General features: G+C 32.3%; 3 protein-coding genes, 1 long non-coding RNA gene and 1 pseudogene across 6 annotated transcripts; 3 read left to right on the top strand and 2 right to left on the bottom strand.

Moving 5' to 3' along the window:
* Positions 1 to 2890: 2890 nt before the first annotated feature.
* On the top strand, positions 2891 to 4705 carry LOC131630341 (uncharacterized). Its single transcript, XM_058901130.1, has 5 exons — positions 2891 to 3415; positions 3494 to 3608; positions 3680 to 3790; positions 4297 to 4440; positions 4530 to 4705. The coding sequence occupies exons 1-5, from the start codon at positions 2942 to 2944 to the stop codon at positions 4559 to 4561; spliced, it is 876 nt and encodes a 291-aa protein (XP_058757113.1). The 5' UTR covers positions 2891 to 2941; the 3' UTR covers positions 4562 to 4705.
* A 2230-nt stretch (positions 4706 to 6935) lies between these two features.
* On the top strand, positions 6936 to 16242 carry LOC131630340 (separase-like; annotated as a pseudogene).
* An 18718-nt stretch (positions 16243 to 34960) lies between these two features.
* On the bottom strand, positions 34961 to 37699 carry LOC131630369 (uncharacterized). Of its 3 annotated transcripts, XR_009292313.1 has the most exons (7): positions 37273 to 37699; positions 36897 to 37068; positions 36515 to 36665; positions 36261 to 36359; positions 35624 to 36173; positions 35409 to 35523; positions 34961 to 35306 (listed from the first exon to the last, which is right to left on the bottom strand). It is a non-coding gene; the product is annotated as an uncharacterized LOC131630369 (long non-coding RNA). The 3 variants fall into 3 exon arrangements; XR_009292311.1 differs by having other exon boundaries at positions 35409 to 36173; XR_009292312.1 differs by having other exon boundaries at positions 35409 to 36157.
* Positions 37700 to 43493: 5794 nt separating this feature from the next.
* Positions 43494 to 46629, top strand: LOC131630339 (RHOMBOID-like protein 3). The gene is made up of 5 exons (XM_058901129.1): positions 43494 to 43986; positions 44612 to 44775; positions 44985 to 45148; positions 45797 to 46047; positions 46309 to 46629. The coding sequence occupies exons 1-5, from the start codon at positions 43706 to 43708 to the stop codon at positions 46421 to 46423; spliced, it is 975 nt and encodes a 324-aa protein (XP_058757112.1). The 5' UTR covers positions 43494 to 43705; the 3' UTR covers positions 46424 to 46629.
* Positions 46630 to 63991: 17362 nt separating this feature from the next.
* LOC131630338 (protein IQ-DOMAIN 23-like) lies at positions 63992 to 67305 on the bottom strand. The gene is made up of 4 exons (XM_058901128.1): positions 66714 to 67305; positions 65476 to 65673; positions 65110 to 65178; positions 63992 to 64954 (listed from the first exon to the last, which is right to left on the bottom strand). The coding sequence occupies exons 1-4, from the start codon at positions 67116 to 67118 to the stop codon at positions 64343 to 64345; spliced, it is 1284 nt and encodes a 427-aa protein (XP_058757111.1). The 5' UTR covers positions 67119 to 67305; the 3' UTR covers positions 63992 to 64342.
* Between the last annotated feature and the right edge of the window lie 4784 nt (positions 67306 to 72089).

The raw sequence follows: 72089 nt of genomic DNA, 5'->3' as shown, positions 1-72089 counted from the left end.
CTTGTTGAATTGATAGTTGACACTCAGGCATTTTTAGAGAGATGGAGAGATTATAATTAGATTGAGATTTGAGAATTAGAAAGAACACATATTCATAAACTAAGGTAAGTTCTATGACTTTTGGATTTTGTGATTTGCTTTTATAATGTGTCATTTCTTTTTGATAATGATGTGTCATTCTTTTCCATTCTAATTGCATGCAAATACTGTATTGTGTTAATGGAGCAGTAATATGTTAATGCTTTACCATGCTTATATTTTAATGCATGATGTGTCAATACTTTATTTTTTCACAATGTATCAATACCGTGTTGAGCATGATGTAATGTGTTTCACTAAAGAAACAAAAGAGGAGTACCTACTAATATTTCCTAATTTTTTTTTGTGTGTTTGTATGAGAATTCTACTGTAGCGAATTGAGTTGTTATTTTTTTATGCTTTTATGATTTCATTTTCTTAATGCTTTTCCATTATTAGATGCATACTATTGTAAAAAAATAATAATTATTATTTTAGTGCTGTTAAGGGTGATAAAATCATTTATGTTTTTCTTAATTCATGAAATAAGAAATGATGAGGTGCAAATATTTAAGAAGAAACGTTGTTATTTAAATAATAGTCAACAAGACGATATTTTCTAGGCATTGAAAAATTCAAGTTTGAATGGAAAAATTAATAAAGGAATTTTTAATCGATTGACTTCTTCCTATCAAATATCAATATATGTTATTTATCAAATTTGGAGGCAAGCAAAATAAATCGACGATGATTCTCATTAGTGAACAAAAAGTTGTGGTCATAAGAGAGTTGAAATAGATATTGAGAAAATGCACGATCCAACGATACTTAAACATAGCACTCTCAGATCTCTAGCATTTACCTTAGTGACTAATCCGAGAAAATTTAAATAGTATTTGAAAGTGGGTATTTTGCTTTGACATTCAAATGTACTAAAACCCCATATGATAGAAGATAATATGAAAGCTCGTCTTAGATTTTGCTTGTCCATGCTCGAATAAAGTAGCATTTCCATATGATCCAAAATTTAAGTCAATGTACAATATTGTGCATATGGATGAAAAATTGTTCTATATGACATAAAAAAGGAAATGCTACCTACTTGCGCATGAAGATGAACTATATTGTTCATGCAAGAACAACAATTTCATTTTGAAAGTTATGCTTTTAGTTGCGGTGGCAAAACCTAGATTTGATAATGAAGGTAATGAAACATGGTCGGGAAAAATTGGAGTATTTCCTCTAGTTGATAAAGTACCCGCAAAAAGATCAAGTGTTAATAAACCACCATAGACACTCGAAACAAAATTGATTACTTCTATCACTAAAGAAGTTAGTCAAATGTTTTTAATAAACAAAGTTTTACAACCATTAAAGAAAATTGACCACGAGAACATGCATCGGAAACAATTTACATACAATAAGATAATGCACTGTATCATGTTTCTATAAACGATGAAGAATGTCTAGCTGCGGCTTTTGTAGGTGGATTTGACATTTGTTTGATATGTCAACCATCTAATTCTCCTAATTTAAATATTTTAGATTCAGGATTTCTTGCAGTCATTCAAGCATTGCAACAAAAGAATGTGACAAAGACAATTGATGAACTTGTTCAAGTTGTGCAAAGTTCTTATGGTGTTTTCTCTAGTGTGGAGTCAAATAAAATATTTCTCACATTTCAATTATGTATAATTGAAATAATGAAAGTTCGGGAATCAAATAATTACAAAATTCATCATATGAAAAAAGATGTGAGGATTAGACATTTTGCCAACCCAACTAAATTGTGATAGAAAATTAGTTGAGGAAATTATTTCATGCTTACAAAATTAATAGCATTTGTTTTTGTAATATTTGAGTTTTATAAATATTGTAGTAATGCATTTTTATGAAATTGTAATGTTTTTAAAATTTCAAAACTATTTTATTTATTATTTGTTCTCGAGTCTAATCTACCTTACAAATATGTCACATACATTAGCTTAATACTATCAGTAAATGAATTTTGGCCAAACACACACTAGTAATTAGCTTAATATAGGCATGTCATGTACATGCAAATTGAAGATGAATGTACTTACGTAAGTTCACAAGAAAATACTGTAGTTTCTTGTAAATTATCTTGATGCTAAGAACATAACAAGGATATGAAATACAACAAATCCAAATAATTTCTCGTAATATTACAAATGACAATAGCACGTAGATTGTAAAAATAGACGGGTATCGCAAAATATGATAAAATATTACTAGTAGTACTACTAACTAAATTGTAGAATTGCTTTCATATTCAAACACACACTACCATTAAAAATCTACTCCTATGTAAATTTGCAACATATCATCAACCTCTATTTTAATTTCTTCATTGTTTTGAATCTTCAGCTCATCTTCAACCTCATGTCTAGAGTTCAACATCTCATTAGCAACACCTTCAAGTTCATTGTCAAAATCCAACATTTTATCATCAAAACCTTCAACCTGACAGTGAGAGTTCACTTCACCCTCAAAGTCACCATCTCCATCTTTTTTAACAAAACGAAGTAGTAAATTTTCCGAATCGTGTTAATGATTAATATTAAAAAATTTGTTAGTGTCTAATTTTATATAAAATATTTTTACATTATTAACCAATCACCACCATATATCCCACTATATCGTACTATTATTTTTAATATTAATTTTAAGTTTGTTATATGATATACCCGCTACATCATACTATTATTTTTAATATTAATTTTAAGTTTATTATATGACAATAGAGGGATCATTGAATAGAGTGTAAAGTTATTTCACACATTAACCTCTATTTTATTTTTCAATTTTTAATTAAATAAAGTTAAAAACTTAGCTTAAGAAAAACGTTTTATGTGCATTTCTCCACTGTGGCATTCTCATTTCTCAACAACTAACAACAACAATGCTAGGCGAGAAACCCTACTTTCCCGTACGAAATCCCAAACGGAAACATCACGGTGGTAGAATTCCGCCGCCTCCGCCATCTACAGAGGCTTACGTGGAGGATTTGTCCAACGATCTGCATGGACTAATCTGTCACAGTCTCCGACCACCGCGCTTGAAATATAAATATGAAATCGATGAAATCGAGCCCGTGCTTGAAGTGACCCGTTTTTGTTTTGACGAATGGACTCCTCCTCCAGATATGAGCAATGTTGATGAGAGAATCTCCGCTCCTGCTGTTGACGAATGGACTCCTCCTCCAGATATGAGCAATGTTGATGAGAGAATCTCCGCTCCTGCTGTTGACGAATGGACTCCTCCTCCTCCAGATATGAGCAATGTTGACGAGAGAATCTCCGGTCCCGTGGTTAACAAATGGACTGTGGATCCTATTACTGACATCCTAATTCCGTCGCCTTCTTCGAGATTAGTGGTACGCGTAGTCATTATTATTATTAATTGGTAATTATCGTCATTAATTAGGAAGATCTGAATGTAATTTGTTTTGAAGGGCGCTGGAATTGAGAACCTGGGGCAAACTTGTTTTATGGCTGCGATTCTTCAGTGCTTAACACATACGGGACAATTGTTTCGTGGTCTTCCTTACTCGAGTCATGACACTCCATGTACAATATTTTTCTTATTTTTTGTAATTTTGAAGATTTTGATTTATTTTAACAAGGATTTTTGTTTTCAGGTCATGTGAGTGGTTTCTGCGTTATTTGTGCTTTCCGTGAGCATAATGACCGAGCGTTAGACCTCTCTCGAAAAACAATTTATCCTAGGAGGTTTTTTCAAAATTTGAAGTGTATCCTTTTTTTTGTTATGGTTGTTAATTGCAAAACTTCTTCTATTTAGCATTATTTAGTGTGAAGATTATCATCTGCGTTAGACCTGATCTGCTCTTGCTGTTATCATCTGCATAGTCACTATCAGTATAGGTTATGAGATCATTTCTGCATAATCAGTATAGGTTATGAGATCATTTCTGCATCTAGTTTGGTTCTTTTCTCATCTGAAACGTCAACATGTCCTACACACCCATGAAGTGATCTACTGAGGGCCTTCCAACTAATGGCTAATGTGGAAAACTGAATATTTGGTGAAATGCTTTAGTGTGTAAATGCACTCAAGTAATCTAATTATGTACACACTAGAGAGTAAATACAATTTACAAGGATGTTGCCAATTCCTAGATACATGTATTGACTCCTAAATACAGATTTTTAATTCCAATATTTTATAATTTCAACAGCTAATACTTACAAATTTTGTTGTGTCATGAATTGTGATCCATGACATCTGTGGTAATAGATTTTTCAGCCGCTTTTAGACAGTTTAACCAGAATGACGCACACAAGTTTATGATATGCGCCTTGGATAAACTTAAAGATGCCTTTCCAAAAGATCAAAATAATCTAATTGAACAAATATTTGGAGGCAAAATTGTTAGCAAAAGTATGGTGCACTTTCTTTTTTTTATCTCCTTTTTTTTTATTTTTTTTATTCATTGATGATTTTATCTTCTGATGTTTGTTATTATTCAGCTTCGATGTTGCAGCTGTGGTTTTTCTTGTGATACCATTAAACCAATATTTGACTTTGGTTTAGCGGTAGAAAACGTGAGTACCGTTCAAAGCGCTCTGGAATCTTATATCATGGTAGAAAGTATGGATGCGATGTCTAAATGTAGTAGCTGCAACCAAGAAGTATACATGGAGAAACAGCTTTTGATTGATAAGGCACCAGACATTGCTGTATTACATTTGAAAAGGTTTAAAAGTGATGGAGTAAAGGTTGAAAGTCGTGTTAATTTCGCTATGAATTTGGATTTGGAGCCTTATACATCTCCTAAATGCAGGGAGCATGCTGTAAGTTTAGATTTCATTTTAGTCCTTCCTACATTTTTTTCAAGTTTTTCATGGGTATTTCAATTGTATTCCGATTATGGTTTTAAATTGTGGTTCAGCTACGGTTACACTCCAAACATATATTCTTCAACAAAATAGGAGAAAATTGATAATGTTGCAAATGAGTTTGCAGTTGTGATATAGTTGAACAGACCTCAATCATTTATATTAGGTTGCAATTGCAGTTCAGACTGTAATAACTGTTCCAAATTCTACAGGCAAATTCAATATTTTTCTGACTCGTTTTTATGTAACAGGCTACTTTGATGTATGATCTCTATGCAGTTGTGGTGTATAGCGGATCCACAATTAAATCAGGGCATTACTTTAGCTATGTGCGTTCTGATGAAAACACATGGCATTTGATGGATGACTCTGAGGTAGTATCAATGGAAACTTCTTCTTATAGTATAGTATACCTTTCGCCGTTTTACATATTTATATGGTTTCTGTTTGAAAATAAAATGAGTCATTATATGATTCACTCACTGTTTGAAGCACGGGCACCTCTAGGAGTAGGCGTGTCGCGGTGTCCGACACTTGTACGACCCGTGTCGGAAAAATCAGACAATTCTTTGCTTTGACATTCTTTAAATCGGTGTTTGACACCTGTTTGACACTCTTACATCACATGCCAGACTATTGAGACAAGTGTAGTTTATTTTGCAGATAGATTGTGCCTAATTATTGAATGTTTAAAGTAGTTTTGTTAGAATTAATTAGTTCAAATGTGAATTATTAGTTAAAAAGTTAATTCCTTTTCAGGTTATCAGTGTTTCTGAAGAAGTTGTCCTGGCTCAACAGGCATACTTGCTGTTTTATGCAAAACATGGCACACCCTGGTTCTCTTCTGTTGTTAAAACTGAAGAGAGAGATTTAAAACCAAAATCTATGGACAACACACAAGATTTTGCAAATGATGACATAGACATGGAATACATGAAGTTTATGATTTGATGGGTTGTATGATTAAGATTCCAAGGGTGCAGATGTAAAAATTGGCCGGTGCAGATGATAAGGATTCCAAGGATTCCGCAATGAGATTAGAAACTAGTATGGTTGGTGGTTTTAACTTTTAAGTTTCCCTTCATGTAAAAATTGTTGCATATCTCCCTTGACCTGTTTGCATAAGAGTTGTTTGTTATTGATTCCCTTTCATGTAAAAATTGTTATGTATCACCTAATACATAAAAATTGTTTGGGTTGATGAATATATGATTCTGGTACAGATTAATGAAAGTCATATAGTAGTCTTAACTAAGTACTCCTTGTAATGAGGTTAAGGTGAAAAGTTGAAACTAAAACCTTTGATACTGAAAAATCTATGGATAATGGACGGTATGCATGGGTCTGCACTGACACGTCAAATCTCACTGTGTATATATATGTTGAATGCAAGTTTAAATAAATGTTGAGTTTTTGTGAAATTGCCATGAAATAGCATGGCTGCCGACAAGCTTAACATTGTATTTTCGTGATATTCACCTTCAATATACACCGGGACATGAAGTTTGATGTGTCAATGTGGATCTGAACATACCATTACTTGCTATAACTGCAGATAACTTAAAATTGTGATGCTGCAGTTGAAATCACAATTGTAGGATCTCTTTTTAAAATTTGTGGCAAAGGTTTTAATTCTACTTTTACTATCGTGATTCTAAGAGCAAGGTATTCTTCAAGACAGAAGTTTATAATCATCATAATCATATGTTATTATTGTTACTAGTATTATAGTTAAAAAGAGCAAGGTATTCTTTCAAAATAATATGTTTCCTTGTAAGCTCGTGCCCCAAAGATAATTTACAATTTTGAATCCTCAACTTTAGCCCTCCATATGTTTCAAATTCAATGAGCTTTTTTATTCAATCTTTCCACAATGTTGAAGTATGTAAAATCTTCTTCCAATACATTTTTTGGGCATGAAAAAGGATTGCATGCTGTAAGTTTAGATTTCATTTTAGTGCTTCCTACATTTTTTTTCAAGTTTTTCATGGGTATTTCAATTGTATTCCAATTATGGTTTTAAATTGTGGTTCAGCTACGGTTACACTCCAAACATTTATACTGCAACAAAATAGGAGAAAATTGAGAATGTTGCAAATGAGTTTGTAGTTGTGATATAGTTGAACAGACCTCAAAATCATTTACATTAGGTTGCAATTGATGGATGACTCTAAGGTACTATCAATGGAAACTTCTACTTATAGTATAGTATATCCTTCGCCGTTTTACATATTTATATGGTTTCTGTTTGAAAATAAAATGAGTCATTATATGATTCACTCACTGGCTCTAACATTGTTTAATTAGAACAAGTGATTTTTGAAAAGTTGTAGGCTATGAAGCACGGACACCTTAGGAGTTGGCGTGTCGCGGTGTCCGACACTTTTACGACCCGTGTCGGAAAAATCAGACAATTCTTTGCTTTGACATTCTTTAAATCGGTGTTTGACACCTGTTTGACACTCTTACAACACATGCCAGACTATTGAGACGAGTGTAGTTTATTTTACAGATAGATTGTGCCTAATTATTGAATGTTTAAAGTAGTTTTGTTAGAATTAATTAGTTCAAATGTGAATTATTAGTTAAAATGTTAATTCCTTTTCAGGTTATCAGTGTTCCTGAAGAAGTTGTCCTGGCTCAACAGGCATACTTGCTGTTTTATGCAGAACATGGCACACCCTGGTTCTCTTCTGTTGTTAAAAACTGAAGAGAGAGATTTAAAACCAATATCAATGGAAACTGAAGAGAGAGATTTAAAACCAATATCAATGGACAACACACAGGATTTTGCAAATGATGATTCGCAGTTGGCATATGAGACACTTTCGATGTACGGATATGACATAGACATGGAATACATGAAGTATATGATTTGACGGGTTCATATATGTATGTATGATTAAGATTCCAACGGTGCAGATGTTAAAATTAATGACTAATTCTCTCTCCGACCTTGCTAGTTCTTTAAACAAAAATGGGAGACTCAAAGAGGTATACCATTCTGTTATGTTTTTTCCTCAGCCAAAGTATGGTTATTAGTGTAGGTAGTATCAGCTGCAATGATTGACAACTGTCGACAACTGTCAGTTTATGACCTAGGGTAGCAGGTCACCTTGTTACCTCTATAAGTAACAAGGTGCCACCTCATTGTAACTAACTTTACCAATTATAACAGAAACAGTTAGAAATGAAATTATTTAATTGTATTCTCCCTTGAATCAAGAAGAAATTTTAGGAAATAGAAACAACATATTATGAATTAAAAACAGAAAATATGCACTATTAAAAAGAGAGAATCACGGATTCTCCAACAGTGTGCATAAAAGTAAGAGTGCTTAAACTATGAGTAAAACACCTCCACTCCTTCAAGACTGCCGTGTTGTTTCTATTGATTATGACTTTGTAAAATTAAATAAGTTCAAGTATTTTTAGATTGTGGTTGTACAATGACATTGTGAGTAAGTTGTGGCTAAAAGTATGTATTAAGAATTTAGTATATTTTTCCAAGTTACTTTTGTTTTTGTATGGTGTATCACTACAGGTTTCAATGGTTGTAAGCTTGTGCTGTAAAGTATCATGGCTCTGTATTAAATGCCACGGTGATAAACTGTCAGAAGGTGTTTTGGAAGAGTTTCTAAGGCTTGCTGATACAAAAGCTGCCTGGCATTTAAAGATTAATTTCATACCCGGAAATGATGACATAGAGAAGAAATTTATTAAGACTTTAGAGAAATGGTCTAGTGTTAGAGATCTGAATGAGAAGATTGAAGCTCCTATACATGTGATGAAGCAGTGGGTGAAGGTAGCATTACAAATCATTAATTTTGTTTTTAACAGTTATATTTTAAGTTTGCTTCTTCCTATTGATTATTATATTATATTGTATACATGTAGGTACAATGTGTAGCTGAAAGTGAAACTACGAAGGCTCGTTGTTTATACAGTCTATTGTCATCTTCTACAAAATTCTCAAAGGGGAACATTGGCCCAATCATAGAACAGGTTCAGCCACGTTGTAGACATTTCCTTTGAATGGAAACTTCATCACAATTACAATGCTATGCATTTGATGTTTATTCGACCTTTTTGTCTTTGTGTATCTTTTCCTCGTCTGTTTAGGAACTTACTGCATATGCGGAGATGAGTGATAAATACCATGAATTTGTCAGAACATGATACTGAAAATTGTGACAACAGTGACAATTCACGACAACAGTGACAATGGTGTAAATATAATACTAACAATTTGAAATTCCCATAAAAAAACAAAGATAAAACATGTCTAAGAAGGCCCATACATTTGAAATTAGTTTCATTGCAGCTCCTTGAATTTTGGCAACTGTGATTTCTCCTTGAAAAAAGCTACCATGGTCGCCAGAACTCGTATGAGAGCTTGCAGTCAAACAAGAGAAAGTCTGTAGAAAACCCTATTAATGAGGATTGGTTTCCTTTAAGGCTGTCCATCCAAAATTTAATATTAGAAATATTGCTAAACTCATCCAATGAATTTCGGATGAATTCCTCATCCACAGGCAAAACGCAGAGAGCGTCAATTTGAAGATCAGGATCAACAGCCGGTATGCGCCATTGAGGAGTTCCTTGAAACCCTGAAGAGACGTTGAAACCAAAATACTGTCGCACCATGTTTCTTATGCAAAAACTATATAAACCAATAATACATAAGAAGAAAAACAGACCCTCGAGTGTACTAAATCTATTATGTTAACGAGTAGAATCATAATTCTGTCAAAAAATGCAAAATATCCTCCCTATTTTGAAGAGGGAGGATATTTTGCATTTTTTGACAGAATTATGATTCTACTCGTTAGCATAATAGATTTAGTACACTCGGGGGTCTGTTTTTCTTCTTATGTATTATTGGTTTATGTAGTTTTTGCATAAGAAACATGGTGCGACAGTATTTTGGTTTCAACGTCTCTTCAGGGTTTCATGGAACTCCTCAATGGCGCATACCGGCTGTTGATCCTGATCTTCAAATTGAAGAGTGTGTTAGTGGAGGAATGGTTGACTGTATTATGGGAAACTAGGAGGCTAAGTCACGCTCTCTGCGTTTTGCCTGTGGATGAGGAATTCATCCGAATTCATCCGAAATTCATTGGATGAGTTTAGCAATATTTCTAATATTAAATTTTGGATGGACAGCCTTAAAGTAAACCAATCTTCATTAATAGGGTTTTCTACAGACTTTCTCTTGTTTGACTGCAAGCTCTCATACGAGTTCTGGCGACCATGGTAGCTTTTTTCAAGGAGAAATCACAGTTGCCAAAATTCAAGAAGCTGCAATGAAACTAATTTCAAATGTATGGGCCTTCTTAGACATGTTTTTTTTTTTTATGGGAATTTCAAATTGTTAGTATTATATTTACATCATTACTTTATCTAAGCTCATTACTTCATTCTCTGATAATCTTCTCCTAGGATCTTGTTCCAAGTCATTGCACTTTTCTTGCTGGAAATCTTTATAGTGCTTTGTGTCAAAGACTTGTCGCTAATGGGAAGTTAATAGAGGTAAGTAGCAATGTTTTTGATTTTACTCATTGGAATACTGATCATAAGTGTTGCTTTTCGTGTGAGAGATTTCAGTGCTGGTGATGGATTTACAGATGACATATCAATGATGTCATAATTTTGTTTTGTTTTACATTTAGTTGTCCTTGCCTTGTCTCCTGACTTATAGTTTTTCTTGTCTTTTTTGCTTATTACTTATTAGGCTCTTTCTTTGGCAAAAAAGCTTTTAAGTTACACGACAAACTTTTCAAAATGAAATTTAGCCACATTTTTCCGAAGAATGATAAAAAAGTTGATCTTTGGAAGAATTTTATGGATGGTGTTGATAAGCTTGAAGTGGACAATTCAGTTGTTAGGGAGGCTTTTCAATTTGATTCTCTGCCATCAGACTTTAAAGACAATTATCTGAGTCCGTGGAAAATTATGCAGTGTTACCTTGAAAGTACTCTATAAGTTTGGCTTATATTTTGTCATCCTATCATTAATGGACTTATAGTATTTGTAGAGAAGCTTTTAATGGACTGCATTTCAATGCCATATATACATGCAGATAGGAGTCATTCATGAAATCATTGGGGATTTCATTGAGGTTGAAACCTATATTTGACGAGGGGGAAGCAATATCCCATTCGCTTCAGTTGCCATTGTTTACAGTTTGCCTTTTCTTCCTTCTTAGGTGTGTAAGTTACTTGTAGCCTTATTCCCCATTGTATTGGTAGGTTTGGTTATTTATTTTTAGTGTAAAATTAATTTGCCATTTTTTGTTTTGAATTACTAGGAAAACTATACCTTCGGAGAAGACTTTGGAATTTGGCAAAAATTGAGTTTGATTGTGCCCAACAGATTTTGAAAGATAACAGCAGATTTTATTGCTCAAAGTGTAGATTAATACTCGAAGTTACTCTTCATCGGTATCTTGGAGATTTGTTTAAAGCTAATGAAGAGGGATATACTGAAGAGACGGCAAAACAAAGGTACAGATCAGCTCTGAGTAAATTAACTCATTCTGAATGGAAAAACCCTCTGAGTGGTCGTGAAGACTATGGTTATGAAAACTATGGTCATGCAATTGAAAGATATGCAAAATGCGCTGCTGAAAAGACTTGTACTTGTGGTATAAAGAATGTAGCAAATGAAGATGTAATGAGATCTGCTAAAGTAGGGCCAGTAACCAAGATTGAATCCAAACAAAGTAGAAAGTCTAAACCTTCTGCCAAGGTTATATCAAAGGAACCAACAATAGTGACTCGTTCCAGATCTCAATCTATACAGCAGAACCAACATTTGAAAAAGAGAAAGTTAGAAGTCTATGAAACAGACGAAGGTAGCCAAATTTCTAATTTGCCGGACATTTCTTCAAGGTGAGCAATATTATTCATTTTATCTGAAATGAATCATTGGCACTACCTTCCATCTAAAATTTTGAAATCTGGGTTGTTGCGTGATTTTATTATTCTCAAAAGGGAGTTTATTCGGAGGAAACTTTTGATGAGGCTTCTCACTCAATTAGGTATGTCTGCCATTTCACATTTTATTTGTCTTATGTAAATGCGTGATTGTTCCGTTGTCATTTGCACCTAGTGAATAGAATGGTAACCCACATTCATAGTTTTCGAGCATTAGCTGTAACTTCTCTAGATGTAACTTCTCTAGATTAAGCACTGGTTCATTAACTAGCTTGCCACTAAAATAGCTTAATTGAAAGTTTACTCATTCCACTTTTGAGTTTGTTTTGGTTGATATTGGATAGTATAAGATGGAATGAAATGGAATATAATTAGATTTAAGAAAATGAATGTTATGTCATTTTAATCCATTCTACTTTATACCATCAGTCCAAATATACCTGTATGGAATAAAACTTTTTCCTTTTCTTTTTCTAATATGAATGTTCATCTGCAGTGAAGTGTTTTGCATCTCTTGATCAAATCGATTTAGCAGAGGAAGTTCTTTTGAAAAGCATGTCGCTTCTGTTTGGCGGAATCCCCATCGGCCATAGGTTTTCATCAATTCCCGTAGATTCGTTTGAAAAATTAGTTGCTAAGGAGATACCAGGAGATGTATTCACTATTGAGCGCACAGAGATTATCTATAGCATATGTTGGTATTCTTTGAAATGCTATCCTTCCAAATTTTCAAGGTAGGCATTGGCATCCAAAACCTGTCATTTCAGCAATAATATATGAATGACTTACTAACTTGCAATGTAGAACTATATTTTTGACATGCTTTGAGAAAATATTTGCGTCTTCCTAATATGGCATTTAAGCTGTATGTTTGTCATCAAGAGTGTCACAAGTTTGCTTCACTAGGAGTGTCATCTAAGTTGTAATAGATAAAAGTTGGCAATTTTTAACATACAATTTTCCAATGATATTCCGATAAAAAAAAAGCATCTGAAAGTTGTTGCGAAAATATTAATTTTTGAATCCAATTTTTTATGCTCTTCCAAATCCCTTATGCTCTTGTTGAAATCCTTGCTTTCCTGTATTCTTACAATAGTTTCTCCCTTTGAGTTTTGTTTATAAATTGTTATATTTGCTGCTCTTGGAACATAAAATTTGATAGCTAACTTCTATAGACTTGGGAAATTTTGGTTTTTCCTTACAGGAACTTTTTTATAATCAATCTCACATCAAGTTTGAAGACATTGTTTCTTGGCTGACAGTAGCTTTTGTACTCTCTCGTGAGGTTCCCATAGTTTTTCAAAAGGTTGTATTCTCTATCTTCACGTTATTATTGTGACAATATTTCGCGCAATTGATTTAATTTTTTAACAGGCTATAATCTCGTAATTTTGAACACTTCATACATTGATACCTGTCTTGACAATTTTTAAAGCTAAATAAAATAAAACTAAATCTGAAAAAAGAATGTAACTCTTTGATTTCTACAACTTCCTATTATGCTAATTGAAATCCACATCTTGTATGTACAAAAAGCTCAAATATATATCCTCTTCATTGTTTATAATTGAAAGTTTAAGTGAAGTTTCTGATATAGCAACCCACATAGGTAGTAAGTAAAAAGTATCCACTTTACAGAATTCAAAGATATTAAAAAATTTATAACTTAGAAATTTGATATGACAGGTTGTTGTATACTTGTTGTCAGAAATGAACTTGAAGACTCATGTTGTCTTATAATGTACGAATGCACTGTGTGTTACTTAACAATCCTTTTTTATGCTATGCACGTCCATGTTGTCTTATTTTATCACTTGGGCTCTTTCAGTTAATGATCTTAGTTTTGGTAATGACACTGCATCAGGTGTCTAAATTACTCAGTTTGATGTTCTTGGTTTCTTCCTTGAGTGGGCAATTTCCAGTGCCATCTTATAGCAAATCTTCAAATGAAAGTTTTTAGTCTTCATATTTCCACCAAGCTACAATTGGAACCCATCATACAAACCAGCTTCTCTCACGTTTGATTGAGCGATGCAAGGTACAGTCCCTTGTTGATGTTGAGACAAATCTTAATGTTTATCAATATTGTGTCAAGTGTATAAACGCTAACTTACTTATATAGACTATGCTGTACATTAAGTATAATAAATATGTTTTATCGATTATTATATAATTATTAGTACAAAAAGTTATCCCGCTATCCCACTATCCCACTTTTGGGACCGGTCGCTCTGCTATTCGGGATTAATAACTCTGGGTTCAGTATTGAGGAGGACTCTATGTTGGTATTAGGAGAGAGGGTATGAGGTGAGGATGAGTTAGGGGTAGATGAAGAAGTGAGTGAGACAGGCTGAGCAAAAGTATCATAGGAGAAAGAAACAGTCATATAATTGGGCTGAATGTGTCGAAGAAGAATTGTCAGTAGTTGCATTTGTAGGTAAGGGTGATGCTTGAGGAGTCAAGAGAGAGCTAGGAGAAAGATTGGATTCAAAGGAACTTGAGGAGGGTTGGGTAGAAGCAGTAGGCAGGGGAGAGAGGTCAGGTGTGACTGGAAAAGGTGAGGAGTAAGCAGGGATAGGTTGAGAAGGTACAGTTTGAGAAGAAGTCAGCTGAGGATTGGGAAATATGGCTTCATTAAATTAAATAACACATCTTTAGAAATATAAATCCTTCCATTAAGGGCAAGACAATTATAGTCTTTGTGGTTAGAGGAGTAGCCAATGAAAATACACTCTTCAGAGTGAAAGTTAAACTTGTGAGGTGAGTAAGGTCTTAGATGTGGGTAGCATGCACATTCAAAAGCCTTGAGGAATTTGTAATTAGGAACCTTATTGTAGAGCATGAAATATGGAGATAAGCTGCGGGAAGATAAGCATGTTCTCAAAATTTCAGGGGAAGACTGGCTTGAGCAAGCAGAGTCCGCCCTGTTTCAACTACATGCTTGTGGTTTCACTCCACTGAGCCATTTTGATGAGGTGTGAGAGCAGGCCAGTCTATGGGCAATACCCATATTGTTGAACAAAGTGATAAGGGACTGAAACTCACCTCCCCCATTAGTCTGAACTACTTTGATTTTAGTAGAAAATTGCACTTCAATAGCCGTGATAAAGTGTGTGAAAGTAGTTGAAAAAAATTGTATTGAGACAAAAAAGTTTAAGTGAGACACTTTTCATGAGACAAAGGAAGTATAAGGATAAAGGATGCACCTTAAGCCCAAGGGATAACACTAGTTGAACAACAGAATACAAGTAGTTGTGTTGTAACAACATATATTTCACTGTTGCTTGTTAATTAGTGGAAAATATTAGGGCTGTGTAGGGTGGGACTGTAGGAGGCTGATTAGTATTGCTAGTTCTCTCTTAATGTTAATGAGAATCGGCCAAATTCATAGGGTATTATTAATATGGTTATTTTCAACTTTTGGATGGTGGTATCCATATGACAAGTATTTGCCCAGCTCTTCAATAACAAATATAAAGGCATTTATTATATGCTTCATATTTTGTTTTATTCTCTTCATTAAGGAGTTGTTGTCTTATTCTGCACGTGTTCAAGCGTGGATGATGATTTCACGGCTGAAATTTAAGACTGAACCTGTTGTGCTGTTATTGCTTCTGGATTCTGTTTTAACAGGTATACATATCTCTACTCTTGATACATAGTTGTTCATCATATTAAATCTTATTCGTATAATCTTCATGAAGTTTGACAAGGTAACTTGTAATTGTTTACCACCTTTGTTAGATGAGGAGGGTGATCTGAGTAGTACAGATTCAAACTCATTTCAATTCTTTTAGAATCCTAGAACAGTCTTCAAAATGATTTTAAAAGAGGATTACTTGGTAGGGACGACTCCTATTAGAACAGAAGCTCAAAAGTTTTTTCGTATAACCGAAGACGTGCCATTGATTGTTGTCTTGGTACATTTGTGAGGTACACTAATTTTGTACGACTTCTTCATTTACCGGACTTTGATTTGAGTGTATATTTTCCATCCTTTCTCCATAGTTGAACAACTATGGACTTCATACATTCATTACTAGCAATCTTAAAATTTCAAACAGCAGTATGCACGATGACGTCATTGACAGCGTTGAATTAGTTTTAACCTTCAAGAAACTAATTGTTATTCTGGCAACAAAAAATATAAACTAATTGTTATCTCTCCTTGTACATTTGTCGTTTCTTACCAGGAACCTTGAAAGTTCGTGGTTTGGTTCCTGGAAATGCTTTCTTCTTGGGGAAGTTGTAAACAGCAATATTTTCAACATGGTGCTTGAAAATCTCGTGAGTGATTTCAAATCAAAATGCAAGTTGAATGTAAATGAGGGCATTCTTTAAATCGTTCTTGGATGCTCCAAAATTATTAAATGAAGCTTTTAATATGCTGGAAGTGGTTGACTCTGTGAAAAGAGAGCCTCTAATTCTTGTTTTAGATTCTGAATTGCAGGTAATTCTTCTTATTGTGTTGTCTTGAAATAGTTTGAAGTTATAAATTCTACTTTTTAAATGATTAGGAATATACATCGTTTAGTGGTACAGTAGAATAGAATGCTTATACTTTTTAAAATTTATTTCAACCTTCTATGTTGAAATGAGCAATAGCTGTTGTTTATTTCATATTTCAATAATCAATATACATATGACTTAATTCAAAATTTATACAATCAGATTGTGTTTGTATATGTTTTTGTTTTAATTGGCGGCCTTGTGTGTTTTTTTAATCAAATAATTAATGACTTCGATAACAAATCTCTCTTGCCTGAAACAGATTTTCCCTTGGGAGAGTATGTCGATTCTGAGTAACCAGTAAATTTACTGTATGCCATCGATCAGTAGCACGAATGATCAAGTGGAAAATCATTTGATTCCCTTTCCTAATATAGACCCTCAGGATGCTTTCTATATAGTATATCCAGAAAAGATCTGTCAGAAAGGGTTTGACGAAAATTTTGAACATCAAACTTTAAGGTAATATGTTTGTTTAAATTGATAAGAGTAGTTAAGAAAAATATTCATATCTATTTGCATTCATGTTAGCTGTATTATCTACAAGTTCGGTGAATATTTATATTTTAGGTTACTTTATAAAAAAAGGCGGGTTCTAAACCCACCGTCAAAGAGTTTGCTCATGCGTTGTAAAATCACGATTTATTGTTGTGTTTTGGTCATGGAAGCGGTAAATAGAAATATTTGAAGTAATGCCTAATGCATATACTATTGATGGAATTTCAATAATATATGAATTAGGCATTATTTTAGATGTTTCTACTTACCGCTTCCATGACCAAAATACAACAATAAACCGTAATTTTTCAACGCCTAGCCTTTTCCTACAAAGTAACATAAAATTTAAATATTCCCCGGACTTATGAATGATACTGTTAGCATGAATGCAAATAGACATAAATATTTTTCTTAACTACTCTTATCAATTTAAACAAAGTATTACCTTAAACTTTAGATATTTAAAATTTTCGTCAAATCGACAGATCTTGAGATCACCTTCTGGATTTATTATAAAGAAAGCATACTCCTGAGGGTCTATGTTAGGAAAGGGAATCAAATGGTTTTCCACTTGATCCTCCATCATTATAAGGAATGGGAATTGCAAAAATGCTGCTCCTTATCGATGGCATACGGCAAATTTTCTGGTTACATATTTTTTGAAAATTATTGACTTTAGGCAAAGGTATAATGGTAAAAGCATATCCCTTGGGGGTTGGCATGTATAAGTGAGGGCATGTTAAATGCTACTCGGAGTGTAACTTAGAATCAATAAACTGTAGCCATGGGCCAAAAATTGAAGCTTTCATGGGTCAGGCACGGAAAGCTTGCAGGTGGCCCCACTCATCTGAGGCATCCACTATCTGTTACGGGGTTCCTGCTGGAATCTGGAAGAAAAAAAATGATTTTTTTTTTAAATCAAAATAAGTTGTCTGGAACAACGGTTTGGAAATTAAATTGATTGAGGTTAAAATCCTGAACAAAGTCTTTTAATAATATTTCAAGCATTTATAGTGAAAAAGATTTACTTTTGTTATATGTTTTTTGAATCCGGAATTATGAATTTATAGGTGTAGTGTTGTTTTACATGGTTGGCTTCATCAACCTTTTTTTACTTAAGTGTTACACCTTTTCTCTTGCATATTTTCTTATTTTAAAACATAGTCATTGTCATTAATGATTGTTATTAATTACAAAAACAACTAGGGTCAACCAATCAATATTAATCCCTCCAATTGAGTTGGTAGCTATCTAAAAGTATTAGGAGAGAAGGAGTTGAAGAGCAAGATTCAATCTCTGACGAAAGAATATATATATATATATATATATATATATATATATATATATATATATATATATATATATATATATATATATATATATATATATATATATATATATATATATATATATATATATATATATATATATATATATATATATATATATATATATATATATATATATATATATATATATATACTCATTTTACTTAGCGGGCCTGCCTCGCTCGTTTTTTGGCGGGAATAAGGCGGACAGCAGACGGGGCTGGCAGTTCGTTTTGCCACCCCTAGAGTTAGAAGTGTGGTTTTCCGCGTAGACCCCTAGAGCTAGAAGTGTGGTTTTCCGCGTAGGAATTTGGATTAGAGTTGAATTTAGTATATTTTAAACCAGTTGATTTTCATTTAAAATAAGTATTTTAATAATTTATGAGTCATGTCTCGGATGAAAATATGGGGCGTTACAAAAACAAGTATTAGATTCACATATTGGATACACTTTATGTCCTTTGACACTGTATTCAACCAAATTGTCATATGCAGGAAAGTCGTTGATTGTGCAAAATAAAATTGCACACATCTTAAACTTTTCACCAGAATATGCATCATCAACGTCAATGCCTTTCTCCTACAAAAGTCTTAAATCTTCAATTAATGAACTTATATAAACATCTATGTTGTTTTCAGATTGTCTTGGTCCAAAATTAATCATACTTAATAGCGTATACTTGCATTTCTTGCTCAATCAAAGACAGGTTGTAAATTGTCAAAAGGTCAAGCCACGAAGAATAATGAGTACTCAGATTGTCAAGGGAATCATTCCATCCGACTGACACCTTATACATTACATCTAGACTTTATCATTTTAGCTACAAATTCTCTAAAATTTTAGGTGCAACTAACATGTATTGGCTATTGTTTTTAATTTCACAACAACACGACAACGATCCTCAACATCTTCATCTCTTTGCAAAATATACTCTCAAACTTAATCCACCACAACAAAATCAAGAACCCGTTCAAACACATTTCATAAAATTCAATTAACAAATTCCATTTTTATTCGGTTTTGAAAAAAAGAAAAACAAACAACCCCCATGGTTGATATAAACAATACACATAAACTTTAATGAAGAAAAACACTTATTTTAAATCCTAATTCATTCAGTTCAACCAAAATGTGTCCTTATATGAACAACATGGTTTGGGGTCATGAGATTTAAAATGAAAGTTTTGACGATGTTATTCTCACAAACACTTGCACATAATATCAAAAGATGTTGGATGATTGTTGACGTACTGTTGTGAAACAGATAAACATATTTATTTTGGTGTTTACCACTTTCTGTAAGAGAGGTTTACCATATTTATATACATAGTTTGAAAAAGATGCATTGACAGCAACTATGCGTGTTTGAAGAAATTTTTGTTAGAGTTTTATAAACGGGATGAAGAAGTTAAACGAAGAAGGGGATGCACTTTATTCTATTAAATAAATTTATTAAAATTTAATCACGTGGCATCATTAAAAAGATGTCAAGTCTTTAATGTTACCTATGCAATGTTATCTATGCAAATGAGTCTGTCATCTGAAGGGAGATCACCAAAATAATATAAAATATGATACGAATAAAAAACTCGTTTTTTCACTTGAAGACTAAAAAGTTATCAAAATTAATATACGAGGATAAAAACTGCATTTAAGTCAATAATTTTTTAAAAAATAACTTTAAATAAAATTTAATTTGAATAGTTATTTTTAAAATAATATTTTAGATATTTAGGATACTTGAGGAAATGATGTCCTTAGTGATAGTTAGAGGCTTAAGATACATTAAAATTATATTTACAAATTTATTTTATTATAGTGTTACTTAAATATTAATTGCGAAAGACAAAAAATCCACAGGATTACACTACAATATTGTGATTGGTGTACAAATCTTCAGATTCTAAAACATATACCCCCTCCATCTCATAATAATAAGTGTCTTATTTGAGTTTTTCCTCGGTTCTTAAGAAAATAATTAGATGTGTTGATTTTAATGATAAATTTAATATTATTTACTAAAATATCCTTATTTATTATAGGTAGTGGAGTAGTTGGAAAACGTAAAAGTTGATATATATGGGGGTATAGTAGTGGAAAAAAATAATAAATGTTACATTGATATTCTAAAGAGACATTTATTTTGAGACATAAAAAAATTAAAAATAAGACACTTATTATGAGACGGAGGGAGCCGAGTGTTAAACGATGCTACTAATTCTATTGGAAGTAGTTTTATTTTTGGAAGTAGTTTTATTTTTAAAAGCGGTATTATGGGTAATGTCAGTTCTACTAGAGTTTACTCCCTCCGGTCTCAATTATAAGCAAACATTTAATTTTTAGATTCATTCAACAATCAATGTATTTAGTCTAATAATAGACTAAATACATTGATTGTTGAATGAATCTAAAAATTAAATTTTTGCTTATAAATGAGACCAGAGGGAGTATATGTTATACGGTGAAGTCATAGAGGGAAACATTTATACTTTAGGCAATAGAAGAATGGCAACGGCACCGTTGCTTAAAGGGTAATAAGTTGCGCTTTTTTGTCGTTGAGTTTCTAGATTTTTATGTAAAACGTCCCATTTTTAGGAGAAAAACTTGCATGGATACAAACATAAATCATGAATGTTAGGAACAACCAATAAGAAAAGAGAAAATTTTAAATTTATTTAAAATTTAATTTCTTTTTTAATTGGATTCATGGGGTGGTTGTGATTGAGTAGGAGAGAGAAAAAATATTTTTATTTTTTAAAATTAATAAAAAATTGTGATTGGTTGTTTGTATAGCCACCTGTTATGTTTGTGCTCATGCAAGTATTTTTCCATTTTTAGTCTGTGCTACGGTTTATAAACGGTCGGTGAATTGAAACCGTCACTTATTCATTTTACACCATACTTCTAAAATGTGGGTGAATTGAAATTGTCACTTTTATTCATTTCTTATATAATTGGACACGCTTTAAACTAGTTGTTTATTTTAATAACTATAATTAACATTGAAGGTTCGAACCCCTATCTCTTGTCTAACAATTGTAAAAGTTGAATCTAAATTATTCAAAGCGCTAAAAAAATTTATCTTAAAAAGGAATCAAACCCAAGAGCTAAATGTTGCAACTACACGTAATTTTTTTTTTAATTAACCAAGTATTTCAAAAAAATTACATAAATAACTAACATTTCAAAATATTTATAATTTACACGTTGTCGCCACCCCTATTGGCGAGTACATTGGTTTTAGGAGCAATTTGCCACTTCCATTGGCGACTTCATTTGATTTTTGGAAGTCGCCACTAGAAGTGGCGACAACATTGTTTTGTTTTTTTCCTATAAATAGAAGGCAATTCCTCCATTAAAATTCACTCATTTCTTCACCAATTTTCTCATTTTCTCTACACATTCTTTCTCATGGCTCACATAAGGCCACTGTCATGTCAGTGAACATCATTCAAGCGTCCCGATCCTAAATTGGTTTGTCTCTGAAGGGATGGGCATGTTGTTTTCTCTCCCGTCAAACCCCCATGTCAGTTAAATTTTGGAACATTCATTCCTTTGACCAACTCAATAGGACTCTGATGTCTTTTTTAGAGGGGGATTACAAACTCGGTGAAGTCATCCGAAGGATCCAGAGGCTTAGAACAAGGACCTCGTCTGAGACCGGAGAAAAGGAACATTGATGGGATGACGTGAAAGGCGGCGTTGATTTCATTCTAATAATGCATGGATCAGATGACATTATTTTGTCTGTCGTAATTTCTTAGATTTAATCGTTTATTGTGTTGTTGTTTTAGTCTTTGGGTTGTTGTTTTAATCGTTGATTTTAGATGACATTTTGTTCGTCTTATTGTTTAGGTCTAGTAGGTGTTTGCCATGTATGTTGTAACTCATCTGACTAATGAAAAAAAGTTCATTTTAATGGTAAAATAAATTACAAAGAGCAGTGAACCTAAAAACTATGATTTGGAACTAGATCCACGATTGGGACACTGTTCTTATTATTCCCGACCTGACGACATATACTACACTTCCTTTGCATTTTATCAGTGGCGTCCATTTCGGTTCTAATACGCTTGCTTTTTGGTCGACCGCTTTTATTTTGCCACATTAAATCGTTGTGCCAAACAATTTTCCCGTCATACACTGGCAAATATGCCTCCATTGCTACCACCAGAAAGTAATTGTCGTATACACTGAGCTACGTTGATACCTTGTAAATCGGAGATACCTTTGATAATTTATCAAAGTGAGTATGTGAACAGTCTGCAATGACATGGGAGCAAGGCATACGATAAACTTGATATTGGTCGCAGTCGCACCAACGATATGGTATTATGACCCGATACTCTTGTCTTGGCAACCTATGGTTGTGGTTAATTGTTTCTTTGACACTAAGAGTGTGGCCATAGCGGTCGAATTCTGTAACTCGATGGGTGTTTTCTTTGGCAGATTCTTGTTGCACAAATTTCATGTAGATATCATCGAGACGTATAACTGGGGTTTTGCGGTTTTGGCTTACCTCTACAGCTCCTAGTGTCAAAATTCTAAAAATGGAACCTCTATATTTTATGGATGTGCATTCTTTCTCCAATCATTGGGATGGTGGAGAATGTCGAGGCTAGCCCCCAAAAACCCACACATCTTTGTCTTCCCGTACGCGACAAAGTAAGTTTATGGCATTATTTCATTTAGTGTATTTATTCTATAAATAACTGTAAATAATTTGATTTCTCTTTTTTATTTGTTTAGGTTTAATGCAATAGGATTGAATTACAACTTAACTCCCAAAAATAAAATCATCTTTTATCGCCAACTCTTGGATCTTCTTCGACCACAAGATGTATTACCACTAAATTATCCATCTTCTAACTATTATTGTAATATAAAGCATCCTCTCTAATTAATATTATTTTTTTTGCTTTGCAGTTTATTTGGAGACCATATTTAGAACTGGACCATGAACCCAACCAAGCTGATGCAGCTGTTTGGACAACAAAAACGCCCATCATACGCTTCACCACTGTGGAGATGCACCACAGTGACCGTGTCAAACTCCAATTCGACAATCTCAAAAAAGTCAGCAACCAGTGGTACATACAAAATTGGAAGTCATTCACTAAGGACTTCCGTAAAATGTGGAAACGGCGTGCCCACTATGTCCTGGAATTCCCAGTGTCGCCAACAAAAATAAAACCAACAAGTGAATATGTGAACTGGTATAGATCGGCTACAAATCCTGAAATGATTGTGTCTGACCCTTTCCATTTGGACGACCCACGAGCACAACAACCGTAATTCCAACAAAAATCGCAATATTTCCAACAACAACAACAATATTACCAACAACAATAACCACAACAATATTACTAACAACAAAAACAGCCAAATTACCAATAACAACAACCAATTTATCAACAACAACAACCAATTTACCAACAACATCAACAACCCTAACACATGTCCACCTCATAATAATACCAACACTACCAACCCCAACCACAAGTCAACCTCAACCACCAACTCAACCCCGACCACAAACTCAACCCCACCATCAACACTTCCAACACACCGAAGACTAATCTGGAGGGCTCCTCCAGATCACCACTTAACCCCGACACAGGTATACATGACGAACACCAGTCATACAACCAACTCTCTCATCAAACATCACAATACCCCAGCCAACGACCAATTAGCTTCAACACACCACTACAAACATTATATTTTAACCAACCTGATTCAACCGCCAACTACCAGAGACCACATTTTAAGGCCGCACCCACCAGAAGCCATTTTGTCCAACCAAGACAAAGCTTTGAGGGCGCTGCGGGCACCCGCGTTTCTTATAGCGGGAAATTAAGAGGTCAAGGTCAGCTGACATATTTTGTAGACCCGGAGTGCATTTAAGAGCCATCGACCCAAACACAACAGGAACCGGAAATGGGGAGTCGTAGGAAAAGGGTACGACTGGGGGAACAATACCAACTCGTGAGCCATCTAGATAAGTTATTAGACCTCCGCCGTACGGGTCGTACCAGGGTATCTGCACCAGGTCCGCCAAATATGTAATTGTAGACCCTATTATGATTAATGAAATTGTAGTTTTCTTATTAATATAAAATGGTAGTTTTTTTTATTAATATTATTTATCTAAGTAATGTAGTTAATTAAGTAATATAATTTAACAACGCTGTGCGGGTCGTACCAGGGTCGTCCGCACTAGGTCTGCCAAATATATAATTGTAGACCCTATTATGATTAATGAAATTGTAGTTTTCTTATTTATATAAAATGATAATTTTTTTATTAATATTATTTATCTAAGTAATATAGTTAATTAAGTAAAATAATTTAACAATGGTCAAAATAATTTAAGTTAAGTTAAAGTAAATAAAATGAAAAAAAAAAACAAAAAACAAAACAATATTGTCGCCACTAGGAATGACGACTTGCTCCAAAATTAAAAGAAGACTCCAATGGGAGAGGCGAATTGCTCCTAAAATCAGTGTCTTCGCCAATAAGGATGGCGACAACGTGTAAATTATAAGAAAAAATGGCCATTTTTATGAATATTTTGAAATGTTAGTTATTTATGTAATTTTTTTTGAAATACTTGGTTAATTAAAAATAAAATTCACGTGTAGTTGCTACCACTTAGCTAGCTAGATTTTTTTGTCAATTTTTCTTCCTTTTATTTATACATAAACACAGTCCTAATTCTTTAAGTCTAAAAATTTAGTTTCAGTTATTGTTTCCTGTATTTAATTTTTTTTATTAATATGAACAAAATTTAAAACAACGTTAAAAACAAACAAATAATCAAAATTTATAAATAGACAAAAAAATGTATTTAAAAATTAGAATAGTTTTTAATAATCAATTTTTTAAAAAAAAATCCCTAAATAACTACTCTTTCACACATATTACCAAAGTAACCACTTTTCAAACAAAAAAGATTCATCACACAGAGGAGACGCCACTCTATGTGGTGCATGCATTTTTAGGAGGTGGCGCCACACTGCATTGTCCATGCACTTAGGACATGCCATGTTGTTTGGCACATCGGTGTTTTTTTTTCATTTTTTATTTTTTAACAAAATAATAATAAATATAAATAAAAATATTATGTGGAAAAAGATATTACGCAATATTACGTGGAAAGACATGTGAAGGTTGGGTGCTTGAGTGGTTTGATGTTTTGATGTACATTGCTTGGGTGCTATGGTATGATGGGGTGGTATAATATGGGTCATCAAAGTTGTGGTAAGATGAGGTGCCAACATATCGTTGGTGGCGGTCCAGTTCATGTTCTTGGTTTTGTGTTTGAGTTTGTGGCATGAATTGTTGGCGTGTTTGAGTGGATGTGATGATGTAAGGTTGTTGGGTTTGGATGGGTTGACAATGTTGTTAGAGTTGGTATTGTTCTAGGGTTGGTTGTCACGGGGTTGATTGTTAGGTATATGATGAAGCTCTTTGGCGTGATTCGATCAAATTTATCGATGGAGACATAAAAAATTGTTAAAATCGATGTATACCAATTCATATAATGGCAAGTTGGTCTAGCATCACCATTATAGATTGGTTCGTTTATGAAAAGTTCATATCCGTGCCTCCATTGACGACATTCCTCTTTGGCGAATTGTCTCAAATCCTGATATCTCCATTGGCCATCTACTCTTAATTGATGCCATTGTCCAAAACACACAGAAGGATCTAAGATACCTTGTTGCATGCCGAACTCCAGTTTCACACGATCACTCTACTGCATCTCCGGAGTAGTGAACCTAATGATATCTATTTTTGTAGTTCAAACCTCAACATCCTCAGGGTTAATCTCATGGTCGAGACCCAGATAAAACCTCCATACAAATTATAGAGGAAAAAAAGTTAATCTAATGGTAATATTAAACTAAATAAATAAGGTGTCTAGTTGTAATACCCCATTGGGTCCAATATGATCATGAAGATTTCGATAAACTACAATAGCATTTCTAGGAGTTTTGTTGTAGTTCATCTCTACAACGGACCACCTATATCGAAAATAATAAACATGAATTAATTACCGTTGTTTATAGTATAAATTAAGTCATTAGAATAATGTTGTAAACTTGGTGGCGTAGGGGAATCTGAAGGGCTTCTCGTTGCGGGGGGGGGGGGGGGGGGGGGGGGGTGAGTGTCGGCATTCTCGACCAACCCCGTGTATTAAGGAAAAAGCGCATGAATAAAACGAACAAGTATCAATCATTGCGTTTTTACACAAAGAACCATATAGATGGGCCAAAACAGCTGGACCTTAACTATATGTATTTATCTTATCGAAATCTCTTAACAAAGGTAAATACATAATATTTACTATATTACCAATTGTATCAGGAAATAAAAAGTGGCCAAATAATATCTTAAAATAACACCTAGCTTTCATGATATCTCCTGGTGTGTAGAAATTTCTATTAATATAATTCCTGAATAAAGTTGTTTAAGGTTCTTGATTAAAATACACTGGCCCCTAGCTCCTTCTTCAAATAAAAGGGCACCCAAAAGTTCCTCACATATGGTGTTGTCTTGGTTGACTCAGCCATTAACAGCCTTACCATCGATAGATAGATCAAATCACATGTACACGCCCTCTAGGGTGATGGTACATTCACTGCATGGAAGATGAAACATGTGTGTTTCGGATGTCCATCTTTCAACTAATGCGAGAATACATTTATAATCAACATGATAAGTCTCTATGCTGATTACATGACCAAAATCGACAACTTACATATACATTTCTATATGTTTGTCGTGTGGGACATATTCGTGCACTTAACAACAAAATCTCTTATGTTCCTGTAAAAAGTTAATTAGGAAACATAATATAAGAAGAAATAATGAAGGTATCAAAATTTATAAATCAATAAATTATCGTTAAAGAAACATAATAACTTATAAATTTCTCAATGTTGTTGGGAGTTCCTCTATGTAGTTCACCCATGGTCAAGGGAGACATTTTTTATGAGTATTCTTGCGTGGCTATTGATGATATAAGAAGTAGTATGTATGGTATGAATATTATGAAGAAATGGTAGGTATTTATAGGAAGCACTAGGGAATAATGAAAGTAACTTTTGCATGGCTATTTAGATTGCGGCGCCACCTAGTGTGGCACATGCTTTCTTTTTTTCATTGATGCGCCATTCAAGGTGGTGTGTCCTTGTTCTACATGCATGAAAGGTTATGTGTATGGTGGTAGGCTAGGGTGGTCAAATAGCATGCATGAAAATCTTGCCCTTTCACGTGACATGCCATACTGAATAACGACACCTCCTAAATTTGTATCTGGTTCGACTGTGATGAGTTCGATTTTTCTTTTCGTAATACCAATTTTATACAGGTTTAGAATATACATAAGATCAGGTTTTTCACATTTCAAAGAAAAAATAGAGGTGAAATTGCAATCTGGTCCAGTTTACCAAATTATTGGTCTTGTAGAAACACCTACGCAACGTATAATGAGAGTCATTTATTCTTGATGACGTACATCAGGAGTACAATAAAAAATCACAGAAAAATATTTTGCTTCTTGGATTTTTTTTACTATTATACTTTTGACTTCATTACCTAACATGTTAATGAGTTAATCAATTCATTTTGAATCTTATGACTAAGATAATGATAATGAATTTCAATATTCTTAATACGTTCAAAATGTTTTTGCATGATAGGATCCCATTTAGCAATCATTTCAACTAGAGAAAGAAAGTTTTCACTGTTTTCCACTTTAATCCTCTCATTTTTTTCCATGAAATGATAAATTTTGCTCAACTAGATATCTAGTAACAGAAACTATCCTAAGTAAGCCATCCTTCAAATGCCTTTATTTTTATTTTTATTTCTTATAAGCTCTTGAAGATGTTTATCAATTGTTATATTTTTCTTAAACCTAATTTGTAAGTCAATCCATTTACTCATGAGAGACATGTTTGCACCGCTTGATTCATGTTCTTTAAGCCTTTCATAAATATGTTTCCATTCATTAAAACCTTCATTTGCTAAGAGATTTATTCTATAACTTGTACCGAATAACTTAAAGCAAAAACACAAAACTCTATCCAATTATTTTGAATAAACAAGCCAAATCCTATCTTGTTCTTCTCCATTAGAACAATAACGGATATATATATATATATATATATATATATATATATATATATATATATATATATATATATATATATATATATATATATATATATATATATATATATATATGACTACTTAATAAACAAAGTAAATCATTTGTTGGCACCTATACCTACTTTGATGTTGACACACCCTTAATCTCTTATGCATTTTGTTTCATTGATTGTTTGACATTTACAGTAGGAAGTTATACTTTTTCAATTTTTTTATTGAATTGACATTCGACACTTAGGCTTTTTAGAGAGATGGAGAGATTATAATTAGATTGAGATTTGAGAATTAGAAAGAACACAGGTTCATAAAATAGGGTAACGTTCTGTGACTTTTGGATTTAGTGTTTTGCTTTTATAATGTGTCATTTCTTTTTCACAACGATGTGTCATTCTTTTCATTTCCAATTGCATGCAAGTATTGGATCGTGTTAATGGAGTAACAATATGTTAATGCTTTATCATGTTTTTACTTTAATGTATGATGTGTCAATATTTTATTTTTTCTCAATGTATCAACAATATGTTAAGCATGATGTAATGTGTCTCTCACTAAAGAAAAAAAACAAGAGTACTTACTAATATTTCTTAATGTTTTTTGGTGTTAGTGTAGCAGTGAAAAATTGAAGATAGAGCCATTAGTTGACTTATCTCAAAGCAAGAGTCGCCACCGCGCTTTATTTTTTCCCAAATGATTGGGGTAAAGAGCGAATAAAATCCAAAAAAGTTTTTTGTAAATAAAAACTTATAAAAAGATACCAAAGTTATAAGTTCGGGGGTTGGTTATGCAAGAGAAAGGTATTAGCACCCTTCACATCTATAGTACTCTACATGAACCTCATTGAAAATATATTTGTTACTGTTATTGCTCATGTGAAATGTGACATAAAGTGGGATGATGAGAAAAGATAATAAAAATGTGCTCGGCAAGACATCACATATTGTGCCTACATACCCCTTAAGTACAATAGGAAAATGAGAGCATTTGTAGTTCCCCTTGAAAGGAAAATAAAGAGACAAGTGGCAAAATCTTATTAGGGGTTGAGCTTTAACAATACTCGATAGGTTTTTAAAATGTTAAGCTTTAACAATACTCAACAAGTTTTTAAAAGGTGTCAAGCTTTAACAATACAAGTCAAGGGTGATTTAAAAGAGTAGTGCTTGAGCTTTAACAATACAAAATCAAGGTTAATTTAAAATAGGTTGAGCTTTAACAATACAAAACCATTTTAAAACAGGAGGAAAGTTTTAAGCTTTAACAATATTAAGCACAAAGTAAAAGAGAGAGGAAAAGAGAGTGAGTACCTTGACAATTTTAGTCAATATCATTTCCATTCCTTTGGATTTTTAGCAATAATGAGGAATTAAAAATCTCAAGCGAGCATTAAGGGTGAGTATCTCAAGTGGTGTGTGAGACATGCTATGTATACCATGGATACAATCAAAACTGAGTTAAAGGATACCAATGTATAAATTCAAGTATAAAAGGATAATGAGTAAAAGGGATGACATACCTCAAGATCATATCATGTATGTATGAATATGATGTGATGATGGATGAATATCTCATGCATATGGGGTTAGGAAATAATGTATATATGTACAAAGATGATAACATAACCAAGGCATAAAGTATAAAAGATGTAAATTAACAAGCATGTACACGAGTGGATAAACAAAGAAATATCATGGTAACAAGTTGATATTAACACGATGTTGCACCTAAGACAAAGGGGAAAGATCAAAAGATCTTGAGATTATGGTTTTAGTTTGTGTACTAACCTAATCAACTTTTAAAATTGAAGAAATCATAAGTATATAACTAAGGGATCATGGTATTGGTGAACAAATTAATATTAACAAGGTGTTGTATCATAATTAAAGGAAAAGATCATGGATCACAAATTAGGGTTTTAATGTATAAGAAAAGTTTATTCATTTGAAAAAAACAAACCCTGAGTGAAAATTAATTGGGATCATGTTATCATCTTCCAAAGAAGCTAAAATCAACCCTAGGGAGATAATACAAGTATAAACAATTCATTTGGCAAAGGAATCAATTGAAAATATTTGGAAAAAAGTCTTTTTCAAAAGCATAAAAAATACTACTTTTGACTTAATTAAAAACTGATTAAATAATTTTTTTTTGGGTATTTTAAAATATATTCATAAAATATACCATATAAATGAAGAGTATGCAAAATATCAAGTGAAAATAAGTTAATTTGATGAGTTAAATAAATTGGTGAAGTTTATAAGAGAAAGAGTGATAAAAATAAAGGTTTTGGCCCCTAGGAGGTTTGAACTCACATCCTCAATGTTAATAGCTTAAAACCTTAGCCAACGTGGCAGGCGCTTGGACTGATCATTAGGCGCATTCAACAAATAAAATAGTAAAACAAGTTAATATCAAGAAAAAACTACAAAATGGCAAAAGGTGGTGTTCAAACCCGCACCCCTGGGCATGAAAGAGCCTTATAGCGAAAGCTTTAACCACTAGGATGGTGATACATCCATTAAATAAAACATATTAAATTAATTATATTTTAAGGCAATTCATGAATTCATAATTGAATTTCATCTTCAACCTCAAGACAACCAATTTCGGGAAATCATATCTTTCTCAAAATGCTACCAATTCAAAAGGTGTAAACATAGAAATTGTTCTATTTTTCAAGACGAATCCAGATATGTATCAAACATTAACTAATTCAAACTATATCTCCCGAATTTCTCAGAAATCACTAAGAACCCTTCAACTTCAAAATTAAATTAAATCACATATAACAAACATAAATGGCAACCAATTAAGGGCTTTTGATCCTCCTATGATGTTGAACAAACCGGTATCAAGTTTTATCCAAAAAGATGCACAAATGATAGAGTTCAAGTTTGAGAAGTTTACCTCTGTAACTAGGAATCGACAGATGGATTAGAGCACTTCCATAAGTGTTTTGATGATTTAGATAGCTTCTTGGGAATTTCCTGAAGTTAACTGAATGCTTGGATCACTTTGAGATAGTCTGCATTGCTCTGCTCGAATAAAGTTGAAAAGCTTGAAGTTGATAATAGAGGATAATGTTTGAGCTGTTACAAATGCTAAGTGAGGGTTTAGACAACTTATGTGTGATGTATATGAGGTGTTTGAATGCTTAGGTTGCAAAGAACTTGACTGGAATTCAAAATTCCCGAGTTTGTGCAAAGTGGAATTTTGGAGATTTTGAGTGAGGGGATGACTTGGAGATTTATGGTGTGTTGGACTTAATAAGCAAGGCCTCATATTTATAGGCAAGATTTGTGGTTTCTAAGGGGAAAATCATAGCAATTGGCTGTACCAAATTCAAATTGTGTTTGCTTGCTTCTTTGTGAAGGAAAGTGGAAGTTATGGTTCCCATGGATTAGGCAAACATTAATCAAGACATTATGGTGTCTATTATGAACATTAGATGGTTGCTTGTTGGGTTTGAAATGCTTTTGTGTGCAGAACAAACATTGTAGAGGCTCAAGACTAACTTTGTACGATTAAAGATTCTTTATGAAAATGGAAATGGCGCCTTTAGTATTGGAACAGAATGATTCATTGGTTAGTGATAAAACACTTGGATAATGGATCAAATGTGTAATATTCATATTATAAGGAGATTTACAAGTTATTGGACCCGTAAAGCAAGGATCTTGCAGATTTGCTTCAAGTTGCAACTTGGTTCTTCATGAAATGGACCTATAATCCAAGTTTATGATTCTAACTTCATCTCTTTGATTCTCCTTGCTAAAAAATGATATGGAGGAGTTCTTATACGTTTTGGAAACTGGCCCTAAACATACTCTACAACTTTCCTGTTTTGAGTTTTCTCAAATTCTCAATGGATCTTGATGGAAATTGGCCATGAACACTAATAAAAATTCTACCAACATTCTGTAAAATCTTACCAAGTGTTTTGCAACTTTGTGACCCTCTCTTTGGCACCTCATGTCTTAATCCTTGAGAGATATTCAATTCATTCTTTTACGAAGTTGAAGTATCAAATGTGGTCTTCAATTTGAGCTTTGGATCACAATAAATGGTGGCTTGGTGAAGAAGTTATGCACTTGTAAAGCTAGGTATTTCAACATGAAAAATCTTCATAACTTGTAAGCAAATCTTATTTCCATGAAGTTTTGACTTTGAGTTTCCAAAATTGACCCAAAAAAATCAAAAGTCAAAGGGTTGAATATGCAGTTGACTTTTTATCATTTGATCTAATTATTCAATTATTCATCACTTGATATCTTGAACATATTTTGAGCCATAAAATTAGGTCAAGAGATTATATTTAAGTCCCCTGAATCATGCTTCAAGCCATTAGGCCAAGCCACAAGTTGTTGATCAATATATTGAACCAAAACCCTAATCTTTGAACAATTGATTTTTTTCAGTTGAATTGCAATTCTTCAAGTACCAATTGAATCAAAATATTCTAACAAAATTAATTATATGAGTGGACTATGATGAGGCATTTGAGGCCCTTGAATCATGTCTTGAGCCACAAGTCAATATTTTGACCAAAAGTCAACTTCCTCAATCAATTAGGTCAAAACCCTAATTGTGTACCAGATGAAATTGGAAATTTTTGATTTTGAATTGAACCACACTTGAGCTTGGATGTTGATGAGGGAAATCACTATAGCATATGATAGGGTTTGAGTCTTTTGTGAGCCTCAAAATCTTAATTTGCTTGAGCTCCTTGATTAGTCACCTACCTGGTGAAACAAGCAACAAGCAAGCACAATCTTTTTGTATATTTTTGGTTAACAAATGATGCATGAATTATTTTATATGTTGATGAGGATGATAATGATGATCAAACCCTTTGAGATTCAATGCAAATGAGGCGGGATCTTAGGGGTCAAAAATTAGGGTATGACAGTTAGTATGAGAACTCTACTATAGCAAATTGAGTTTTTATTTTTTATGATTTTATTTTCTTAAGAAATCATTTACCTGTGCGTTCACACGGTTCATACACAATGTTATTATAAGAGGTGTGTAGGTTTCCCAAGAAGTTGTGGAGGCAGGTCATAATGAATTTGGTTTTATCAATACGTTAATGAATTGTCTGCAATAAATAAAATTATTAAAATAGGCTTTTTAGTAAAAGGTATAATAGGTTTTTTTAGTAAAACTTATAATAGGTAATCATGGTACTACCTCTTAATGATTACTTTGAAAATAAATATAATGTCTTAAACATGTAGTAAGTTTTTTAACTTCTATATTATAAAAAATTTAGTTTAAAATTTTTATTTTGTTTTAGTATTTTTATAACTTAGATGATTAAAAAATGTTAAATTTTATAATTTAATATTTGAATGTGGGCACCAACTGTAATTTATAAATTGATTCATTAATTGAGGTCAAACTTTTAAAATAGATGGTAATGTTTTTAATTTAAACGTGTTTCATATTTTTATTAATTATCTCATAAAAATCTAAAACATTAAAAACAAATATTTTATTTCGAAAAAAGAATCTCTAATTTTAATTTTGTATAAATGATTATAACAAAACTGATTTGTAGTATTAAAAGTCTAAGGACCAATATATGTTATAAACATATCACATTAAAATAAATAAGTAATAAATTGTAATTACAATATTAAATGATATTTGTTATAATTTAATTGCATTTAAGATCTAAACCATTAAAAATTGAAATTGAAACTTAAAAAAATACATTGAAAATTTGCATTTATTAAATGATAATTTGACCATTATTATATTATTAATTATTTGAATTTGCATTGAAAATTAAGTGAATTATTCATAATTATGGTAATTTACATTTATTATTTTTTAAAAGATGCTATAATATTAATAACATTAATAAAGTTTTTAATGATATACATTTATTCCATTTTAAAATAAATATTTTTCATATTTTTATACGTATTTTAAAATAGAGTATGTAATATTATAAATTATACATTAATTTTTAATATTTTTATAAGTATTTAAAAAATAGAAGTAAAAATTTATATTTAAAATTATTAAATTTTAAACTATTTTTAGTAGAAATGTACAAAAATAAAATGGTTATATGGAAAAACTTAAATTTCCTCAATAAATGAATAAAATATTTATTGTAGTAATAAGGGGTATGTACAAATATCATAAGGTGATTGATTTATGCATAGAAAAAGTATAACATAGGAATTTTAATTTATTGTATTGTCATAAATGGTTTTCAATTTAATAATAAAATTTTATAAAGTATACCATAAATATAATTTAACCATAATTATTGTAATTATTATTTAATAGCGTTTAACATATATAAAAATAAAAATATGAATAGAAATAAAAATTGGAAGCAGGTGGGAGTAGCTTTTGTTTTGTACCGTGATTTTAACATTTTTCAAATATAGGCTAATTATAACTGTCAAATATAAAAATATTTTATATCTTATAAAAAATAGAAAATCAGTAAATACTTCACATTACTCTTTTTTTAGTAATTTATTATTGTTTTTTAAAATTTAAAAATGTGTGATTTATTTTTTCTAATCGACAGTGTCAGTGTCATTATTATACAATGCAAAAATTTGTAAAACACATGAAGCCTCCCAACCATCATAGAAAGCTCAACAAATCTATTCAACAAAATTATCAATAGAGTGACAATATTCAAAGAGTCCTCTCATACCAGTTCCAAGAAAATACTTGCACATGGAGTTAACACTAATCTAAGGCTATATTAACATGATTTCTAATATTGAGTACAAATGTAAATGGATCATCTTCCCCTATAGCAGCAGCACCACTGGAGCCGGAATCTTCAAACATAAACTCAGTTCCAATTCATGAAGTTTACACTAAGCCAAGGCTATATTAACAGTGATTTCTAATATTCAGCACACATGTAAATGTATCCGATGCACCTGTAGCAGCTGTATCACTGGAGCCGGAAGCTGCAAACCTAAAATCATTTCCAATTCATGAAGTTAACACTAAGCGATATATACACAATACTGATCTATATAAATGAACTTTTGTATTGAAAAAAAAATCAAAAAACTACCAAATGAGTAACTCTTGAAAGTTCCTATCTATACCAAGCAAGGTAGCTGATGGGTACATATTAGCTCCCATCCCAATTCTCATCTCAATCTTCTTTGCTATGGCAAGTTGATCACCTTAAAAACAAAACAAAAGAACAAAAATTAACTTGTCGGTGATTGATAACAAATTCCTTTTTCGGCCTGCATAGGAAAAAAATTGATGGTAAAATACTACTCTTCATAAAAGTTGACAGAGAAGAAGATGTTAGTCATAAGTAGCCCATTCTCTTGAATATTGCTATGGAAATATTCTGAAAAATCGTAAAAGATTGACTTTTGGATCCCATGAAAAGTGTCCATTCTTTATTAAGATGGCTGGAAGTCCTGGAAAAATTGGTGAATTTTGTTGAAAATCTCATTCCTCGGCCGAAAACAGTTCCTCCAAACGTTGCAATGAGACATTTGCATTTGCTACCTGTAGAAAATACAATCAGTATATAATCAGTAACTGCCAATGAAAGCCATTGATAGTCCTTGTGGAAGCATATATTTCAATGGTTTCAACTTCCTAATCTTTAATTTCTTCTATAGATGGAAATCAAATGCTAAGGAAGTCAAATCATTTGCACCATTTTAGACATGGTGTTTACTATTATAAGATTAAATTTCAAATAACTTTAATGAAAATATAAGTTAACACTTAGCTTTGATGACGAATCACATGTGAAATCGACTCGATTCAGTAGATTTAAAATAGCGGTCCCTGGTCCTGTTGTGTCATTCCACTTTTCATCATTGCACATAATTCATCATTAGTGACAATACCGATAATCCACAACAGAGCTAACCCGATTAAATTAAGACTAACTTACATTATTTTTATCGACCTCCAACTTATATTCTTTATTGTTGCTTCATCATCTATTACATGCTTTGTCATAGCAGTCTCCAATCCTTCTTTAATAATATTCCTGTTTGTGAAATTAGAGAAGCAAATGGTCACTCAACCATGACCATGGTGAATATCGGTACTTAAAATGTTAGAGAACTCTGCAACCAATAATATCAGAAAGCATTAAAACTAAAAACAAACAGTTTATTGCTTGGGCATGATAAAAGGCCACACCATAAACTTGAGGCCAATCTGAATTCATGGGAGAAGGCCGGTGAATGACATGTCCTTTATTGCACACGCCGAGTTTAGCCGAATCACCGGTGAAATAGACGACCTGTTGACCCCCTTAAGCTGAACCACCAATCATATCTCTATCTTCAACCTAAAAAACAACTGCTTGAATCAACTGTGAGGTAAAGTTTGATAATTCCTTGTTTATATGGAGTGTGACTGTATCAAACATGATTTTCACATAAAAAATCAAATCCCAAACAACATAATTTCTTTTTACATTTCAATGTATCAAAATCAAACTTTGAAATAATTAGCTTATGATAAATGTTAATTTTAACTACAATCTGCTGCACTGAAAAGATGAATATAAAGGCGTTACCTTTGAAAGAGTCGGTACTGAAGAGATGGAAGATTCATTGATGAAAGATGAATAAATTCCTTCGTTGCCGCCATGGACAACAACGGCGGCGTTACCTTTGACAGAGAAAGTTTATCTTTTGTAGTTGTGGGCAAAAGCTTGAGGAGCCAACTTTCGATCTTCATCTTCATACCTGCAAATCACACACACAGAAAGAAATCAGAAGGAGAATGAGGAGCCAACATCAACCTCATGTAATTTGTTTGTTGTTGCAGGATCTGAGTGTTTTCTTCTTTCAAATACTCTACATCACACAGAGAAACAACAAAAATGAACAAAAAATGATGCAAAATGTAAAAACGAAATCAAGTCGTTACAAACCATGATAGAAACATACCTTATAATAAGCTTGCAAGGGATACGATTCACAGTGGTCAGAAATAAGCAATAAGACATGTTTTTTGATGGCAAAACCTAAAATCGAAAATCAAAACAATGAGGATTAGAAGCACAAACCCTGAAATCAATAGAGTGAAAGGAAAAGAGAAATAATCGCGTATAATCTGAAAGTGGTGGTTGTTGTTTGGTCCCGCGCAGCGGAGTGACAGTGTTGGCGGATGTGTGGTGGCCGTAAACAGGCGGTGGTTCAAGGGTTTGAAGGAAAAAGAGAGAGGAGTGAAAATGGAAGAAAGAAAGAAAGAAAGAAAGAAGGGTTAAGTTTTGTCTGAGAGAGAGAGGGAGAGGGAAAGAGATGAAAAATGTGTGTATTGGAATGAAGAAACGTGTAAAAATTGAAAAAGTGTTGAATTGGTTTTGCTGTAACCAAGAAGATTTGCACAATTCCAATACCTTTCCTCACGTTAGTATTAATGATGGAAAATAAAATGGGCAATTGAAAGGGTATGCAATGATTAAGGAATATATATTTTTAATTAAAATATTAAAGGAGATCCAATTACCGTTGTGTCCCCGATTATCACCCTCAAATTGAAAGATTAGAGGGATATTGAAAGAATTTCATATGTATTGTACTTTATTATATTAAAAGTAGATAATAATTATTATTTTAGTGCTGTTAAGGGTGATAGAATCATTTTTGTTTTTTATATTTCATGAAATAGGAATTAATGAGGTACAAATATTTAAGAAGAAACATTGTTCTTTAAATAATAGTCAACAAGATAATACTTTCCAGGCGTTGAAAAATTTAAGTTTGAATGGAAAACTTAATAAAGGAATTTTTAATCGTTTGGCTTCTTCCTATCAAGTATCAATAGGTGTTATTTATCAAATTTGGCGGCAAGCAAAAGAAACTAGGGATGCTTCTCATAAGTAAACAAAAAGTTGTGGTTATAAGAGAGTTGAAATATATATTGAGAAAATGCATGATCTAGCGATACTTAAACGTAGCACTCTCCGATCTCTAGCATTTGCCTCATTGACTAATTCAAGAAAAATTAGAGAGTATTTGAAAGAGGGTATTTTGCTTCGACATTCAAGTGCACTAAAACCCCAAATGTCAGAAGATAATATGAAAGCTCGTCTTAGATTTTACTTGTCCATGCTCGAAGAAAGTAGCATTCCATATGATCCAAAATTTAAGTCAATATACAATATTGTGCATATGGATGAAAAATTGTTCTATATGACATAAAAAAGGAAATGTTACCTACTTGCAAATGAGGATGAACTATACCGTTCATGCAAGAATAACAATTTCATTTTGAAAGTTATGCTTTTAGTTGCGGTGGCAAGACCTAAATTTGATAATGATAGTAATGAAACAAGGTCAGGAAAAATTGGAGTATTTCCTCTAGTTGATAAAGTACCCACAAAAAGATCAAGTGTTAATAGACCACCATGGACACTTGAAACAAAATCGATTACTTTTATCACTAAAGAAGTTAGTCGAATGTTTTTAATAAACAAAGTTTTACCAGCCATTAAAGAAAATTGACCACTAGAACATGCATCTGAAACAATTTATATAAAATAAGATAATGTCCCGTATCATGTTTCTATAAACGATGAAGAATTTCTAGATGCAGCTTTTGAAGTTGGATTTTACATCCGTTTGATATGTCAACCATCTAATTCTCCTGATTTAAATATTTTAAGTTTATGATTTTTTGCAGTCATTCAAGCATTGCAACAAAAGAATGTGACGAAGACAGTTGATGAACTTATTCAAGTTGCGCAAAGTTCTTAGGGTTAATACCTATTTTCACCCCTGCCATATGGGGTTAGTTTGAAAAATCCCCCTGCAAAAAAAAAAGTTGCAAGAATTCCCCTAACAATTGAAGATTCTCTCGTTTTAACGCTTGTAAATTTTTTATTTTTAAAACCAACCTTGCCACTTAAAGGACTCTATCATTTTTGTTAGAACAAGATTTGTTCTGATCAATATTCTTAGTTTTGATGATAACAATGTATATGAATTTTGTATAAGACAATGTGGTACTTTAATCCTATGCATTTTCCATTTCAGGAAATATATATAGAGTATGCACAAATCAGCGCAAGAAGCACTGACTCAGAAGGTTCAGTATGCAACATTCAAAACATGCTCTCGCAAGACATCAGAAGATGGTCAAGCAGAATCAGAACATGGTCTACTGAAGCATCAGAAGAACTTGAGATCAGAAGAAGAAGCTCTGAAGTTCTTATGGTATCACGCTAAGAAGCTCTTCAAGGTCAGAAGACAAGAAGATGCTCTGCACCAAGCTGTTTGACTCTGATATATTCAAACGTTGTATCTATAAAGATCAGATCAGAAGCAAGTACAAGATGACAGACTACGCTGACTGACAAAAGAAATGTTAGAAGCGATTAAAGGCAAAGTCAGTAAAAGCAGGAAAATCAAGGCTCGAGGTAGTTGACAAAAGAGTGAAACATTAAATGCAATGCTGTACGGATCACGCAACGCATTAAATGCTCCCAACGGTCATCTTCTAAAACGCCTATATATAGTGAAGTTTGGATCAGAAGCAAGGTTACGAATTCACGAATTCACACAATACTTTACGCGAATTATACAGAAACGCTGTCAAATTCAAAAGCTCTCAAACTTCATCTTTAGCCTCACTTCATTACTGTTGTAATATCTTAATGAGATTAAGCTTAAACTTTAAGAGAAATATCACAGTTGTGATTATAGCTTTTTAAGAAGCATTGTACAACTCTTGTAAGAATTTGTTTACATTCATTTGTAAAGAACTAAAGGAGATCAAGTTGTGATCGGATTCTCTAGAAAATCTTAGAGGGTATCTAAGCCCTGTGTTGCTAGAGTGATCAGGTTGTGATCAGAATACTCTAGAAGACTTAGATGGTATCTAAGTGGAAAACCATTGTAATCAAGATTGATTAATGGATTAAATCCTCAGGTGAGGTAAATCACTCTAAGGGGGTGGACTGGAGTAGTTTCGTTAACAACGAACCAGGGTAAAAATCATTGTGCAATTGTTTTTATCTTAAGAGTTTTTAAAGTCACACTTATTCAAACTCCCCCTTTCTAAGTGTTTTTCTATCCTTCAATTGGTATCAGAGCGCATGTTTTAAGGTGCAAGCACTTAACCGTGTTTAGAAAAGATTCAGGAAGAGAAAAACGCTTAAATCAAGATGGATGGTGAGACTCCAACACCTGTTGCATCTACATCTGACTCTACTGAGCATAACAATGGAAACAATGGCTACACTAAACCACCAGTATTCGATGGTGAAAACTTTGAATATTGAAAAGATAAACTGGAAAGTTGCTTTCTTGGTTTAGATGGTGACTTATGGGATCTTCTGGTGGATGGTTACAAACATCCAGTGAAAGCTAGTGGTGTAAAGCTTCCAAGACAAGAGATGAGTGATGAACAAAAGAAGCAATTCAAAAATCATCACAAGTGTAGGACTGTTTTGCTGAATGCTATCTCTCATAATGAATATGAGAAGATATCTAACAGGGAAACCGCCTATGACATATATGAGTCACTGAAAATGACTCATGAAGGAAATGCCCAAGTCAAGGAGACCAAAACTCTTGCCTTGATCCAGAAATATGAAGCCTTCAAGATGGAGGATGATGAAAACATTGAGAAATTGTTCTCAAGATTTCAAACGTTAATTGCTGGATTAAGAGTTCTTGACAAGGGATAAGGTTGATCATGTCAAGAAGATCATCAGAAGCTTGCCCAGAAGATGGGGCCTAGTGGTGACTGCATTCAAGATAGCAAAGGATTTAAATGAAGTCTCTTTGGAAGAGCTGATCAGCGCTTTAAGAAGCCATGAAATAGAGCTGGATGCAAATGAACCTCAGAAGAAAGGTAAGTCTATTGCATTAAAATCTAATTATAAAAAATGCACCAACGCTTTTCAGGCTGAAGAAGAAGATTCTGAAGAATCAGAATCAAAAGAAGAAGATGAACTGTCCATGATCTCCAGAAGGGTAAACCAACTCTGGAAGAGCAAGGAAAGGAAGTTCAAGAACTTCAGAAGTTCAAAGAAGCCTGAAAGAGGATAATCTTCTAGAAGCAGAAGATCTGACAAGAAGAAGGTCACATGCTATGAATGCAATGAGCCTGGTCACTACAAGAATGCGTGTCCAAAACTTCAGAAGGAGAATCCCAAGAAGAAGTTTCATAAGAAGAAATGTCTTATGGAAACGTGGGATGATTCAGATTCATCAGAATCAGAATCTAAAGGCGAGCAGGCAAACATTACACTGATGGCCACAGTTGATGATGGACCAGAATCTACATCAGAATCAGATTCTGAAGAGGTATTTTCTGAACTGTCTAGAGAAGAGTTAGTTTCCAGTTTAACAGAACTTCTGGAACTCAAGGCCCATCTTAGTATCAAATACAAAAGGTTAAAAAAACTATTTGATTCTGAAACTAAGAAGCTGGAAGTGGAAAATTCTGAACTGAAGGAAAAAGTTTTAAAATTATCCAAAGATATTGGATCTCCTTCTGACTCAGAAAAGTCCATTCCTAGCCTGAACCATATTCTGAAAGAATATGACTTGAGCTTTAGAAAGTTCTTATCTAGAAGTATTGGCAGAAGTCATCTTGCTTCTATGATATATGTTGTCTTTGGAAACAAAAGAGTTGGCATTGGCTATGAGGGTGAAATCCCATACAAACTTGAACCCGTGGATGATATGAAAATCACATACAAGTCATTGTATGATCAGTTCAAGCATGACCACTCTCATGATATTAGGCTCACATCACATGCCAAAAGCTTTCATATAGCACACACTAAGAAGCATGTGACACAACCTAGAAAATATCATGCAACTCAACCTAAGAATTATCATGTTGTTCCTCCTGTTGTTTATCATGCTAAACTCAAGTTCAATCAGAACTTGAGGAGAAATAACAAGAAAGGACCCAAGAAATTGTGGGTACCTAAGGACAAGATAATTTCTGTTGCAGATATCCTTGGCAGCAAAGAAGACAAAGCACAACATGTCATGATACCTGGACTCTGGGTGCTCGCGGCACATGACGGGAAAAAGGTCTATGTTCCAAGACCTGATGCTTAAGTCTGTCGGAGAAGTTAAGTTTGGAGGAGATCAGAAGGGCAAGATAATTGACTCTGGAGCCATAAGTACTGGTAACTCTCCTTCCATATCTAATGTACTTCTTGTAGAAGGATTAACTCATAACTTATTGTCCATAAGTCAATTAAGTGACAATGGTTATGACATAATCTTTAATTAAAAGTCTTACAAGGCTGTAAGTCAGAAGGATGACTCAATCCTATTTACAAGCAAGATAAAGAACAACATTTATAAGATTGATCTTTTTGATCTTAAGAAGCAGAAGGTGACTTGCCTTATGTCTGTTAGTGAATAGCAATGGGTCTGGCACAAAAGATTAGACCATGCTAGTTTGAGAAAGATTTCTCAGATTAACAAACTAAATCTGGTCAGAGGGCTCCATAATCTGAAATACAAATCAGATGCTCTTTGCGAAGCATGTCAGAAGGGCAAGTTCTCCAAACCTGCATTCAAATCTAAGAATGTTGTCTCTTCCTCTTGGTCGCTAGAACTTCTGCACATTGATCTGTTTGGTCCAGTCAAAACAGCATCTGTCAGAGGGAAGAAATGTGGATTAGTCATCGTAGATGATTATAGCCGCTGGACATGGGTAAAGTTCTTAAAACACAAGGATGAGTCTCATTCAGTGTTCTTTGAATTCTGCACTCAGATTCAATCGGAGAAGGAGTACAAAATCATAAAGGTCAGAAGTGATCATGGTGGCGAATTTGAGAACAGATTCTTTGAGGAGTTCCTCAAAGAAAATGGTATTGCCCATGATTTCTCTTGCCCTAGAACTCCACAGCAAAATGGAGTTGTAGAGCGAAAGAATAGGATTCTACAAGAAATGGCCAGAAATACCATCCTAAGAAATTCAAGGGGTGAATTGAGAAATCCTCTAATTTAATAATGAAGGAGAAAGAAAAAAATGACACATAATTTTCACAATTTATTTTAAAATCTAATGACTCAGAATTACCCAGACACATTATTGAGTTTCTTGACTATACTAAAAATAATTAACATTTTTTTTTTACAATAAGAATGATGATTCAATTTATTTATTTGTATTTCTATTATTCGTGGAACTTACCATCTACTCCAAGTTTGCAATTAAGGTGACAGTTACATTCTACAAACCTGAAACATGTCTTCTTCCACTACTTGCTGATCCTGTCTTTTTCTTTTCTTATTGAAACCCTCTCTCACCAAACCCACCTTCCATCTTCTCCACAACCCAACCCTTGTCCATAAATTTCGAAACTTGTCTCTCTGGGTTCTATCTAGAGAGAGTGAGAAAATGGCTGGTAGAGATCTAGAGAGAGAAGGGGCAAACAAGAGCTATTCTTCTTCTGTTCCTCCTCCTCCTTCGCGTGTTTATGATCCAGAAACTAGCTGGACATCATGGCTTGTTCCTATGTTTGTTGTCGCTAATCTTGTTATTTTCATTCTAGCCATGTATATTAATGATTGTCCTCGTAAACCTCATGCGGTTGAAGGTGATTGTGTCTTTAAGTTCCTTGGGAGATTCTCTTTTCAGCCTACCAGAGAGAATCCTTTGTTTGGTCCTTCTTCTTTAACGTAAGACTTCAATTACTGTTTTTTTTTTTTGTTTCTTCCATACTCTTGATTAGATTTGCATGTACTAGGTGGCTTTGATTTTGAATTTATTTTAGGTTTAGGGTTTCTTAGATGAAAATTTGTTTGGTTTAGTGAATTGAATTTGGGGGTTTCTTGTTTCTGATTTTAGCTTGATCTGATTTATGGGTTTATTATTTCACATTCCCATTAGTTTGTTGAGACATTGTTGTTATAGTCCCTTAATGCATCAAAATTGCACAAACATCCTTAAATATGTCTTTTCTTAGTAATTTTGTGATTGTTTGAGCTAGGTCTGTCTTAAATTTTTGGATGTTCTGAGTAGGTTAGCTATAGTTCAACCGTAACAAAATAACTAGGGGCCTTATATAGTCATGAGTTAACTCTGACAAACTTAACTTATTATGATGTCCTATTTTGCCACAATTTAACCGTGACAAATTTGAGGCTGTGCACGGTAGCTCTTCTTACACTCCCTTTAAGACAGTCCTAGAGAGAGTCCTGGTTTGAGCTAGAGTTCTTTGCCTGAACTCTTATGCAGTATGGTACTATAGATTTTGAAGAACATTTGATTTATTCATCAATTTTTTTGGTTGATTTTTTGAAGATTAACGAAGATGGGAGCTCTTAAGTGGGATGCTGTTGTGAATCAGCACCAAGGATGGAGACTTATCACATGCATATGGTTACATGCTGGAATTATTCATTTGGCAGCAAACATGTTAAGTCTGGTCTTCATTGGCATTCGCCTTGAACAACAATTTGGGTTTGGTACGTCTCTATTTTTATCATCCATTCATTTAAGCAGTTAATTCAATATTGTTAATTGCAGATAGGGGAAAATTGTTGTTTGTTCAACGAAGAATATTTAACTTAACAGTTTTATATCTATCTGCAAGCTTATTTACTTGACGAGTTTATTTGTTCAAGTTCTGCATTATAAAGGGTTATGACCGGGCATTTTATCGAAATATTTGCAGTGAGGATAGGAATCATTTACCTTATATCTGGATTCGGTGGGAGTATCCTATCTTCTCTATTCATTAGAAACAACATCTCCGTTGGTGCTTCTGGCGCTCTTTTTGGACTTCTTGGAGCGATGCTTTCAGAACTTATCACAAACTGGACTATTTATACCAATAAAGTGAGTGTAGTTAATGATTGATAATTTGTTCCATATCCTATTTATGCATTCTGGATGCTGTTATTTCGATAATATGAAAATTGAAAAGCACTTATGAGGTATGATACTCAAAGTTGCCACTTTTGCATTGCAAATTTGTTTGGATTGACTTATTTGATGTTATATACTGACATAAACACTTGTAAGATTGTTTGGAAGAGCTTATAGAAACGTCTTACGACATTTCCATAAGCTGTTTTAAGCTTATTTTCGCAAGCTCTCTAAGATATAGCTTATACGGAAACAATTTGACTATTTTACCTTTTGCTCTAGAAATATCTTTTACAAAAGCACTTACATGATAGGGCTTATGCTATACGAGTTTGGTTAAACTTTTCAAGTATATTAGACCTCTTATATCTGCGTAGTATTTTATTTCTTCTCTGTAACACCGACACCTCTGAAAAAAGGTGTGCCAGTGTCTGACAGCGACACAACACGGAAACTTGTATTACATTCGATTTATTCATTTTTTTCAAATTATTACCGGTATTAACGTTTCGGTGTCGTGTCCGGTGTCCCTGTTTGTGTCTGTGCTTCGTAGTTATTTCCTATATACTATAGTAGGGCTATATTTCATTTCTAACACCATTTTCCTGTACCTTGCAGGTAGCTGCTTTGGTCACACTTTTGTTTATTGTTGTCATCAATCTTGCGATTGGAATGTTGCCACATGTCGACAATTTTGCTCATATTGGGGGATTCTTGACAGGATTTCTCCTTGGTTTTGTTTTCCTCCCCCGTCCTCAATTTGGGTGGTTAGCACAGAGACATATTCCTCCCGGTGCTCGTCTCAAGTCCAAATACAAGGTTTACCAATATGTTCTATGGATTCTCTCTCTTATTCTAGTGATTGCCGGGTAAGTTCCTTTCTCGATTCCTCATTAGTAACCAAACGAGAACTACCTTTACAGAAAACTGAATTGTGACTTTTTGAACCGAACCGAACCGACTCTTTGTGAACCAAGCTGTACAATATTGCTATTACTAACTGATATCAAAACCAATTTTCTTGCTGAATTTACAATCTGTCATCGACTCGTGCATTACTCTAGTAATCACAAAGTAGACGTTATATCTTATATCTAATCACTGTATTCATTTGTTGAATTGAATGGTAGGTTATTCATTGGTTTACTGATGCTATTGCGGGGCGAAAACGGATACGATCACTGCCATTGGTGTCACTACCTAACATGTGTTCCAACTTCAAAATGGAAATGCAGTGACGGTTAAACTTTTCTTGTTCTTTTATGTATAGCTATGACTTTTACAGATTATTTTTTTGGTTAATTCCTTATAAGAATCAGCTATTAGTTTGTGTTTGGATTTATGTGGGCCTATAAACATACATATATAAAGGAATTGAATTTATTTGTACATGAAGTTTCTATTTCAATAATATATATTCTAGCTGAGTTTCTTGTTGCACAAGAGTGAAATATTGTGTATTTACTTGTTTATTTCGCATTAACAAACAAACTAACAATGTTGCTATTGTTATTATTTGACAATAACAATATAGTTGCTAATTTATAATTTTTAACCAACACAAATACATTTGAATCTATTACATGTAATACAGATATTCATATATCATTCAACCATATAAATAATGATATTCATATATTCATACATTTTAACTAATGCTTTAAGTGCTCTTAGTACTCTCTTGCCTTATAAAATCAAATAAAAATTTAAGTGAAAATTGAAGAAAAAAATTAGCATATATTTGGAAGAGTTATGTTTTTTTTAGTTTTCAAATCTATTTTAAAAGTAAAACAACAAATGTGTGCAAATCATATTTTAAGAATTGTTTTAAAGAAAAACAATTGAAAATTTTGTTTCATCGATGCATTTCTTTTTACCTTTTAAAGTTACATATTATTATAAATTTTTTATTAAAGAAAATTATATTACTTTTCTTTCAAATTTTTAAAACTAAAAAATCAAACCATCTAAAATTTATTTTAGTTGTTTAGCATGATTTTTTTTTTTGTTGTAAAATTAGATAATCGAATAAATTTTATTATTTTAAATTTTAAAAATTAAAAAATAGTTTAACAAAATTAAATCAAATAAAGAAATTAAAAAAAATTATTTTACACAAGTAAATCAAATAAACTCTTAATCATACATGAGAGTTGAGTTTCAAAACTTGACACAAAGATTGCAGCAACCAGCAAGTGAAAGGAGTATAGGTGCCACTTACTACCATTAATTATTTAATGTATTTAAAAATAATATTTTTTCTTTTAAATAAAACTAGAGAATGTTTTTAATACATTTTCTTCTTTATGTTTGTCCATTCAGTGCATGTTTGGTTGTATGTTTGGGATCCTCAAACGTGAGTATGTAGGTAGAGGGGTTAAAAAAAGCCTTGTGTTTGTGGTGAGTATAATAGAAGTGACATTGTCTTCTATAAGTTAAGTAAGTGATCTTTAAGTTTTTGATTTGTGAATAAACGATACCTCAAATTAATTTTTGAGTTAGATATTTATAACTTCATCTATCTCCTCTTTGAAAGATGTCATACTTTTTGCCTATAACATCGAAACATGTAGTCCGACTTTGACTCATTAGAGATCGTGGTGGATGACTCATTCATTTAATATAAAAGATAGCTAGTCAATCAACAAATCTTGAGACAATTCGATTATGACAAGAATATCTCCTCTAATTGTTGGGAACATACTTCATAAGCTCATTCTTCTTGAAAATTTTCGGACCTACGTTAGTTAATTCGACACACACATTCAATTTTCAAGAGAATTTTGAAGGTGAAGATTTGATGGTTAGAGAACCAATGAGATTTTTCTTGAAGTGACAGTCACCTAATTTTTGTTTTTTTGTTTGTGATATGATAGTCACCTGATCTTGTTAATTTTGGTTTTGTTAACGATTATGGTGACCTTTTTTTTATATACTGGATCACTTTTTTAAATTTTCAGTCCGGTGGAATGCCCTAATTTTTGCCTAAATCATTTTTTCAAGTTCTCGACTTAGCGGACTCTTTTTTCAATTTTTGGGAACAATTTTTGAGAAATTTGTTCGCTTGATTTTCGTGACTGCCACGTTAATGGTTCGTGAAGAACAACCATTATAAACTTCTTCGACACTTCATGATATGTTTGAGGAAAAAGATGTGGTTGAACCTCTTATTAGCAAGTGTTTTGAATGATTCTCTTGAAATTTAAATGCAAAGCAAAATTAATCGAAAAACTACCCTGTCCCTGGTTAAGCGTGAGGGTTACACTAAAAGAAACACCAACTTCTAAACTCAAATGGGTTGCTTGGTGTTTAGGAATTTAAACAATACCTTACATCATTAGCAAAGTTTTATTCGAAAACATAACGTTAGTAATTTTGGGTATTTTTCATCAGTCTCCTTCCAATCTTTGCTTAAACAAAAGTTTGATAAAGAAAAGTGAAATAGAGAGATATTTATGTTTTTGTGCGATAAAAGAATGAGTGAACACGAAAGGAGTAATTCAAAAAATTGCATGCCTATTTCATAAATATTACCATTAAGAAACAACAATGTTAAAAAGCAAATAGTACTTGGAAAACAAAGAAATCATAAATGCAAATGATATAAATGGCCTAATGATCATCAGATTCAAGGATGAGCTTTCTTGTCTGATTTACCGGCTTTGAGGAGATACTTCCCGAAGTCTTTACACTCACTCGGAAGAGAGGTTAGCGTTCACCAAGTTTCCTTCTTTAAATGTTAAGTACTTGTTGTCGATCAACTGTTGTACTCTAGCTTTGAAAGCTCTGCAGTACTCGGTCGAGTGCCCCACTGATCTGAAATGATATTCACATTGCACATCAAAATGATACCCAGGTAGGAATGGTTATGGTATCGACTTACGAGATCTAGGAACCACCAGCAAGCTTTGAATCAATTGTGGCAGAAGTTGACTGTATTTCATAGAAATTGGGTCAAGGGGAGCATTCCTTCCTTCCAAATTATTTCGAGGCCTATGCTTGTTTAGATGCAAATTCTAATATCTTGGTCCTAGGCATGCTGATTTGAATAATGAGCGGTCAATGGCTACTGGTATGGCACTCTAGGCATTCCATGCCGCGTTACTCGAATTATCTAGCTAACTAAACTATTTTGGGAGGCTCCTTATGATAGGATAGTTTCTAAGTTTTTTACCCAAACCCTTCACAAGGTTGGCTCTAGGATTTATGACAAAAGGTTCCTAGAGTCACGAATCTCAATTAGAGATTCGTCATGCAACAGGCTAGCCATTTTATGAAAAACTGTTTGAAAGAGATCTACTCTATGCGGGGTCTTCATGTTAACTATACAAAGTGTCACCTCGAGGATCAACACTACACAACCACCATAATAAAGAATAGTTCTACAAGACTTCCCAGAGTCACTAACCTTAATTGGAATTTTGACATGCAACATGCTAGCCGTTTTATGATAAACTTCACGAAGAAGATCTATTCTAGGTGGAGTCTTCATGTTATCCATACAAGGTGTACACCTTGGGGACTAACACTATGCAACAATTGATCCTAAACTAGAGGTTTTTTCTCAAAGCTCGGATGAAGAGCTTGACTCAAATAACATTTCTCAATCCCCCAGATAGGGATGGCAACGGGTAGGATCGGGTGCGGGTTTCACACTACCCAAACCCGCACCCGAAATCACCACCCAAACTCACCATCTGAACCCGAACCCAAAGGTTATTCGGGTGACAAAATAACACCCACGCCCACACCTGTTGGGTTCGGGTTTTTTCACCCAAACCCGAACCCGCAACAAAATACATAAAATATATTTTCCTACAACTTTTCATTATATATATATACAGTAGAAACTCTTTAAATTAATAATGTCAGGACCTGAGAAATTTATTAATTTAGAGAGTTATTAATTTATCGATAAATTAATAATTATTAATTTAAAGAGTTTTTTTAGTAATTATACTGTACATACCAAACAAAAAATCAAATTAGTCTATGCCTCTTAGAATTACGTTGCACCGAACCTTGAGACTCAACGTAAATTAGTAACTACTGTGTTCATATGCATTGGAAATCACTAATGACTTTTGAAGTACAGTAAATATAAACAAGAGAAACAAATGTGTTCAATGTATTCTTAAAAGAAAACAGACAACTATTGAATCATAATGCAATAGAGTGTAATGTATTTTTTTTTTCAGTTTCTATGAATTATTAATTTATGATTTTTTTGGGACCGAAAATTATAAAGGGATCTTCCGAAAAATTATTATCTTATTATTTTATCGAGTTTTTCAATTTTTTACATTGGCCCAAGTCGGGACTGGACAAATTTATTATTTTAGAGAGTTTATTAATTTACCGAATATTAATATAAAGAGTTTCTACTGTATATATATAAATCCCTCTGGTCATTATTATAAGCAAAGATTTTTTTTAGGTTCATTGAATAATGAATGTACCTAGTCTACATAAAAGATCAAATACATTCATTATTCAATGAACTTAAAAAGAGAATATTTACTCATAATAATGGCCAGAGGGAGTGTATATATATAGAAAAATATGTCGACCATTTTCCCACAGTTTTTATATATATATATATATATATATATATATATATATATATATATATATATATATATATATATATAGGGGAGAGTTATATTTACTTACTCCTGATCTAGACCATTGATTCTTCTCAATCTAATGGTTAAAAATAATAAGTAATAGTTTTCTCTCTCCACATTTAATAACTTATTATTTTTAACCACTAGATTGAAAAAAATCGATGGTCTAGATTCGGAGTAAGTTATAATAACTTACTCTGGAGTAAATATAACCCTCCACACACATATATATATATATATATATATATATATATATATATATATATATATATATATATATATATATATATATATATATATATATATATATATAGGACGTATCAAATGAGAACTTTGGCTATAATGAGAACTGAGAACTTTTAATAATAACCATTGGATTTGAATTAATGGCTCAGATTTACGTTATATTTTAAATACATATTACATAAATATCTTGTTTACTTAAACATTAATTAAATATTTTAAAATATAAGGTAAATCTGAGCCATTAATTCAAATGGCTCAGATTTACGTTATATTTTAAATACATATTACATAAATATCTTGTTTACTTAAACATTAATTAAATATTTTAAAATATAAGGTATATCTGAGCCATTAATTCAAATCCAATGGTTACTATTAAAAATTCTCAGTTCTCATTATAGCCAAAGTTCTCATTTGATACGTCCTTATATATATATATATATATATATATATATATATATATATATATATATATATATATATATATATATATATATATATATATATATATATAAAATTACTTATTATTTTTAACCATTAGATTGAGAACAATCAATGGTCAAGATTTGGAGTAAGTTATAATAACTTATATATATATATATATATATATATATGAGGAGGGATATATTTACTCCAGGAGTAAGTTATTATAACTTACTCCAAATCTTGACCATTGATTGTTCTCAATCTAATGGTTAAAAATAATAAGTAATTTTATATATATATATATATATATATATATATATATATATATATATATATATATATATATATATATATATATATATATAAAGCTAACATTCATCACAAAGCTAAATAAACTAGACTTGAATCTCTAGATTCATGTCCCTAGCAGAGTCGTTAGCTGTCGCGGCGCAAAAAATACCAGAGCGCACGAATGCTCGAAATACAACAGAGTCTCCACCGAAGTTTATTTATTACAAAAGGAAAGGGAAAATATCGATAAAACCCTAAAAATAAAAATAAAATGATCGTCGCAACCAAATTCGGATTTGGAAATTGGTTATGTGAGGAGAATGTATTAGCATCCTTCACACCAGTAATATTCAACGGGAACCATTTAGTTAGTTTTGCAAATACGAATGTTAGATTATATTATTTATTTTCTTCTGAATATTATGTGTTATTGTAAATAAAGAAAGAAGGACTAAAAATAGTTTTTTTATCAGGGTGCGGTGGTTTTCTATTTTGTGTTTCTCCTGAAAGTTGTAGAATGAAGGGGATGATGGTGAATTTGGAGCAAAGTCTTGAATGAAGATTTTCTGTTTGAGATGAAAGGTATGAGAATTGTTGGAAAGGTTTAATGGTGATAATAATGAGTGATGGTTGGATGTTGTTAGAAGGAAGAACATGATATGGAGGAAGATGAGATGGAAGATTATTTAACCTAATGGTTAAAATTACGGGTAGACCAGACTTTGTTAAAGTCTAATCGTATAAGTCACTTCATTCATATTTTTGAAATTTTTTATAATAATTTTAATTATGTTATAATTTCAATAGATTAGTTATTTTACTTTATTATTATTTTTTGAAAACGTTATTTTTTATTTAAGGTTTTTTTATATCATATAATAGTACAATTTTTTCTTCTACTAATTACATGTTTTAGGATAAGTCGCTCAAATCATGGTATCTACACAATAGAAATGAAAGATAAAAAAAAAATCATAGAAAAGGTAATCACATGTATCAATTGAATTTGATGGGCCAGAAATAAAGAAGTCTTCGAATACACTAATATTTATCCCGAGGAAGTCCTAAACTATGCTAATTACATGCTTAACAAAAACATCAACAAGCATAACTGTAATATCCCAATATAATTTAATATGCTTAAACTTTGAAGTCGGATGAATTAAGACCAGGGGTGGCAAACGGACATGCCCGCTTCATTTAAGCCTGTCCCGCAAAAGTCCGTAAAAAATAGGGCGAGACGGTCATAGATAAGGGTGCGGACCTAAAACCTTGATCCGCCCCACAAAAAGTGAAGGCAAGGCGGGCTAAGCCTGCGGGCACTACACTTTTTAAGCCTAAAAATGCAAAATTTATATTAATGTCCGTGCCCGCATAAAAAATGGGGGAGGGGAGGGGCAATCACACTAGAGGGTGAGGGCCTAAAACCTTGGCTCGTCCTGCACAAAAGTGCTGGCAAAACGGGCATGCCCAACGGGCCGGACTCGTTTTGCCACCCCTGATTAAGATATAAGCACATTGGATTATCATAATTCTCATTACCTTAAATTGATTGTCCGAATGAAAAGGGAGGAAAGTCAGAGATGAGACTTAAGTATAAAGCATAGTTAGAGAGGTATCCAAAAAGGGAAGCTTAGGTCCGTAGTCATTACGGTTAGGGTTCTCACAAAAATTCTTGGCGTCATATGAGTACCAGAAGAACTAACCCTCAACCATTTTGAGCAAAAACTCACGTATAAACTCACGTATGAGTACCGACATGCTTTATCTTTCATGAGCTCTTTTCATTTGTTGGTTTTCTTGATCCAAAGACATGCTTTGCAAGCTTTGTTGCTCTATGACAAACGACGATGTAAGTTTGGAGGAATTTGATAAATGGTTTTTATATGTTGTTTGCTTTACTATTTCATCGCCTTTTTTTGATTTTCTTTCATTTTGTTATGCTTTATGTTTTGGTATTTTGCTTTTGTTGTTTTCGGGCCTTAATAAGCATTTCGGACGATAAAAGGGTAGAAATTGAAAGAAACTCAAAAAGTGAGAAAGATCGAAAATCCCCATACAAAAGTCAGGGAGTTGTTACGGCCACCCGTAATGGCCATTACGGGCCGTAACATCATGATGCCAGCTTACCCTTTGTTCAAAGCTTCTAGGCCAATTTCCAAAGGCCTGTTCCCATAATAGTTGTTACGGACCGTAACAGGTAGAGGTACCAAACTTCAATTCTTTCCTTTTTGTCGTGATTTGCAGCTGTTTTGGAACTTTTGGCATTTTACGATCTAATTCGATTAGGCTTGAAGTCCAAGATATTTTTGGTCTATTGTATTTTCTATTTAAACTGAATATTTTGTAAGAAAAAGGATCTTATTTGATTAGGCTTAAAGTCCAGGATATTTTTGGTCTATTGTATTTTCTATTTTATCATACAATTTATCTCTGCAAGTATTTTCATCATTTTGTAAAAGGCTCCATTGGAGCAGTTGGATCTGAAGTTTTCATATATTCAAGTATTTCATTTTGTCAAAGTCTTATTTTTAATATTGCTTTCTTTACAGTTGAATCAATCATGTATGCAATTGCTATAATCCAATTGATTTCTTTATCTCTCACCATGAATGAGTAGTTCTTTAGGGATTAAGAGTCATGAGACCTAACTCATAACCCTCTGTATATGGTTGTTTTAATCAATTACAAGAATTCAAAGGGCGTTTATTTTAAAACCCGAGTTTTCTACCAGCTCTTGTTATGAAAGTAAAAGAGTTCTCGGGTATTGATAATGATCCGAAAGGACTTGTATCAATACTAAACAACAAGTTTTTAAACAACTAAGTTCGATGACGCGAAAGTGCTCGAACGAAGTTGAGAAAAGTTTCATCTTAATAGCTGCGCAATATTAATGAGTTTTCGATTAATAATTTGAAAAGGCGAAAGCTGACAAATTATTCATCGAAAATAAGACAGCACGCTGCGAAAGTAGGTGTTGTCTATAAAATCTATTTTTATATAATCCGAGCAAGATTTCTTGTAGTAGAAGTAGATCGACCATACATAGATGTTAGAGTAAAGAATTGTGACCCTAAATCCTATTTGTGTTGATTAAATCCCAAGTTATTTACATTTAAGCTGTTTTCCAAAAGTGTTTTTTAAATAAGCCATTTTGACTTAAAAATTTTTTCACTTAAGTTTGTCCCTTTTCCACCACTCAATTGCTCTAGCTTTATATCGATAGGATAGAATTCGATAATCAACCATTGATCTCTGAGATTCAATAACTTTTTACTACTCTGATAATTGCCGTATATTTGCGGCCTGTTAGTACTCTTGAATTGGTTATGCTGGTTGTCTGTTTAAATTAGACAAGTTTGGAAAACTATTCCACTAATAAAATATTTCAATTATTGGATTATTTCACTCTTTTCAACGAATCGGCCCTATGTATCTCACAGTAAACCAAATCACTGTACTTTTATACTCCCTCCGTTCCTTTTTAAGTGTCGTTTTAGAAGAAATTTTGTGTTTCTATTTAAATGTTGTTTTTATAGTTTAATGTTATAATTTGTCAATTATACTCTTATTTTCTCAATAACTCCAATTCACATTTTTCATAAAATTAATTATTTTTTCAATTAGTTATTGAAAAAACAAAGAGTGTATGATTGAATTTATTGGAAAAGAAAAAATAAATAAGGGTGTAATAGAAAAAATAACTTTAACAACCCACTATTTTAGTTGAAGAGTTTTTTGCTAAAACGACACTTAAAAAAAAACGGAGGGAGTACATGTTAGAATAAGACATATCTCGAACAAATAGAACAATTTGTGCTTTCCTCTCCATAGTGTGTAAAAGTGGAAAAATTGAAATCATGAGAAATAACTGAATCAAGTTGATAAATAATGCATTCAACACATAAAAATGAGAACTGTATACAAGTGCAATTATTCAAAAACGAAAAACACAGGCTGTCCTCTTAACAACTAGACATGTACTCTATAATACTACATCAATTTAATAAATACATAAGTTGACGAATACAATAGAAAAATGAGAATTAAAATGTGTCAGTACCTTTGCTATGTTGAAGTCGTGTAAATAAAAAATATATTTGTACACATTTTGAAAAATTGTGATATTAGTTACATATTTATATATTAAAATCATAGTAATAAACATCTTTATTTCTTTTAAGAAATGGAGAAGATCTTTACTCGTTAAAGTCAAAGTTTACACAGTTATGAAATACTCTCTCTATTCTTTTTTATAAGCAAAATTTATTTTTTAAGTTCATTCAATAAATGATGTATTTGGACTATATATAAACTAAATACATTATTTATTAAATGAATCTATAAAAAGTAAAATTTACTTATAAAAGAGAATGGAGGGAGTATAAGACAAAAGACAAAGCAATCGATAGTTTTTATTCTACCAAAACTACAACCATCAACTAACTGAGAAAAAACGACAAAACAATTAGTGGTGTCTTAATAAAAAAAACTTAAAAAATTGAGGTTTCGCACAACCACATTACTAACACATTGTAAACCAAATTTCAATTATCCACACAAACTCATATTTGCAATTAACAATTTTTTAATTTTTTTGAGAAAGCCATGAGTAAAAATGTGTTATCGAAAAGGTGTGTACTGTTTGGACGAGTAAAGATCCTCTTCATTTTTTAAAATAAATGGAGATATTTATTACTATTGTTTTATTCCCTCCGTTTTTTAGTATAAGTCGTTTTAGACTTTTCACACAGCTTAAGAAAAATAATGGGCCCGTTTGTTTTGCCTTTTTTAAAAAATAATTTTTATAGTGTTACAAAATTTTGTATAAAAAAGTTTTACAAAGAAACTTTTTATAAAAGCTTCAAATGAAAATTTTGGTTTGAATAGTTATCCTTAAAATGTGATTTTAAGTATTTCATCTATTAATGGTAAAAAAAATTGGATATCAAAATTTCAAAAAATCACTTAATTTTGAAGCTATTTCAAATAGATTTTCATAAAAATCATTTTTGAAATACAACTTTTTTAAAAAATTGAGATTTTGACTAAATTTTGGTCTTAATAATGTATGTTTATGTTATACGATATCAAAATGAGTGTTTCTTTTTAGAAAAAATGAATATAAAAAAACTTGTAATATTTTGAAAAACGATTTTAAAAAATCTATTTTCCAAATTACAAAGAAAAAATCCATTTTTTAAAAGCCGAAACAAACTGGCCTAATAATTGTTGTATAAAAATGAGAAATTTTGAAGGTTTTTACAAAATTATCCTTCAATAATGACATATGGAAGATAAATTTATATAATTGAAAGGAGAGAGAATAATAAATATTTAAGGATATAATAGGAAAAGTAGCATTAATTATTCATTGGAATTGTAAAACGACTTATATTTAAATATAATTTTTTTCTAAAACGACTTATAATAAAAAACGGAGGGTGTAATGCATAAGGCTAACAACAATATTTTTTAAATTCAACACCTTACTTTTCACTTTTTACACTCCACATCATCATCTCTCTCTTCCACCTAATAATTCAACACACATTCAATTTTTACTTACTACAATGATTTTGTTTAATAAAATTCAACACCCTACCCCATCACTTTTATTTCATATTATTATTTTCTTTTATGTTTTTACTTTTGTGATTATATATTAATAAAAATTATCTATTAAAAATAAATTAAAATAATTAAGAGTTAAATAATTTATTTTAATTTTTTTATAATTTAAAAATTTATTTTTATTTTATTTTTTTAATTTTATATTCTTAATTAATTTTTTTCCTTGCAAGCAATAAATACGAAATATAGGAAAATTAGAGAGAAGAAAGTTGATCTTTTCTCTGTGTCCAAATCTAATGAAACTAGTATCTATTTATAGAAAAAAATGATGAATTTTGATAAAAATAAAAAAATTAAAAAGAATAATTTATTATAAAATAATTGACCCCAAATGTTTATGATAAAATAAAAATATAATAACTTACAACAACCAATAATATTTTGTCAGTTTTCAGTGGTCCCCACTTTCTCTTATTCAACATGTTAAAGTTATTCAACACAATTTAATCCACCTCATTTTCAACACCCAATTCAACATCCCATTACACTCATTCAACTACTTAATAAATTATTCAACATGTCCATTGTAAATAATCTAAATGTGTAATTAATGAAACAATTTTTAGAAATGCGTGTGAATATATCTTTTGCTTACACTAAAATTACACTAATGGAAGGCCTCTTTGATTAGGCTTTTTTTTTTTAAAATAATTTTTATAATATTATATAATTTTAAAAAATCACTTTTCATAATTTAAAAAAATTATTTTTTAGATATTAAAATTTTAAAAAATCACTTAATTTTGAAGCTATTTCAAATACTTTTTATAAAAATAATTTTTAAAATATCACTTTGAAAAAATTGCAATTTTAATTATGTTTTAGTCTTTAATAATGGTTGCTTATGTTATACAAAGTTAAAAGTAATATTTCAATTTAGAAAAAACGAATATAACAAAAATTTGTAATATTTTAAAAAATAAATCAAAATAACAAATAAGCAAAAATGTTCTAAAATGGAGAAAAGTGTAAATAATAATTCATAATCTTTGTTCGATTTTCTTATTGATCTTCCCTAACAAGTTCAGTGCCAATCAGCACTGAATCAACTAATAATTGATATAAAAAAAGTATTTTGTTATATGTTGAATGTGAATATTGTCACTCACACCTTCAATATGATTCACATGTCCTCTTTCTTTTTCAGTTTCTCATGGTAGTAAGTATGTGAAAATTAATTCAACTGCTTTCTACTTTCTAGTGGTTCATACTTTATCTATATTTCTTTTATCTTTTTATTTCAAGAGACTTATTTTGCTCTTAGAGAATTTAAATTCATACACTAATTTCGGTTCTTAAATCCAATGGCAGAAAACAACAACTACTACTATATCACTCTCACAACTAATTGTCTTCAATTACATACAGAGAGCATTCAATGCAAAAATTCCCTGACAGTCACAAGAAAGAAAATCATATCAAAACAAAAAAAACCACAATGGAACATTACAGAACAAACGAAGGAGGGTAGTAGAAATCTTGTCATATGTCACATTAACTATTGTCTTTTTGTTAGATGTCTTTATCATCAATAAATTGGACCACTGAAAGGATAAACTAGAAATAAAGATAGGATATACTGTCTATTAATTCACTTATAGGATCAATAAAACAAGCATGAAGAAAGAAAAAAACTAGCATGAATTCACATTGCTAAATAAAGTAAGGAACTATACAAAGGAAATAAATTCAAATAAGAGTTCTAAGAAAAACACATCAATTATGAATTTTGACTTCCAAATAGCTAGCTACAATACCTACGAGGATTTGATTAAGCAGTTTTGAATGAATAGATCCTAATTTAAAGAAAATTGTTTATAAAATAATTTAGATTTGAATACATTTATATAGGGTAAATTGAATAAATTAATTTTTATATAAAAAAATTTAAATTTAAATTTTCTTTTAAAATTAATATAAAAAATGCAATATCTACGAGTCATATATCTAAAATACAACTAATGATATTAATAATTAGTATTGATTATCATAATAACTAAAACTTCATCTATTGACGAATTCTTCCACACATCAAAAAATGCTCCATCGAATGCTCATTGTCAAGTCAGAAGCTGCGAGTCCAATCTGAATACCTATGAGGTGAGATACTAATCTTAGTGAATTTCTTATCTAAACCATTAAATCACTCTCTACCCTTCTACGCGGTTCAAGCATACTTGAACATTCCTTCAGAATATCTCACACTCTTCCCACATAACTTACTGAGTCGTCAATAACTCAACAACAATCTTAAATTAACTCCTAATATATTATGAAATTAAACATAATACAAGTGAGGATCCCTCTGGCTAGGTCACCTTCCTTTTACTTTTATCTTCCTTCTTTTCTTGCTCATCTAATACTATCCACAAGGAAAAGGTAGGACTATCTCTCAATGAACGAGAGTAGGCTATCAAGTTGTCTCCTAAGGATCTAATATGGACATTTTAATCTTAGATCCCATAAATTAGCTATATCATTTGCCCATATTTTCTATTTGTGTTGAAAAAGATTCTTTGAATTGGGGAGATTCAAAGTCCACCATAGTTATTGTTTTTTTTTTTTAAATTAAAAAGTATTATGCTTCTTTGTTGTTGTTAGAAGATTGTAGGATAATTCTTAGCGTGAGGCTTGTACAAAGATTTAACAATAGTGAAAATCTCTCACAGGGTGTGAGGGAACTAGATATACTCTTGGTTGAAAAGGGGAACCAGTATACGTCATTGTGTTTTTTACTTTTCTGTATTTAAATTCTGAACTTTACTTCATAAATTCATCAACATATTTTCAGAAAAATAAGAACATAAGAACATACCTAAAATAACCAAAAAAAGTCTTAAAATCTAATTCACCCCCTCTTAGATAGCAAGTTGTACTTACACGGTGAACCTTGAAATAGAAGTCTTCACTTGAATATCGTTTAACTACAGTGTTGACTTTAAAGAGATGATATGATCTTCAAAACCATCTTCAAAGGGTAGCTTGATAAAACATCTTGAGCATCTTCGATGGCTTGAGCTACCTTCAACAGATAAGGACTTTACTGGATATCATTTGATATTTTATGTTGTCATCATCAAAACCAAACAACTTATTAGTTGATTGCATTTTGACATCAACAAACTTTACCACCTTGGATCGCCTTGAAAATACTTGCAAGCACATAGATCCACAAAATATACCTTTCAATCTTTCGGGGAATCACAATAACCTTCTCAAAACTTTCACATCAACGATAATTCTTCTTTTCGTGTTTTTTATGGACTTCATCAAGTTTAAATTGGACCAGGATGAAGGTCTCATTGTCTTGCTGAGCCTCATACCTTAATTATTGCAATTCACCAATGAGTTGTGCCTCCCTCATTTTCTGAGTACCGTCTAGAGTAAGAAATTGACAGTTCAATATCATCATCATCTTAGTCATGTAAGGAATACACTCAGCCAACTCATATGGATAACCAAGACTCCCCTGAGCTCATATTGAAAAAGGATCGGAGGTAGAGGAAACGAAAATGAAAAAAAATCAATAAATAGTCCCTTCATCATAAAGATTGGTGTCGAGACATTCTTCATCACTTGAGATAAATTTAGCTTCGACTTTCTTGGGAAACAAGGTATTTCCCTCAAATAGAGACTCATCTAGCATATTACCCCCTCTTCTGAGAACTAGGAGGAAACTAATAACATGCTTAACATGTTCGAAACCCGAAGATGCAACTTCACATGACCTTTAACCACGAAGAATCATCCCACGTGTTTTTCTGAACTATTTTGTATTTTTAGATACAAACTTGTACTTGCTAAAAGTAGAATAAGTGACAACCCATAGTTGTGTAGGGATATTAAAATATTTTAAGATTATTGTTGTGTTAGAGAAAGCTCACGCGGGGATGGTGAAAAGCTCTATATATGGTGTTTTTTAGAGTGAATTGAATGTCTGTCTCAAGAAGCACAAAGTTATTGGCGGTCTCTGAGCGAGGCACTCGTTAAATTGTCCAGCCCTCAATCCAATTTGTAATACTCTAACAAATATCTCCTAGTTCGAGTGGACGACCTTGATATTTGTCTCATTAAAGCGGGCGAGGCACTCCTCAAAGATTCATTCGGCCCTTGGCGAATGTTGAACATGAAGGTGGTAAACATCTTTCTGTGCCTACTCGCTGCAAACTGATGAACCAATTTATTTACAAGGTCCTGGTAGCTGGTGATAAAGAGTCGCGATAGGCTCATGTACCACCTTAATGATGCATCTTTGAAGGTTCCAAATTGAAGCTTGCATTTCAAGGAATCAGAGGTTTCAATAATTATCATTTGTGTATTGATGGAGGTGATGTGTTTTTGGGGGTCGCTGCGCCCATCAAACTTGGCCAACGATGGCGGCTTAAAGTTCTCTCGCACTGGAGCTCCCCATATTTCATCAGAGAGAGGTTAGGGTTCTAGGATTTTAGTCTCCTCAAGAGGATCTACCTCTTGTTACCGCTTTTAGATGTGAAGGACGTTATCCTCTAAAGGCTAATTCTAATGATGTAAGTCATCCATGACAACATGATTTCTACCCTGGTGTCCTCATAATCCATACTGTTGTTGGAATGAGTTGTTTCCTTCTTGTTCACCATATTGGATGAAGGGGTTGAAGGTTGAAGATGTGAGTAGAAATCTAATCGTCTAAAGTAATAATGGCACAGGTCAATTTTACTTAGGCCTCACGTCGACGCTAATTGTACTAGTTAAAGGTATAATAAATGACAACCCCTAATTGTGTAGGGTTGTTAGAGGGTTTTAATATTGTTGTGGTGTTAGTGCAAGCTCATGCAGAGATGATGAAAAACTCTGTATATGGCATTTTTAGAGTGAATTGAATGTCTCTCTCAACTTTAGGATTGAGGTATTTATAAGAAGGCTTAAATGCACCTTTGGTCCCTGTAAGTTAGCGAGTTTTTGATTTTCGTCCCTGTAAGTTTTTTTTCTGGGTCTGAGTCCCTATATTTCACTTTCGCGTTTGTTTTAGTCCCTAAAATCAAAATCCGCAGGAAAATTCATAGGAAAACCTGCAGATTTTACTGCGAATTTTGGCTTTAGGGACTAAACCGCAAGCAAAAAGTAAGATATAGGGACTCATACCAACAAAAAAAACTTACAGGGACAAAAATCAAAAACTCGCTAACTTACAGGGACCAAGGGTGCATTTAAGCCTTATAAGAATCTCTTGAGCCTGAGTTTTAGAACCCATGAAATTAGTAACTGTCATTTTCTCCTTCAGAAGCGTGAGAAATGAGTAGTTATTTTCCCAATAGTATTGAAGAACACAACCTCTTTGTTTACTTCCTTTCGAGTACTGCTACTAGGTGGAGAGACATCATTCCAACGTCTTCATAAATGGGTGAATATTTCAATAAATGAGCGATATAACCAAGAAATAGGCTAGTGTTATGATAAACAAGCGTACACAACAATAGGTGGACGACTAGCAACTCCTCTTTTGGTGAATCATGCACCACCTCTAATGTATTCTTTGCAAATATACAAGTACAAAATTTTTTGAGTGTTTTAAAACATTATCAGTATTACTATAATTTATACATTTACAAACAAATTCATTAAACTTCCATTTCCCTTATAATTGTTACTAAAATATTTTATAGCCACTTTTTCTTTAGTTTGTTATGTTTACATATCATATTGAATTTAATTCACTATCAACGGTTTATTAAATAAAAACCTTCTCATGAATTTGAATTTCAAAAATTAACATTTGTTTATGCAAAGAACACCAATAAGATAATCCTTAGTTGATCAGACATAGCCATAAAATAGTCACGATGGATAAGTTGTATGTATTTGATTTGAGTTGTTATTCCTCTCTGAATCCATTTTATATAAACCCATTTCTTGATGAAGGGGTTTAAGACATTTTAAATATTCATTAATGATCATCAATGCGGATTTTTTAGGTCGTAGAATTTGGGAACACATTGACGTCAAACTTTAGTTGTTAATAAAGGCGTATATGAATGTGATGATTTCTCGCCCCCAGGTCAAATGAAGAGCGCTTCAATAATTTAAGGTAGGGTGGGACACTCATGTGTTAAGCCCTATTTGGAGTGACGACTTTATACCGCCCAATCCCGAGATGGTATATTCGGGATGCACACAGTCCCCCAAGCATGAGGTCCAAAGCTGCGAAGCGTTTAAAGGTGACGTTATTATACCGCTCAATCCCGTGATGGCATATCCAATATGTACACGTTCACCTAAGTGTGAGGTCCAAAAGGACAACGTCTTATATCGCCCAATCCCATAATGGCATATTCAGGATGTACACAGTCCTCCAAACCTGAGGCTCAAAGGGTCAAAACGCTTAAAGATGTCGTCCTTATATCGCTCAATTCTGGGAACAACATATCCAAGACCAAGACGTACACAATTCCTTAAATGTGAGGTCCAAAAGAACGAAATGCTTCAGGGTGAAGTCCTTATATCACCCTATCCCGGGATGAATATCCAGGATATACATCATTAATAAAGAAAACACTTAAAACAAGTTGTAATATTTGAACATAACAAAACTAAAGTCAAATAAAATCACGAGTCAACGAAATGTTAAATAATTACACCTTAGAACTACTTTAATACATTGGAAGACAAAGCAGAAGAAAACAAATGTGACATCAAGTTATTTGTTTAGGATTAAATGTATTTATAGTTCTTATAAATTTTCATTTTTCATTTTTGTTTTTAGTCTCTATACACTCATTTTTAGTCTACTAGACAAATTAAAAACTGTATGTTTTTAGTATCTCTTCCGAGAGTAAAAACATGTGTAATTTGTATAGACAAAAAATTAGTAAAATGACTAAAAACCAAATTCGAGAATGATTATAAGAACTAAAAATATATTTATACTTTTTTCTTTTTCATTCATAAAGCTTGCAATGTGACCTCAAAGACCTTGAATAGATCTTGTAGTTGAAACACTGTTTCTCTCAAACTCTAGCCTTTGTCTTGGAGCACTTTGTGACCTAACCTTAGCCCTAGAAGATTGAGTATTTGCCATATAACTAGGACAACCAGAGTAACCATTGAAAAAACTCCATGAAGACTCACTTTTAGTTGGTGTGAAAGGACCTCTCCTCAAACCACTTTCAAGTCTAGAAGAAGCCGAAAGCGCTTGAGGACTATAATCGGTTGTTCGTGATGAAGCTACTTCTTCTTTATCTTTTTGATGTTTCATATAAGAGAGACTTGAACTGTGAGGTTTTAGCGAACGTTTCGACGGTGACTCGTGTACTGTAAAATTCTCATTATTGTAATCACAAGATGAATGATGATGTTGAAAAGATGTGCTAGTACTATGGTGTGATTTCAAATGTGGCTTCCAAGTATCTACTTCAAGAATTTTATCACTCTTTTCGTCATCAAGATGTATGATTTTCGATGAAGTGTCTCCGGCTTGGCTCCATGTGTTTTCATCCATCCAACCGTCTAACCAATTCGAACCGAATCGGGCTCGTTCCAGGTTCATGTCCCTAAAATTTGCATTGGAACTACATCTCTACAAGTACAAAATGAAAATTTCAGTCCAAGGTTAAATTCAAATTACAGTTCCATCATTTACAAGACCATAGAATAAAACAAACTTGTATTGCTTGCATTTGAAGTATCAAAATTTAAGATACCGTCAAATTTATGAGCACGAATCATGAATACCTTGAGGATGGAGGATCCGTCAAATTTCGTCCTATAGACACGAAGTCGGTGCTCATAATCATCGGGGACCTGCAATATGCAAAGCAAAAATCAGATGACAAGTTGTAAAGTTATGTTACATGAGATTCCAAATTGCAACTATTGGTGAGATGATGGAGAAAAGAAAAAAAAATTGAGAGAAAGGCATTTTTAAAGATGACAGGTTAAAAGAAAGTGAAACACCATTACATTGCTTTTTTAACAAGTTAGCATCAACTTACTAAGATAAGAATAAGACAACTAATAAAAGAATATTGCTTTTTGAAAAGTCAAATAGCATTTAGGTGCTATATTAAATAAGTTTATAGAAGATATTTGAGATCTTACAGGATTACGAGAAAGTGAAGACTTGAAGGAGTGCATACTATCAGACACGTGCATGCGACTTGCGCGTGCACGCGACTGAAGTCGCACCAATGTTTGCATTCGTCTTAGCATGTCCGCAGTTTGCTTTCTTACAATGTGACCTCTCACCAAAGCTTGCAATTTCACCAATGCTTTAAGTGCTCTTAATGCCCTCCTTGCCTTTCAAAATTATATAAAAATGTTAGTGAAAATTGAAAAAAAAAATCATATAACATTTTAATTATGGTACTCACTAAAATGAAAGTGTTAAGAGTCACTAAAACTTGAAATTAATTAAGCCTAAAATAAAAGTAAAAGATAGGGAACAAATAAGTATGGAAGATTGAAAAGGTATAGAATTATTAAAAGGGGGAAAATGTAGTTGAAAAAACTTATGAATGTAATCATTAGCAAACACAAATTCATTGTGAAAAAGCCATCCATTATCTAGGCTACTTTATATGCATTGAAGCTTCCTATGCTTCCCCACCAATAATACTTTGAAACTTTTGTAGTCGGAGTTTTCATTCATTCGGGCTGTCAAGATGATATTAATCATTTGATCTTGACCGCACGACTCACACAAAAACAATTTTAATTTTCTCAAAATTATTTATTTTAAATTAAAATCATTCAATCTTATCCGATCGGACGATCAGATATACTTGAATGCGTGAATGCAAACTATTTTAACGGCCATCAAATTTGAATCCCAAGAATACAAGTATAGTACATATCAATGCACCACAAATATTCATGCCCTACCAACAACAAAACCAGTAGCTACCCACAAATTACATTGATTAATAGGGAACCCTAATAACCTATAACACTTTGGACCATTATCTAAAACATGGTTGATGATGTTCTGTCGCTGTGTTATTTCATTTTATGTGTTGTTTTTTTTGGTACAAATAGACATAACTCTCTGGTCCCGGAAAGGAAACTATCATAATTCACCAAACACGTGAACCATTATATTTTTACACAAAATTAAATTACCCGTTTTCACGTTCTTTAATATTTTTGGTACTTACCCGTTTTAACGTTCTTTAATATTTTTGGTACTTTTCGATATGAATTTAATTGACATGGACTGAAAGTATATATCAATTAAACTCTTTCGATATGTTGTAAATTTATATTTAAATATTTTTTAATTAATATATAATTACAAACAAATTTTAAAATGAAAATATAATAAAAATTGTTTTACTTACCAAGTAACCTCGGAACGCCGACTGTATCTTCACGGCGGCATCAACTTCCGCCGGCGAGCGTCTCCGGCCAGTCTTCGGAGTTTTTGGTGTAACCACAGAATGTTCGGAATCGGTGTTACTCGTCAGTCTGACAACCTCGGCGGCAGCATGAGCGGCGGCGAGTGCAGCTTCGGCTACGGCGGCGGTAGCGGCGGCTACAGCAATTGCATGTTTATTGGCATCATAGTTTTCGGAAAGAGAAGCGGAAATGTCAGTATTTTTGTGGTTATTCAACGAGAGTGAGTTGGTTTTGTCCCTTGTGGTGTTTTTGGCTAAGCTCCAGGTTTTCTTGTCTTTTTTTGCGGTGGTTTCCGGCGGAGGATTGTGGTGTTTTTTGCCGCCGAAAAGTCGCCGGAGGAAACCCATAGTGATGTTCAAATCATTGGGAGAGAGAAGGGTGGAAAAAGAATGGAATGGAAGATTGAAGAAGTTTGAAACACTTAAATTGAGGAGTTTGGAGTTTGTGAGTATTTCCTTGGAATATGTTCCTTTATTATTTATTGTCACGATGCACTATTCAATGTCTCTCTTCACCACTCGCTCTTGCTAAAATAAATAGAATGAGTGAGTAGCTAAAGTTTTCATTTTCTCAATAAATTTTATTAAAATTTCCGCTTTAAAATCAATACTCCGTATCATAATAATTAGGGTGAAAATAGGTTAGACTAGACTTTATAAAGTCTGAGTCTACCATATGATAAACTTGAAAGACACACAGTTTATGATAGATTCTTTTTTTTTTGTCTGACCTGACTTTTTTGAAAGTCTGGCAAGAGCTAAAAGTCTATTTAAAAATCTATTTTTCGTTATGGTTTTCAATTAATCTTTATTATTTAATAAACCTTATAAGTCGTCCTATATATGCATATATATGTCGACCTATTTAGCATTTGTTCTAATATATATATATATATATATATATATATATATATATATATATATATATATATATATATATATATATATATATATATATATATATATATATATATATATATGCATATATAGGCTTGTTTATTAAGCCTTTTTCCTAATATACATGCAAATATAGGCTGATCTATTTAGTCTATTTTTAATATACATGAAAATATAGGTCGACCTATAAGACTTCATAGGCTTTTTTAATAACCTAAGTCTGGCCTATTTTATAAAATAAGCTTTTAAAAAAACCTAAACCTGACTTTTTTGTTAAATAAGTCTGATCTAGCCTGACCTTATATAGGTTAGGCCATAGGCCCAGTAGGTCGGTCTGGCTTATTCTCATCCCTAATCATAATGGATCATTTCATACTGATTAAGTGATTATAAAAATAAAATTAATAAAAAAGAGTATAATATTTTTACTAAATTATTTTAATTTATTATTAATGTATTTAAGTTATCATAAATTTAAAATAATTTTTATTTTACGTTCTAATTTTTATTTAGCATGTTTTGATAAACCAATTTAAATAATTTATAATTTTTTGATAAATCAATGAGATTAATCTATAATGATTTATTATGTTATCGAATTACATCAAAATTAATGTTATATGAAAGTCTATTTTGACTTAATCTATAATGATTTATTATAGATTAATTTCAAACTTTATACGTATGATCTATATGATAATATGTTTCAATTCAACGGTTGATTTTAGAAAAGAATTATCCTATGTGAAGTTATTGAACGAGTGTAACCCATGGTGTAAATCTTTGATGAGAGATTAATTTCAAACTTTATACGTATGATATGTATATAATGTATGTGTGTGTACGAGAAATTAATGTTGTAAGTTTGACAAAAACAAAACATTGCTAAGTTACAAGAAGCATTCTTTTTGTGACTTAGAAATGTTACGTTCTTGTAACAATAACAACACAATAACATAACAATATAGCAACATAACAACAACAACATAACAATATAGCAACATAACAACAACAACATAACAACATACGGCAAAAACACAACAATAACAACGACATACACTATGTATGAACATTTATGAAAAAAATATCAACATATGTGTATACAAGGCGGATGAAGATTACACAGTAGCTTTGTACTTCTTGTACGGTTTCTCCATAGCAACATAGTATACATTTTGGAAGAATAAACCGCAAGTAAAAACATAAAAGATAAGCATATTCGAAAACAACAACTTTAACATGTGGAAGAGAGAAAAAAAACCTAAGATTTAGTTTGAATAAAATACAGAAACAATTTTCAGAATGTAAAAATCATTACCTTTTAATTTGAAGAAGCATTTGAGGACGAGTTACCCATAAGCTTGAATAAGAATGGAATAACGTACAACAAATGATTACGAATTCGCTCCAAGTGGAACAAAAGATGTTAGGGTTTCTATTTGAGAGTGACGACTCTGAAGCTTGATGACTTCACTTTTATATAAGTAAAACCTATCATTACAATTTCTAAGACAAACCGCTAACATATCTTTTTTAAAATTTTAAAAAAAAATTAAACTTAACAAATATGTCACGACAGTTGAGTAAACCAACTGTAGTGCTATCCAATTTACTTTTTATTTAAAAGTAAATAAAAAAGAAAAAGGTGCGCTTAAATCTTAAAAAAATAAAATATTTGAGGGCGCTGAGGTTCTAACCAATGAAAGGGTGATTATATTATTAGGGTTTTGCTTTTCAAACGTGATTATATTTAAGCAATTTTTATTTAAAAAATAAAAACGAAATGTCAACGCATAAGTTTAGCGATCTTACCACGGTGCTTTGAACGATCGTGGTGACTTTGGCATTTTTGCATTCACGTTTTGTAGTGGTGAATCTTAATCAAGATGATAAAATTATTTGGCCTTTATCTCTTACTAGTGACCTGTCTCTTAAGGAGGCTTACATTTTTAGAACCATTTCTGTCTCAATTTTGGGCAAGTCAATATGGACCAAAGACATTCCTCCTTCCAAGTCTTTGGTAACCTGGAAGCTCGTGATGGGTAAAATGCCTATTGACGAGAAGTTGAAGCTTATGTGCTTGATTTACCCTTCCACGTGTAGCCTTGCAAAAATCGGGAAGAAACCACCACACACTTATTTTTTTAGTGTCAATTTATATATCCATCCATCCTACATCTCTATATGACTGGTGGACTTTCTGCTCCTTTAACAGGTTCGCTCAATGTACATTGGTACTTAGATTTATCATCATCTACATCATATACTTTCTTTGGAAAGCTAGAAATTGGGCAAGATTTAAGAACCATGAACCTACTACAGTTTTCACCATCAACAAAATCAAAAGTCATGTCTACCTTACATGAAACAACATAACTACACTCTCTTCTTCTTCTTCTTCTTCTTCTTCTTCTCTTCTTCTTCTTCTTCTTCTTCTTCTTCTTCTTCTTCTTCTTCTTCTTCTTCTTCTTCTTCTTCCATATATGAGTTCCAAATCCTTAAAGTTTTCAACATCAAAGTCTACCCCCTAATGCACCTCAAATTCTTGAATTCTTTTGGCAACTTGATCCTCTCAGGTGGGTGAAATGTAATTGTGATGGGGCTTTCATCAAGAGCTCTAATATAACTGGTTGTGGTGGGATTTTTTTACAGGATATCATGGAAATTTGTTGTTGGATTTTGCTGCTCCAGTTCAGTGGCGATCGTCTACTCTTGCAGAATTCGAAGGAGTTATTTTGGCCATGGAAATCACAATGCAAAGAGGTTGGGAATACTTATGGATTGAATATGATTCAAAGCTCGTTATTCAAGCCTACACCAAGCATTCTCTTGTTCCATGACAAGTAAGGAGCCGATGGAACATTGGTATCAAATGAAATTTTTTTTTTTTTGACAAAGATTGAAACAAATGAATTAAAATACTGCCAATATAAGAAAAAGAGCTGCCACACATAGGTGGGCATTCAATGCAAACTATAGCTGTTATTGTAACTATTTTTATATAAAAAAAAAAAAAACTAATAGACGGATTTTAAAATCGGTTACCATATTTAAAATACTTTTATAATTTGTGATTTATAAAGTAAAAATGTTATTTTTATGTAGCTTTTTTGTTTTTTCTAACTTTACATTTACTGAACTGAAATTCTAGGCCATTTCGTAAATAAATTTGAGAAATACAAAAATTTCAAATTTCCTTCAAAAAATTTCTCAAAACCCACCAAAATAAAGGAGGTTATTAAAAATAAAATAAACATAGTTAATGCTTATGGTTTTTTAGTTAGGATTTTTTTTAGCACCATTATTAAAAACAAAATAAACATAGTTAATGTTCATGGTTTTTTATTCAATAACGTACTATACTATAATTCTTCAATATTTTATATTGGACAATATAATTTTATGACAATTTTACATACAGCACATTTATTTATATTTTAAGAAATTTTATATTTTAATTTGTATATTTATTTTTATTAATTATTGTTCAAAAATCCTTTTTTTTTAAAACAAAAGTCGTGTACATCAATCAATTAATATGGTAGTTATTAGGGTCGGTCTTAGGCCAGGACAAACAAGTCCATAACCCGTAGTCTCATAAAAATTAGGCCTCATATTTTTTTGAATTGGGCTTTCAAAGTTATAAAATAAATTTGACAATTTCTTTATCCACCCCAACCTTCTTAGAGACCCGCGCGAAATTCCTAAAACGCCTATATATTTTGGAGATGCATCTCCGAAGTCATAAAAAAAGGGTGATTTCGGAGATGCATCTCCGAAATTATTTTTTTTAGTAAAAAAACGTGTTTTCGGAGATGCAATTCCAAAAATGTGATTTCGGAGATGCATCTCCGAAAACACATGTGTTTTACAGTTTAAACAAAACATCCTCCCCCATTTTCATTTTAGCCTAAAAACTCAAAAAGTTTCAAAAATCTCCTCATTTCTAGTTCCTACTACACAAACTTGACTCTCTAAAGTTGCTCTACAACCTTCAAAGACTACTCAAAGGCTACATTCAAAGCTTCCAATTTGTAAGTTCTCACAAACTTAAATTGTAGCATTGAAATTCATATTAGGGTTGTTAGAAATTAAGAAAATGATATATGGTTAAGATATTATTAGTCTCTGAGGTTGTTTAGATAGGAAAAATCTGATTTTGAAGCATTTAGGGGAAGAAATGGGGTTTCTGCAAAAATGGAGACGCATGTGTTTTCGGAAGTGCATTTGCAAAAACACCTCTCAGACCAGTTTCGGAAATGTACTTCCGAACTGGACTTATAATTGTTTTTTTTTTAATTTTCTTGATTGTTTAGCCTTCTAACTTGTTTCAATTTTCTTAAGCAAATGTCAGGAAATTCCGCACGACTCCGATAGGGTAAGGACACCCAGACCGCACCGCCTCGACGCGAGTGGGCCTCA

This window comes from Vicia villosa, unplaced genomic scaffold, assembly GCF_029867415.1.
Source record: "Vicia villosa cultivar HV-30 ecotype Madison, WI unplaced genomic scaffold, Vvil1.0 ctg.000673F_1_1, whole genome shotgun sequence".
Lineage (NCBI taxonomy): Eukaryota > Viridiplantae > Streptophyta > Magnoliopsida > Fabales > Fabaceae > Vicia > Vicia villosa.
Note: the sequence above shows the minus strand (reverse complement) of the source record. Positions and strands in the feature narration are given on the sequence as shown.

Bases quoted from the DNA above. Each gene is read 5' to 3' on its own strand.
- LOC131630338 (XM_058901128.1), bottom strand. From the start codon at position 67,118: ATGGGTTTCCTCCGGCGACTTTTCGGCGGCAAAAAACACCACAATCCT. The intron at 65,674-66,713 runs GTAAGTAAAACA...TAATTTTGAAAG, and splicing joins CGGCGTTCCGAGGTTACTTG to GCAAGGAGGGCATTAAGAGC. The intron at 65,179-65,475 runs GTAAGATCTCAA...TGCATATTGCAG, and splicing joins CTTCACTTTCTCGTAATCCT to GTCCCCGATGATTATGAGCA.
- LOC131630339 (XM_058901129.1), top strand. From the start codon at position 43,706: ATGGCTGGTAGAGATCTAGAGAGAGAAGGGGCAAACAAGAGCTATTCT. The intron at 43,987-44,611 runs GTAAGACTTCAA...GATTTTTTGAAG, and splicing joins TTTGGTCCTTCTTCTTTAAC to ATTAACGAAGATGGGAGCTC. The intron at 44,776-44,984 runs GTACGTCTCTAT...AAATATTTGCAG, and splicing joins TGAACAACAATTTGGGTTTG to TGAGGATAGGAATCATTTAC.
- LOC131630341 (XM_058901130.1), top strand. From the start codon at position 2,942: ATGCTAGGCGAGAAACCCTACTTTCCCGTACGAAATCCCAAACGGAAA. The intron at 3,416-3,493 runs GTACGCGTAGTC...TTTGTTTTGAAG, and splicing joins CGCCTTCTTCGAGATTAGTG to GGCGCTGGAATTGAGAACCT. The intron at 3,791-4,296 runs GTATCCTTTTTT...CTGTGGTAATAG, and splicing joins GTTTTTTCAAAATTTGAAGT to ATTTTTCAGCCGCTTTTAGA.